Consider the following 54,497-nt stretch of genomic DNA (forward strand, 5'->3'; position numbering starts at 1 on the left):
TATCGATTTTTTTTCCATATATTAGCCATTGTAGAAAAATAATAGTTATATCGATTTTTTTTAACATGTTAGCTTTTGTAGAAAAATTATAATATAGGGTTATTGTTATTGTTTTTATATATTATTATTATTATTATTGTAATAATTATAGTGATAGTTTTTGTAATTTTTATTACTCGTTTTTTTTCTGAAAAATAAAATAAAATTAGTTTTCAGTTTTTGTTGGTTTAAAAAAAGAGAAGAAATTTTGCCGAACAAGAATTGGAAGGGGTCAAGTAAAAAATTAAAAGAAATAATTTCGTAAATTTATTAATTATAAAAGTGTAAGTATTAACTATAAAAGTGTGGTGGCCAAAAACTCGCGATCTTGGCGTTATCAGCTTACATTAGGATACCCGAGTTTTTCGGAATTTAAGTGATTGTGAGAAGCATTAGGTTACCCAAGTGTTTCGGGAGTTTAAGTGATTGTGAGAAAAATTAGGATACCCGAGTGTGTCGAAAGTTTAAGTGATTGTGAGAAACATTAGGTTACCCGAGTGTTTCGGAAGTTTAAGTGATTGTGAGAAACAATAGGTTACCCCAGTGTGTCGGAAGTTTAAGTGATTGTGAGAAAAATTAGGATACCCGAGTGTGTCGGAAGTTTAAGTGATTGTGAGGAACATTAGGATACCCGAGTGTGTCGGAAGTTTAAGTGATTGTTAGAGACATTATTTCACAGGTCAAATACAAGGAAGCTCTGCCCAAATTTTTACGAATATAAACTTGTTAGAAATTTGCTCAAATTTATACTAAATAAGGCAGTTACACGGAAGTGTTGCCCAAATTTTTGGAAATATTAACCTGTTAGAAATTCGCTTAAAATTTTATTAAATAACCAGTTACACGAAAGTGCTGCCCAAATTTTTGCAATTATAAATCTATTACAAAAGATTAACACGGATTTTGTCAAATATTAACCTATTAAGTGTGCATGTATATGTGCATCATTGGCATATTTATGCTACTTTATCTTACTTGTTGACACTACAAATAACCAAGATTTTTATTGAAATTAATCATAAATTTTTTGTAACGCCGGGATGAAAAGTTTAAAGTTTGTTAAATACTGGGAGATACAGTATAATATTTTTGGAGCGCTGGTTATACTATTAATATGGGTATGTATTTTAGTTTGGGGCAGGAGAATTAGGAGGAGTCGCAGCGTAAGAATAAAAGGACAAACATTGACCATTGAGGGACATAATGGAGAGGAGATGATGGGTAAAGTAACCTGGTTATCTGTTCAGGAGTTAATTAAGGGTTGGAAGGATAGTGATGTAAGTAGAAACTTATATGGTTCTGATAAACAAAATTTCGAGAATAATCAAGAGCTGCGATCGTATAGAGAGCCCAGAGAAAATTCTTGGGAAGAAGATTGGAGATAAGACATAATTTTGTGCCGCGAGAAAGAGGAGCAATGAGTTGTTATAATTGTGGTAAACCAGGTCATATGCTCAGAGATTGTCGCGAGGTAAAATGTTTTGGTTGTAGGAAGTTTGGACATATACCTCCTTATTGTCCAGGTAAGCAAGAGAGATTAAGATGTGCGGGTTGTGGTCGATTTGGGCATAATAAAGAGGAGTGCAATACGAGCAATTACAACAATAAAAGCGGTTTTCCCCAGAGAGAAATGGGTCCGAGTACTTCGAATGTGAGGACGATTGAGCGGGAGAAAGTTGAAGGAGTTCGGGCAGTAAATATCAAGAAAGGAAAGGAGAAAAATATGGGATGTTTTGGATACCGAAAGGAGGGACATGTGGCGATGGACTGTAAAAATTTGTGACTATATGATAGCGAAAAATCTGCAAGACGGGTCGGGGCGAGGCGATTGAAAAAGACAAAGGAGGAGTTTTATCAGAGAAAAACAAATAAAGAGGGATGTGTAAATATACTATAAGAGGGTCTATACGTGATTCTTGTCTGAGAGTGATGATAAATTTAGATGGGAGAATGGTTCCCATGTTGTTTGATACGAGAGCAGCCATTTCAGTAATTAGATATAATGGATATCAGAGTTTTTGGCCCGGTGAAATGATAGAGAATGAGGGGTTAAGAATAAGACAATTCGATGGGGCCCTGTTGGCTGCGATGGGTAGAGTGAAGATTGTAGCAACATTGGAGGAAAGAATTGAAATATTAGATTTATGGGTTATCAATCGGATAATAGAAGCGGTGTTGGGATTGGATTGGATAACTAAAATTGGTCCATGGTATAGTTTTTGGGGGTATTTTCATGGTGGGGTATATTCATACCAATAACGAGTGAGGAATATGCCGTTATGACATTAAGAGAGAATGAGTTGTCGGGAATTGAGACCCTGTTTAATGAGTGAGGGAACCAGAGAAGATAATTCAAGAAGCGAAACAAAGAAAAATAATTCAAGGAACGCAACAAGGAGCGATAATTCCAGGAGTGATAATTTAAGGAGCGAAACAAATCAAAATAATCCAAGGAGCGAAATCAGGAGAAACAATTCTAGGAGTGAAACAAGGAGCGATAATTCAAGGAGCGAAATAAGTAAAAATAATTCAAGGAGCGATAATTTAAAGAGCGAAATAAGGAAAAACAATTCTAGAAGCAAAACAAGGAATATAATTTAAGGAGTGAAACAAGGGAAGATAATTAGAGGAGTGAAACCAGGGGAGATAATTCGAGAAACAAAACAGGGATACGCAATTATAGGAACGAAGTAGGGGAAAGGAATTCTAGCAGAGAAATAAAGGAGAATAAAGTTAAAGAGAAAATAGATAAAAATTACCCGGGGCACGTTGGACCTGTTAAGGAGGGTCGTAATATTAGAAGAAAGGAGGAGGAAAGAGGAATTGGGAAAAGGGAGGTAGGACGGCAGCAAGAAAAGAGAAAGTGATGAATGCGAAGATGTCAGAAAATCGGGAAGTAATGAAGGATGGGACACTGCCCAGTGTAGAAGAGTTGATAACTAATGAGGAAGAGGTTAAAAGATAGTTGTGTTCCAAAATTCTGTGCGTTACAACGGATACCGATGGAGAAAGGAATTGGAACTGGAATTGATGGGTACAAAGAGGAATTGTTTGTCCTGTGGAATACAGTGGGGGCAACTCCACTTGTGCCGGTGAAGAAAGCCAATGGATAACTTCGTTTATGAGCAGATTTTCTAGTCACGTTGAATCCATGGGTTGTAGAGGTCAAATATCCGTTGCCAAGAATTGAAGAAATACTGGCCAATTTAAAGGGAAGCGTTCATTTTTCAAAAGTAGATTTTTCTAATGCGTATCTGCAATTACGTGTCAAACCGGAGATAAAGAAATTATTAACTATTACTACGCCTAAGGGATTGTTTGCATTTTGTAGATTACCTATCGGACTTAGTGTTTCAGCTCCTATTTTTCAGCGTACAATGGCTGCTGTTTTCCAGGGAATGGAAGGAGTTTTCTACTTGGATGATGTATTGGTGACGGGGAGAAATCCCGAATAACATGAACGTAGATTGGAAGAAGTGTTTCGAAGAATAAAGGAGAAGGGATTGAGAGCCAGCGCGGAGAAAAGTGTGTTGAGGGTTACCGAAGTGACTTATGAGCATAAGATCACGGGGAAGGAGGTGCGGCCTTTGGACAGAAATATGACAGGAATTAATAATATGATAAGACCTAATAATAAAACAGAGGTACAGGCCTTTTTGGGGATGGTAAATTATTATCATCGGTTCGTGGAAAACTTTGCGCAAATAGCAGTGCCCAATTGTTAAAGAAAGGGGGGAAATTTGATTCGACAGATGAGCAAGAGGAGTCCTTCAAAGAATTGAAATGTAGAATAGGAAAAGAACCTATGTTGGTATGTTTTAATAATGAATTGGAAGTCATATTAGCGGTGGATGCCTCTCGAGAATATTTAGAGCAGCAGAGACCAGGTATTCAGTGATTGAGCAAGGAGCATTGGCCGTTATTTTCGGACTGACTAAGTGTAGTGAATATTTAATTAGACGTAGATTTGTTATTTACACGGATCATAAACCGCTTGTACATCTTTTCAAAAAGGACAATAAGGAATTGATGCTATCACCCCGGTTACAAAGATGGTTGCTGCTAGTGGGTAGTTTTGACATCCAAGTGAAATATCGCAGAGGGAGAGAAAATTATGTACCGGACGTTTTATCCAGATGCGGAGCGGGGGAAGATTTCGGGGAGAAAGAGCAAGAGGAACAGGAAAAAGAAAATGATCAGGGACTGATTAGGACTATGGTTGGAATATCTAGAGGCGGGCCCGTGACATGGGAAGAAATTAAAAGGGTGTTTGAAAGATCGGGAACTGAGACGGATCAAAGCGTGCCTTAAGGGAGGGAAAACGTGGCAAGATGGAGTATAAATATATACAAAAGGAATTGTCAATAAAAGATGAATGTTTGGTGCGAGGAAATAGGAGTGTTATACCGTCCAAGTTTAAGGAAAGTAATGGCGATGATTCATACGGGACATCAAGGGATGGAGACAATGAAACAATGGGGAAGGGAATATGTTTGGTGGTCAGGAATGAACAAAGATATTGAAGATATCAGTCGAGCCTGTGTTAGATGCAATTCATGGGCTCCGATGCCTCGAAAGGACAGAGAAAGTTTATGGCCGAAAGCAACCCAGCCGTGGGACCGCATCCACTTGGATTTCTTTGACTTCGAAAATAAAATTTATATATTGGTGGTAGGTGCATTTTCGAAATGGGTAGAGAATGAGGAAGTGAAAGGATTAACCACTCAAGTCTTAGTAAAAGTATTAAAAAATTTATGGGCTAAATTTGGGGCAGCTAGGACAGTAGTTTCGGATGGGGGTCCTGCTTTTATTAGTAGACAATTCAAAGTTTTTTGGGCGGAAACTGGAGCGAAACACATTTTAGCCCCGCCGTATCATCCAAGTTCAAATGGACAAGCGGAGAGGATGGTAGCGGTAGTCGAGAACTGGTTAAGAAAGTCAAAGGATGGGGGCGGAGAGATATGGGTAGCAGTGACTTATTATAACAACAGTAAAAAAGGGGAGGAGCCTTTTTAGGACGGAGAACTCGAATTTGGTTGGATTCACTGAGACCGGCAAGTCAAGAAAAGGAACGGGTAGAGATGGTGAATGAAGCAGAATTTATGGTAGGGCATGCAGTATGGGCAAGAATATTTGAAAGTAAAAAGAAATGGGAGTCCGGGGTGATTGTGGGATATATGGGAAGCAAGGTAAATAGAGTCGAATTTGCCGACGGAAGAGAGGGAGCTAGACACAGGGATCAACTCCGTAGACGGATCGAGCCCGAAACCTTGAGGGGAATTGCAAAGGACGATAAAGGAGCAATAATCAAAGGATACTAGGCGGGAGTGAATGCATAAAAAAAAGGGGGGGGGGGAAGAAAAAAATATATATATATCCATGTATTATGGGTAAAGTCATAAAGTATATTTATATATAGTAGTGTTGGAAGGGAGGATATTATTCACTTGCCTATCTTAAGGAAGTTATCTTAAATGAAGGCGAGAGAGAAGAATATATTGTCCATTTATTTGGGGAAGATTCTTAATAAAAAAATAATTATTGCAATTTATGCATGTGCGTCTTAGTAAAATAGTTTAACTTAATCGAAGGGCCGAATAAGTTGCTTAATAAGGTTGATAAAATAGTTTAGCTTAATAGAAGGGCCGAATTAGTAGCTTAATAAGGTTGACAGTGTAAATAATAATAGTTAACAATCTTATTCGTTAATAATCTTAGGGAAAATAATAGTTAACAATCTTATTCGTTAATAATCTTAAGGAAAATAGTACGTGTAAATGAATGGATAATTGTAATAGAAAAGAATTTTAGTTTGTGGATTAATTTAAAATAAAAATAGTTTTGTTAAAGAGCAAGGTTACTTTTAGTTAAATAAGTTGGGAGATGTTCGCGACAGGTGGAGGGATATTTAATTAAAAAATGTTTAAAGAATAAAAATATTGACAAGATAAAATTTAGATTAAATAAAATAGTGTCAAAATAAAAGTTATTAATAAAAGAATGGGAGAAGAGTAATAAATCATCAAATTAAGAAGAAAAAGAGGAAATTTAAAGTTATGGTAACGTAAATAATTAGATAAAATTAACTTTTTAGGAAAAAAAATGAGGATAATATTTCGAAAATTTGGGTTTGGAAAAGGAGAAAAGTTAAATGGAGTAATAAATCATTAGGAATAAAAAATTGGGAAAAAGAAAAAAAAGGGATGACACGATGGTTTGGGCCAGGAAAAGCATAAAAGGAGGGAAGAAAAGTTTTTTTTTAAATAAATATTTTTTTTTGTTTAGAATTCAAGAAGAAACATTCTTAAAGGGAAAATAAAAGGGGGTAAGTTTTGTAAAATATAAAATTTTGAATATTATTAAAGTAAAAGGGGGTAAGTTTTGTAAGATATAAAATGTTGAATATTATTAAATTGAAGGGGGTAAGTTTTGTAAGATATAAAATTTTTGAATGTTATTTAATTAAAAGGGGGTAAGTTTTGTAAGATATAAAATTTTTGAATATTATTAAATAAACAGAATGGTTGTTTTAGGTAAATTAAGAGATTATTTTTGAGAAGTAGAATTAATTAGAGTGCGTTACCTATTTTAGAATAAATATGATCTGGATCTTTGAAGATTTCGAAATACAAATAGTTATTAGACCCCTACAAATCCAGGACTTCTGAATGCTAAGAAGTAGTAGGGAATTCCGTCCCAACCAGCGGTGGAGAGACACCGGTGCTTCCGGGGTGGCAGAATCAGACACCTGAGAAGCCGCTGTCCGCAGGATCCAAGTGCGACGGTGGATAGTGATTCCACGAGAAGAGACGTATTGGTTCAATGGCTAGGGGGTGATCAAATGGGAACTGTGTAGGTGCCCGAATGGGTACCGATATGGGCAAGTCATGATGGTGATGGGGACGATACTAATTGAAAGCAAGAGGAGGCATTGTCGGTGAGGATTCAGGGACCGGAAGGAGGAGCTCGGGAGAAATAGCAACAAATGAAGATTCCGCGATAACAACGAATGACGAGTCCGGGGAAATAAATACGATGGATCCTTGGGATGCTGAATATCTGGCATCAGAATTCTTGGATTGGTTGGAGTTCGGAATGACGGATTCGGAATAAGAATTCGTGTTGGGCCCGGAGGAGGTAGGTCGGTTCGGGTCCGCTCTATATACTCTTAAAAATATCAAAAAGGCAAATAAGCTAAAATGGCTGTCAAAATGGCCCCTATAAGTTTGAAGCGAGAGATTTAGAAAAATATTAAAAATTTAGATTATAGTTTTTCCTATTTAAGTATTTAATATTAAATTAATATCATTATAAATTTTAGTAAATACCTTAATCAAATATTTAATATAATTATATAATTAATATTAAAATCATTTAATATAAATTTTAATAAATATATAATTGTAATATTTAACATAATATATTATTAATATAATATTCAAAGTATTTAAAATAATTTGATATAAAGAAAAATATATAAATTGTATTAATATAAATTTTAATAGTATATAATTGTAGTATTTAACATAATATATTATTAATATAATATTTAAAGTAATTAAATTAATTTGATATAAAGAAAAATATATAAATTGTATTAATATAAATTTTAGTAATATATAATTATAAATTTTAGTAAAATAATTAATTAATATTATTAACATAATTAATATATAATTAAAATAGTATAATTTATATTATATATTTATATAATTATTTACATATTTTATATATTTATAATATTATTTACCTATTTAATATAATTTATTTATAATTCAATATTATATATAATACAATATGGTTAATATTACTAGGAACTCCACTAATTAAATTTTTATCGTAGAGACTTATACTTATTATTCCTATAAATATCAGATTTACTCATATTTTTTATTTTTTTTTAGATTTCTAATGATTAATGGGAATATGTTAATCACTTTTCCTACTATGAACTCCATTTATAAAATTTTTATCGTAGGGATTTATACTTGTTATTCCTATAAATATGAGATTTACTCATATTTTAATTTTTTTAGATTTCTAATGATTAATGGGAATATGTTAATCTCTTTTCCTACTAGGAACTCCATTAATAAAATTTTTATCGTAGAGATTTATATTTATTATTCCTATAAATATCATATTTACTCATATTTTAATTTTTTTTAGATTTCTAATGATTAATGGGAATATGTTAATCTCTTTTCCTACTAGGAACTCCATTAATAAAATTTTTATCATAGAGATTTATACTTATTATTCCTATAAATATCAGATTTACTCATATTTTAATTTTTTTTAGATTTCTAATGATTAATGGGAATATGTTAATCTCTTTTCCTACTAGGAACTCCATTAATAAAATTTTTATCGTAGAGATTTATACTTATTATTCCTATAAATATCAGATTTACTCATATTTTAATTTTTTTTTAGATTTCTAATGATTAATGGGAATATGTTAATCTTTTTTCCTACTAGAAACTCCATTAATAAAATTTTTATCGTAGAGATTTATACTTATTATTCCTATAAATATCAGATTTACTCATATTTTAATTTTTTTTAGATTTCTAATGATTACTGGGAATATGTTAATCTCTTTTCTTAATAGGAACTCCATTAATAAAAATTTTATCGTAGAGATTTATACTTATTATTCCTATAAATATCAGATTTACTCATATTTTATTTTTTTTTAGATTTCTAATGATTAATGGGAATATGTTAATCTCTTTTCCTACTAGGAACTCCATTAATAATATTCTTAGAGATTTATACTTATTATTCCTATAAATATCAGATTTACTCATATTTTTTTTTAAGATTTCTATTGATTAATGGGAATATGTTTATCTCTTTTCCTACTAGGAACTCCATTAATAAAATTTTTATGGTAGAGATTTATACTTATTATTCCTATAAATATCAGATTTACTCATATTTTAATTTTTTTTTAGATTTCTAATGATTAATGGGAATATGTTAATCTCTTTTCCCACTAGGAACTCCATTAATAAAATTTTTACCATAGGGATTTATATTTGTTATTCCTATAAATATGAGATTTATTTTGTTAGATGTTTCTAGTCACTTATCTTACTAGGAAATCTATTTATCATACGTATTTATTCATATAAATATCTGATTACTTAGATATTACTTAAAAATATTGTTAAAAGGCTCGATTTGAGTCAAGTTTTTAAAAACGGCTAACTCAAATTTTCGCTAGCAAAATATTGACTAAGCCTCGAGATTTGGCTAATAGATGCCAAACCTTTATGCCACCTCTGAGCAAGGTCTGCTGGCTTGCCTAATATTTTTTCGGATAAAATATTGAGTTAGCCGTTTTTAAAAATCGGCTCAAATCGAGCCGTTTAACAACATTACTTATAAATAATATATAACGAATAAGCATGCATGTTGTAAGAATAATGAAATATAAGCCTAACAATTTTATTATTACTTTTGCAATTATATCAATAGTATATATAAATATTATTGTGATTGTTAAACATAAAATAATGATTGCAATTGTATAATAATGCTATATAAAATAATGATTGCAATTTATATATGAATAGTATATAAATTTATATTTATTGAGACTATATATTGATGAAGGTATATAAAATAAAGATTGCAATTTGCATATCAATTATAAAATTATATTTATTAAGACTGAATATTGATGGTGGTGTATAAAAATTTGTATATATTGCATTTGAATATTAATTGTATATAAAATGATGATTACAATTTGTATATCAATAGGTGGTATATAAAATAATGATTGCAATTTGTATTTTAATAGTAAAGTATTTTAGAATAAATGAAGTAATGATACGAGTTTTCTAAATATAAAAATGAAACCATAAAGTTTTCTAATATAAAGATTGTTTATTTTATTTTAAATTAATAATTTAATTTTTATACAATATATTTTAAAATTTTACATTTTTTTTAAACTAAAAAAAATCATATATAGCAATTTTCATATTAATATATCAAAATTTATATAAAAAAATCAATTTATATCAACATAAAAAAAACAATTTAAAGGTTAGTATTAATCGGTCATATTAACATTCCACCCTTTAAAAATGATCTCCACTCAGGTTTTTCTTGCATGTGAATCTTATCGTGCAGTCAACGTTTCTTGATAGTTTTATTTTCATTAGTATATTTCATTAACTTTTGCTATTGAAAGTTTTTATTTATTTTTTTTTAAAAAGAAAAATATTTTATTATATATATATTTTTAGTCTTTATTTCATTATAAAATTATCGAATTTTTTGGGCAACATTATATTCCTGCTAGGTCTTTGACTAACAAGACTCTGTTCTTGCACTTCTACATTTGGATCATCATTTCTTCTGAAACTTACAGTAATAGGTATTGCATTTGTTTTCACATGTGTCGTTTCATCAAGAGGTGCGCTACTCGTAGACCTTTTTTTAATTTGGTTTAAATGTCTTCTAATAATTTTGTCTCCTGTTTCAACTTCAAATGTTAAATTTCCATTTTTACGTTTTATCATGCCTTTGTCCCACATATTACCCTTGAAGGTTTTATACCATATTTTGTCACCATTCATAATGTTTCTATTTGACGATAAATTGCGATTAAATTCGTTCACTTTATCTTCTTGCGGTTTTATCAAATCCCATGTGGTTCTTATGGTTCTGTTGAACATCACTTCGCTTGGTATCTTGTTGGTTGTCACGTTTGGTGTGTTGCGATAGTTAAATAAAAACTTTTCTAAAGCTATATCTAAGTCTATTTTCTTAATACTTTCCATATTCCTTTTCATGCATATTTTCATTGATCTTATCATTCGCTCACACTGACCATTGGACTGTTGGTGGTGAGGCGCGGTGAAAATGTGATCAATTCCATGATCACTACAAAATTTTTTGAACAAGCTACTTGTAAAATTCGTACCATTATCGCTGACTATCATATCGGGTATACCAAACAAACTGATTATTTTTTAATTGTAGATTCAGTAGTTATATCTCTCATTCTTCTAATAACAGGGAATTTGCTAAATGCGTCAACACATACCAAGAAATTGCTACCTTCAAACTGTGTAAAGTCGATGTGCACGCGTTCAAACACTTTAACAGCTGTTTCCCATGGATATTGTACATTGTGAGGATTGTCCGCATATTTATTACACGTGTCACAGTTTCTCACCTCCTGATCTATTTCATCGTATAGGCCTGGCCACCACACGTAATCTCTCGCCAACAATTTTGTTTTCCCAGCACCAAGATACCCTTTGTGTAATTCCTGTAATATCTCCTTTCTCATATTTTTTGGTATAATGATCCTATTCTCTTTAAAAAGACAATCTTTAATTAAGCTCAGTTCCATTTCCATATTTTTATATATTATCTGTTCATGATTCTTTATATTGTTGATTACCTCCATTAATTCGATATCAATACTAGTTTCTTTAACTATTCTTTTAAAATTTATTGGTAAATCCCAAAATTTGTAATCAATTTTTTTATCATCTATCTCTTGTATCATTTCTTCTGTGTTCATTTGGGGTAATCTTGACAAACAATCCGGTACTATATTTCGTTTCCCGGGTCTATGAATTATCGTAAAGTCATAAGCTCCCATAGCCAAACTCCATTTTTGAAGTCGCATTGATATGGATGAGTTATCCTTAAGTCCCTTCGTAAATATATAAACGAGTGGCTTGTGATCTGTGATTATTGTAAATCTCGTACCAATTAAATATTCTTGAAACTTTTTTACCGCGTATATAACAAATAAAGCTTCCCTCTCTATATTAGTGTAATTAAACTCTGATTTCAATAAAGCACTTGACGCGAAAGCAATGGGTTTCTTTTTATCATCACCTTCAATATGAAACAAAACTGCGCCTAGACCTTTCTTTGAAGCATCAGTTGCAATGCCTATTGGTAGATCCGGATTATAAAAATTTAACGTAGGCGGAGTACTTATCAGATTTTTTAGGTCATCGAAGCTTTCATGATGTGTATTATCCCATAACTATTTGTCTTTATTAACCATTTTGTATAAAGGATCAGCTATGTCCGCAAAATTACATAAAAATTTTCGATAATAGCTCGCCATCCCCAAAAAAGTTGTCAATTCATCTTTCGTCTTCGGTTCCGGCATGTTAGAAATAGCTTTTATCTTATCATCGTTGGGATGTATACCATGTTTGTCTATATCATGTCCCAAAAAACGTATTTTATCTTGCAGGAATAGACTTTTGTCGAAATTGGGGGTTAATCCATACTTGACGATCTTTTCAAAAACTTTTTTAATGTTCTCCAAATGTATCTCATCGTTATCACCTGTAATTAACAAGTCGTCAATGTAAAATATAACATCTTTTAAATCTCCAAAAATGTTATCCATAGTTTGTTGGATTATTGCCGACGAAGTTTTTAAACCAAACGGTAGTCTCGTAAACCTATAATAACCTTTATGTGTCGATATCGTAAGAAAATCTCTTGATTCCTTGTGTATGGGTATTTGGAGAAACGCGTTTTTAAAATCTATCTTGGTAAATTTTTTACCTTTAGATAATTTAGCGATTAAATTATTTATACGTGGTATAGGGTACTTGAAATCTTTTAAAGCAGGGTTGATAGTATTTTTGAAGTCGGTGCAGAGCCTAAGTGAGCCATCGCTCTTATAAACGGGAGTGAGAGGACTTGCCCATCTAACATCTTCAACAGGTTCAATAATTTTATCGTTTATCCACTTTTGAAGTTCTTTTGTTATCAAATCAACTCTAGAATATGGTATACGCCTTGGCGGTATGATTTTCGGTGTGGCATCGTGTTTTAAACGTAATTTGACATAGCTGCGTAGCATTAATTTTTTGTTAAATTTAAAATTGCATTGCTTGATTAATTCTTGTATGGTATTATCATAATCATCCTCGACAATATTCACAAATTTATCTAGTATATTCCCAAAAACTGTTATCCAGGTCCTTCCTAACAGTGCAATCTTATCACTCTGGGCTACATAAGCAGTTAAGATTTGACTTTTGTCCTCGTATTTTGCCTTGACTTTGGTAGTTCCTAATACATTTATTGTGTTTCCATCATATCCAGTTAATTAAATATCTGATTTATTTAAGATTTTTACTCCAATCTTTTTCGCGATATGAATCGGTAGAATACTATACCTCGAGCCGGTATCAATCTGCATCAAAATAGGCATGTCGTTCAAATATACCGTGACCTTATAAGCATCGTTAGCTGTGTAATTATTATCGGTATCCATATTGTTTATGTCGAAATTGTATAAATTATATTCGTTTCTTTCTAGTTTGTCATTATCATCTACTTTTATCTCTTCTATATTTACAGTGTTTACTTTATTTGTATATCGTGATTGATTATTGTCGTTGTTATGATATTTACAATTGCTACTTGATTTGTTCCTCGATTTCCAATATTATGATTATCGTTATATCTTTGAATACATCTTGAATCGTTATAATGTCTGTTATATCTGTAATTATAATCATTATTAAATCTATTATTATTATAGTCATTTTTATTATAACTAGCTCTATTATCAAATCTCGAAGAATTATTGTACCATCCTGGGTAGTTTGCTCTGACGTTGTTGTAATAATTCGCGTTATAATTCTGATATCTAGGGTTGTAATTATTTCCTTGATATCTGGGGTTATAACTATTTCCTTGATAAATATTTCTTTGAAAGTCATGGCCTCTTGTTGCCCATCGTTGTCTGTTATCGTAATTAGATTGTAAATTTTGTCGTTCATCATGGTCTCCATATCTCACCAATTGTTTATTTTCTTCTGTTTTCCTGCCTCTTTGCCTTTCTACATGTTTCACGGTTGTATCATCTTCTGTTTTTTCGTTTAAAGAAATATTTTCAACTTTAGCAATTATATTTTCTTTCAATTCTAACTCTTCAAAATCATCTCTTAAAGTAAGAACTTCTTCTAATGTAATGTTTTCTTTTAACGTAATTTTCTGCCTAATATTTTTGCTGATTGATGAAATTTTTACTTTTTCAATAACTCTACTATCACTTAGCAAACATTCATTTTTTAAAATGCATAATCTACTTACCCAATCGATGTAACTTTCGTTTTTACCTTGTACAGCTGCGTTAAATAATAATAAGTTGGAACTTGTAGATTTCCTCGGGTGTAATAACCTGAATTTTTCAATCAATATCGATGGATTGATGAAGTCGGTAGGTGAACATATCGATTTAAGCTTCATATATACCTCATCTGGTAATCTTCTTGTAAAGGAACCTGCTTTTTCGATGTTCGAGATTTGAGTGTCCTTGAAGATGTCTTCGAATCTACTCAAAAAAAGATCGCCATTGCTGCGTATATTGGAAATTCAATATTTATATTAACATTAATATTGGGAATCTGTTTCATATTTATTTATTTATTTACGATTTCCTCGAATATGTAGCGGAGCTGCCACCATAAAGTATTTTAGAATAAATGAAGTAATGATACGAGTTTTCTAAATATAAAAATGAAACCATAAAGTTTTCTAATATAAAGATTGTTTATTTTATTTTAAATTAATAATTTAATTTTTATACAATATATTTTAAAATTTTACATTTTTTTTAACTAAAAAAAATCTGCTTTATATAACAATTTTCATATTAATATATCAAAATTTATATAAAAAATCAATCTATACAATTTATAAAAAAATCAATTTATATCAACATAAAAAAAAACAATTTAAAGGTTAGTATTAATCGGTCATATTAACAAATAGTAATATATAAAATTATGATAATTACTTTTTGCATATCAATATATAAAATGGTGTAAATTTGGTATAAAAAGCATTAAAAAATGAAAATTTTGACAGCATGATCATAATATTGATAAAAAGTGATGTGAATTTTTTTCTCTATTTTGAGAATATAAATAATTATTAGAAAATAGTAGATTTTTATTAAATTTAGATTTTATAAATTTATATTGGGCATTTTGCTTTAAAAAAATTAATTGATTTATTGAATAATCTTCAATGGCTATAAAAGATAATTTCCAGATAAAACTAGTAGCATATTTTAAATTTACCTTGATTGGTTGGAGTTCCTGAATGGATTACAAATGATGCTAAGATTAAAATTTCCAGGTTAACAAGATAGCATATTTTAAATTTTCTTTGGTTGGTTGGAGTTCCTGAATGGATTATATCAAGTGATGCTAAGATTAAAATTTCCAGGTTAACAAGATAGCATATTTTAAATTTACTCTAGTTGGTTGGAGTTCCTGAATGGATTATATCAAGTGATGCAAAGATTAAAATTTCCAGGTTAACAAGATAGCATATTTAATGTTCCTGAATGGATTATATCAAGTGATGCTAAGATTAAAATAGGTTAACAAGATAGCGTATCTTAAATTTATTTTGGTTGGTTGGAGTTCCTGAATGGATTATATCAAGTGCTGCTAAGATTAAAATTTCCAGGTTAACAAGATAGCATATTTTAAATTTACCTTGATTAGTTGCAGTTCCTGAATGAATTATATCAATTGATGCTAATAAGAAAATTTCCAGGTTAACAAGATAGCATATTAGTAATATATTCTATAATTTACCTGGGTTGGTTATGGTCTCAAATGATGCTGGAGAAATTATTTTAGATAAACTTTCTATGCAGGTAAGAGCTATAATATGATTATTTTATATAAGATTAACAAAAAATATACCAGTGCATTGTTTGGATATATGAAAGATATTGTTTTTAAATATCCCTTAACCCACACATAATGGCCTGTTGCATTTGTAATACATAGTAATATTATAACTATCACATTTTCTAAAATGTGAAGGAATCATAAGGTAATATTTATATATTAAGTATATATTGAGCAATCAGCTTGTTAAATTGAGCATGCAAATTTTAAGCTTAAGCAAAATTTAGCAAAAAGTCACACGACAAAACATCAAAGCACAAAAAAAAGTATATCATGCGGCACGATACCAAGGTTATAATAGTTATATATATATTTTTTTAAACATGTTAGCTTTTGTAGAAAAATTATAATATTAGGGTTTTTGTTATTGTTTTTATATAATATAATTATTATTTATTATTATTGTGATAATTATAGAGATAGTTTTTGTAATTTTTATTATTCGTTTTTTTCTGAAAAATAAAATAAAATTAGTTTTTTAGTTGTTTTAAGAGAAGAAATTTTGACGAACAAGAATTGGAAGGGGGTCAAGTAAAAAATTAAAATAAATAATTTCGTAAATTTATTAATTATAAAAGTGTAAGTATTAACTATAAAACTACTTTAAGAATTGAAAATAAGAAGGAAATTGAATAGTTTTCATCCAATCACAGAGATTAGATAAAACAAGACATTGGCCATCGGCGGCTAACAGACAAAGATGCAAGAACTGCAAAAATGGTTATTCAAGATTTGAATGTATAAAATGTAAAATATCTTTATGTTTAAATAAAAATCGCAAATTTTTTTATTTATTATCATTCAAAATAAATTGTATATCTTTTTACATATGAATATCCCAATGATGACAATTGGTAACATTTCATAATTCTATATATATACACTTTTTTAAATAAAAAAAGGTTGAAAATGTGTTATTCGTGTCTTGTTTAACTCAGTTTTAGAAAGAAAAAATTTTTTTCACGGGAAATATTTCGGGCGCGAAAGGGTTAATTTACTTTCTTTGAAAGTGGAATTAATTGATTTGATCAAATATTTACCTCTTTTTAAAAAAAAAATTGAGTAATTTAAAAGAATAAGGTGAAAAGACAGAAAAGATGAAAGAAATATTAAAAACTATTTAAAAAAAATAAAGTAAGTTCATATTCAAGTTTCCTTAATTTAACATTAAAAAATGCAATAAAAAAAAATTCCTCCTCCGATGACTTTTTTTCTTTTTCTTTCTGTTTAAATTTTAATTTTAGTTTAGTTTATAGGCTCATCCATACTTTGTATTGCCAAATTTTATTTTTATTTGAAAGGGGACTTTTTTAAAAACTTATTTTTTTTTATATATTCACAATCACATTATATAATACGGATATATTTTTTTAAGTTTTTTGTTTTTGTTTTATTCATTGAAGTTGGAAATATCTATCAAAGAATTCTACGAAACAAAGGAAAGCGCTAGGTTGATAGATATCTATAGATATATAGGGCTTGGCTCGTATGAATTGCTATTAAACTTGTTTAAAGATACTTTTTAACTGTTTCAAGGACAGATACATAATTTAAAAATATATCTAGATACAAATCCAAGATACAATTAAGATACATTTTCTTAATATGATCATGTGAAATGTGAAAAATGCTTAAATTGAAAATATATTGTTAAAACTCAAATTGTAAATTGAACCAAATATTTTTAATCTAAAGTATTTTATTGTTTTTTGTGTTATTTTTTTTTAAAATTAATATATTAATTTTACATTTAAGATATTTTAAAAAAGTTTTTTCTACAAATTTTTATTTTATTTTAAAAAAGATTTTCTACAAAATTTTGTATCAGAGGTAAAATATAGGAATTCTTAAACCACAGCGTTAATATATGGGGGAGGGAAGGGGGTAGGAGAATTTTGCCTACAAATTAAATTTTTTATTTAAGATATTTTAAAATAGTTTTTTCTACAAAATTTTTGGTAGATGAAATTTTTAAATTTTTTTGGTGATAATACTATAATTAGAGGAAGATCCCATAAATAAAAAAATATTTAGAGAAAAATTACTAAATGCCTATAAAATTTTTAAAGGGGGTATAGGGGTAAGTTAAATTTTTGGTAGATGAAACTATTTTACCTCTTATACAAAATTTTGTAGAAAAAACTGGCGGAATTAAGAATTCCTATATTTTACCCCTAATACACAATTTTGTAGAAAAATTTTTTTTAAAATAGCTTAAATAAAAATTTGTAGAATTTTTTTTAAAAAATATCTTTAAAAAAAGTAACATAAAAAAAATAACATAAAAAAAAATAATATCCCCCCCCCCCCCCCCGAAAGTGGCAATAACCGATACACCGAATGTTATATCTAGTTATGGATACTGTTATCAAAATGTATCTAGATAATATATATATACAAAATCTTTGTATTTAGCAACTCTGATAGTTATTATTTTGTCTCTTGCGGGATGAACACCATTTATAACGATTTTAATCCCATAATATATCATGGAAGCAGGTTAAACTCTGCACCATTGAGAATTAAATTTCCCTTAAAATTACCTAAAACAGGAAATCCTAATCAAAATTACCACCCTCCAATTTTATTCAAATGGCGATTTGTCTTCATAACTAGCCCTCCCCCATCAATTTTAATGATAATCTTGCGTCACCCCCCCCCCCCCCCCCTTACCGACAGAAATCTCCTGCCTGGGAATAATAAATTTATTTGATACAAAACGTGTGGGAATTTTGTTAGATATAGATTTATTATACATACCTTTTTTTTAAATCACAAATTTTTTATTAAATTATTGGTTCTTTACACTAATTATAAAATAAATTAAAACATATAATATTTTACCAATTGTTGAAAATCTAATTATAAATAGATAAAATGTCAGGTCTAACTATTTTTTTGTTGTCTTAAGAAGGAGCTATAATCAATATATTTAAATATTTCTATCTGCATTTCTTGACGAAGATTGAGAAATTCTCCCGATTTATTTGTAATCAATGCCTAAAAGTTTTAAAAATTTAAAATAGTGGAGAAAAATCTCTATTTGTAAACAAAACGATGGGAGGAAACATGTAATTTTGTAGGTAGTAAAATTTTCGAGTTTTGTCTGTTGGGAATGAGGAGGAATAATTGAAGTCGCAAATAAGAATGACTCCCTAGTCCCAAGGGATTGTAGGCAATCTATTACGTCTCAGACTATCCACTGATGATTAGGATTTCTGAAGATTCTAGATTTTAAGATTCGAAGAATTGGAATTCTAGATATAAAGATTTGGCGATACCTTCAGATATTTAAATTTATTAACATAATTTTTTTTTCATTAAAATGAGGCTTTAATATATTTGCACATTTATTGGTATTTTCTCGATGTAAATAATAAAATTTCAAAAAAACCAATGAATTAAATGATTCGCGATAGTTTTGATCTAATTTTAGTATAGAAGTTTGGAGACAATGAGAGGGCTCTTTCAGAATCTGTTGACTTTGGGTTTATCGTACTAGTTGTATTGTCCAATTTCTGAAATTTTCATACGCCTTTCAAGTATTTTTAAACAAAGTAAACTTCTGTGTATATTTACTAAATTCCCGTTTTTCCCGTGGCTCATACTTCCCACTTTTTATTATTCTATTCTTCTTCCATAGTGGAGTATAAAGAAATAAAAATAAATATGGGTCAAAAAAAAGTTAGACGTCGTCAAAGGTTTGAGAAAGGAAAAGTATTTTAAAAAAATAGATTCGGTTCCGCTCAAACTCAAATCCGAATTCTTAACAAAACATTGGTTGGATTCTTATTCAGAAACTCTCCTAATGATAAATTAGTAGGTTAAAGAATTTTTGTTGAACTGCCTTTAGGATTCGATTTATTCTTAGATTTATTGAACCATAACAATGGTGTGGGCTTGACTGTATAAACAGTTAAGTCCATGAATCACCTTAGAAGTAACCTAAATTTTGCAATCTATACAATTATGTAGTTCTACTATATTACTCCTAGTCCTAAACCTGTGACTACATTCAATTATTCGTCTGATAAGAGAATGCCAAGGTTGCAACTCGGAGATCCATTTGCAGAACTGGAAGAGTTGTATTAAATTGGGATGGGAGGGGGGGGGGGGTTAGAATTTTCGCATGATAGTGTTTTATTTGGAGTTGAGAATGTATTTTTTTGGTTAATAACTAATCGAAAAGGGGTATTATTGGGATAATTTCTTTTCATATATTAATTGCACAATCTATTAAAAAGAAAATATAAGGGGTTCTAAAGGATCACTTTTTTGGATATCTATCTGGGTAGGGATTTGATATGGACCAAGAGTGTGTGGAGTTATGAACCTTTAAGAAGATTCGCTAAATTTTGAATAATTAGGAAACGTTTTGTAAAAATATTTTATAAATTCATATCAATTTAAACGAACTAAAACAAGATAAAAACAAATGTGGCAAAAAAGCTTTCAATTTTTTTTAAAATGTATTGCTCATCATTTTAACATGAATATATAGAAAAAATATTTTTATTAAAGAATTGATTCTTAAATTATTATTTTTAAAAATAAAATTAGAAAGATTATAATATTTTTTTTGTTATTTGTATCAATTATATCTAAGATTTATTTGTATAAATTTGATTAGCATCTTTTAGGTTTGTTACAATATCAAATTATAGATATTATAACTTTTTATTTGAAATGTTATTAATTTGAATTTTATTATTTTTTTTGTTATCTACCCTTATTTTGAAATACTGTTATTCAAATAAGATACTTTTTTAACTTTATCAAATATCTTAAATTCTTAATTGTTAAACTTTTTATTTTTTTATTATTATATTATTCAAATAATGATTGTTATAAACGAAAAAGAATGAAATACTTATAGGATATATTTTTTAAATGTAAAGATTTTGATTATAATAAAATATTATATATATGCACTAGTTTCTATATGGTGCCAAAAACCAACTATGATTTCTTTTACTTTAAAGGTGAATTAAAAAAAAATTATAATATAAAATATATATTATAAAAAGACTTAAACTTAAAGTAAAATATATTATATAAAGAGGTAATATAAAAGACAGACATCACATACACCCCTTGATCTCTTCGCAAGGGGTAGGTATAAGCCCTGGACCAGTAGTCGTAACTAGGGGGTGGAGGCGCGCAGGGTTCGAGCCCCCTGAAAAATTTGAAGAGCCCCCTCAAATTTTGAATTTTCTTTATACCAAATGTAATTTTGAAAATGATTTTAAAAAATTTTTGAGCCCCCTGAGATTGTAAGGTTAGTGACCCCCCTGCCATGGACCATATACCCAATCATTGCGTATCCCAATTTAAAAAATAAACTAAAATATTACCATAGTGAATTTTAAGCAAATTTAAAAAAAGAGGTAAAAGACATTTAATAAAAATTATATATTTTGTGTATTCATAAAAACTTGATAGAAAAATATACATGAAAGAAATGTAAAAAAATGATGATGATGATGATAATAGATATTTTATATAAAAGGGCTTTAAAGATTGAGCATTTACTTTTATTATTTTTCTTCACTAAATAGTATACATTTTATCGGTATCGCGTCATTACAGAGAAGAAAACAATTATAGAGAAACTTTTACAGAGAAAACAATTATAGAGAATGTCGATTATAAAGAATTATTTTATATAGAATTATTTTATAGAGAATGTATTTTACAGAGAATTTTTTATAGAGAAAACAATTATAGAGAATGTCATTTATAGAGAATGTCGTATATAGAGAATGATTTTACAGAAAACTATTTTATAGAGAATGATTTTATAGAAAATAATTTTATAGAGAATGATTTTACAGAGAATGATTTAATAGAGAATGATTTTATAGAGAATAATTTTATAGAGAATAATTTTACAGAGAATTATTTTATAAACAATGTATTTTATAGAGAATTATTTTATAAAGAATGTATTTAATAGAGAATTATTTTATAAAGTATTTTACTTAAAGATATGATTATTTTATAAAAAAAATGTTATATATAGCATAGGAAAAAAAAGTTATAGTATTTTACATAATTTTAAATATTAGCATTACCTTATATAAGCGAGGTTTTTCGATTATTAGATGAATTAATGGTAAAATTTTGACATGATTTGTAAGGAATTTTACGAAATTTATTTTTAAAGATAAGTACAAAATAAAATAGTGTTGTTAAAAGTTACTTTGGCAATGTAATGCAACTAGTTAAGTTAGTAGTTAAATTTGGGAAAATATAACAAGTTACAGTTAATAGTTTTCTTTTTTTAAATATAACTAGCCACTATTTACAATTATTTTTTAGTGGATAGTAGATTCAGGGCTAGCCGGATCGACTAAATTATGTTAAATCGAATATATTTATATTAATATAAATTCATTGGCTAAGATTTAAATTATATAGTAAAACAAAAAAATTTACAAATTTAAATTTATTATTAAATTATATTTATTGAAATATATATATAAATTAAGTAACCAGTTACTTTTGCGCGGATGCCTGTTTCATATGTCTCAATGCATATGGCGCACGGTTCAAAAAAATCCGTTAATTTGCAATACATACAAAACCGAAATTTTGGTATGAACATAAAAATGTTAATGTCAATGGCATATGTACCAATTGAGGATGTAATTCATGGATTCGAGGAATTATGTGCCTCTGAATTTTATCAAGAAAATAGGGATATTCTCTCCCCCTTGATAGAATACTTTGAAGAGACGGGGATTGGAAAAATGATGGCGATGGAGAGGAAGTCGCCAATATTTAGCATTTCTCTATGGAATTGCTACGAATCGACACTATCTCGTGAACCGAATACAAATAATTCAGTAGAGGGTTGGCATCGAAGTTTTTCGTCTCATATAAGTTCCCATCATCCAACGTGAAAATTTATAAAGAGTTAGTAGTTATATTATATTATAAATTTTAGCATTTTAATTTTTAGCTCTCAAAGACGAAGATAGCCTGAATTGTTACAAATTAGAACAATATTCTTTAGGACTATCGGCTCCGCTGTCAAAGAAAGAATATCGCGAAAGATTCAAAAGGATTTTTCTAATTGTTGGATTTTTATTCAAGAACCATGCTGGATTATTTAAGGGCTTTATCCCATAATTTAAATTTAAATTAATTTAATTTAGATGTGTTACTTTATTTAAATAACAAATTTCACAAATTTTTCATTTACGAATTATAATTAAAAATATATATAATAATTGTACTTTTTATATTAATATATTATTTATACTATGTTTATTTCGATTTTTTATGAATAAAAATTTATTTGATATTTCGAAATGAATATTGCTAAGCTCAGTATATTATCAAGGTTTATATTATATTTCATATACAAATAGTATTAAACATATTCTTTATATCACATTGCCAAAGTAACTTTTAACAACACTATATATTTTATTTGTATTCTTATCTTTAAAAATAAATTTCGTAAAATTCCTTACAAATCATGTCAAAATTTGGTTCATCTCTTAGTGATAAATAACTTATAACTTAAGAATGGATTATCGGTGTGTTCCATCTATAATTGAAAATTTTTAGGAAGAATAATAATATAAGTTAGAACGCTGAAGATAAAAAAAGCTTATAAATGAAAATCTCTACATTAGTTTTGTCAAATTAAGTGGTTACCATTAACTAGCTACACTTTTGCTAAAAAATATTTATAACTAGTTACATTTACAAAATCGTAACTGTAGCTGGCTACATTTTTTAGAAAGTAACTGCCAAAAGTAACTAGTTACTTAATTTAAATAAATATAATGAAATAATATATTTAAATTTTTAAATTTTTTTATGTTCATTTAATATTTGATTTAAATCTTAGCCAATGAATTTATATTAATATAAATATATTCGATTTAAGGTAATTTAATCGATCCGGCTAGCCCTGAATCTACTATCTACTAAAGATAATTGTAACTAGTGACTTGTTATATTTAAAAAAAGAAAACTATTAACTGTAACTTGTTATATTTTCCCAAATTTAACTACTAACTTAACTAGTTACATTACATTGCGAAAGTAACTTTTAACAACACCATCTATTTTATTTTGTATTTATCTTTAAAAATAAATTTAGTAAAATTCCTTACAAATCATGCCAAAATTTTATTCTACCATTAATTCATCTAATAATCGAAAAACCTCGCTTATATAAGGTAATTCTAATATTTGAAATTATGTAAAATACTGTAACTTTTTTTTCCTATGACTATATATAACATTTTTTTATAAAATAATCATATTCTTTAAGTAAAATTCTTTATAAAATAATTCTCTATAAAATACATTCTTTATAAAATAATTCTCTGTAAAATAATTCTCTGTAAAATTATTCTCTATAAAATCATTCTCTATAAATTTTTTTTTTTTTTATTTAAAATTTTTATTCAATATATAGTTTTCTCACATCAAATATAAATCTCTATAAAATCATTCTCTATAAAATACATTCTTTATAAAATAATTCTCTATAAAATCATTCTCTGTAAAATCCTTCTCTATAAAATTATTCTCTATAAAATCATTCTCTATAAAATAATTCTCTGTAAAATCATTCTCTATATACGACATTCTCTATAAATGACATTCTCTATAATTGTTTTCTCTATAAAAAATTCTCTGTAAAATACATTCTCTATAAAATAATTCTCTATAATCGACATTCTCTATAATCGACATTCTCTATAATCGACATTCTCTATAATCGACATTCTCTATAATCTACATTCTCTATAATCGACATTCTCTATAATCGACATTCTCTATAATTGTTTTATCTGTAAAAGTTTCTCTATAATTGATTTCTCTGTAATGGTTTCTCTGTAATGACGCGATACCAAAAAGTAAATGCAATCTAAAGTTGATCAAAAAGTAAAAAGTTAATCCAAGCAAACGATATTGTCTAGTATTAAATTGAATTCATTTTTATATGATAAAAAATAAAAAATTTTAAGATAACAATAACGGCAAATTAAATATAATTAAACTACGCTTATCAATAATCTAAGCGATGAGGTATTCGTAAAATTAAAATCCACAAGTTCTGAATCTGTAAGCGGAGTTGTTAAAGTATCTAGATATAAAAATATGGTATCTGTTTCTAGATAGATATTTTTTAAAGTATCCGTATCTAGATATTATCATAATGGTATCTGTAACTGTTTTAAGATACTTTTAAAATACATTTTGATATAATTTTATTTAACGCTTTTTTATATTATAAATAAAAATACTTGAATGCAAAATTTATTTTATTTCATATGAGCATATGATTTAAATATATATATATGTCGTTTTTTAAAGGGATCAGAACTATCGGGGATCACCACGGGTTTTAAAGGGATCCCTTTAAGAATTCAATTTTATAAAGGATAAAGAACACGGTATTATCACGTTTGAACCATGAATTGAAGAATCTTAATTTAAAAGGTGTTTTACACTCGTTTTGTTTTATTTTTTTTAAATTAATTGTAATTTATTTATTTTCAATGTTGTTTATTTGGCCTTATGAAATAAAATATGTCTAATATAGGGTATCAATCGATAGCTAATTAAAAAATCTATTCCCCCCTTAATGGGCGAGTCTATGTCTGGGGGGTCAGGAATATTTTTAACAAAATAAAATATCGATATGGGTATCAAATAATAGCTAATTTTAAAATCTTTTGAATGAAAGTCTTCATTCTTGGTCTTGATGGGTATAAATTGGTCTGGGGGTAGATGGAGAGGGGGGGGGGTGTAAAAAATAATTTTTTTTATATGGGTATCAAATAAAAGGTAATTAAAATATTTTTTTTATTGTAATAATAATAATTTCTCATACCGGACGAGTTTAGATCTTGAAGGGGGGAGGGGGGTCAGGAATATTTTTAACACAAAATAACTATAAGAGTATCAAATAAAAGCTAGTTTAAATATCTCTTGATTGTAATAATTATACTCTAAGTAGGTGGGAAATCTTAGGTGGTCAGGAATATTTATATAAACACAATATTGACATAGGAATCAAATAAAAGGTATTTTAAATATCTCTTGACTTAAACTCTTTATTATCTTAAAGGGTTGGACTTGTTCTGGGAAGGAAGGGGGGGGGGAGGGTAAAAATTTTTTATATGGGTATCAAATAAATAATAATTAAAAAATCTTTTGATTATATTAATTTTATCAGGCTAAGCGGACATCTTAAGATGTAATGTGTCATAGTTGGGAGAATTTGGATTGGGAGATTAGGAACCTAAATATAAAATAGAAATAAAATTAAATACTAAAATTGTAGTTTTGAATCCTTTATTAAATACTAATAATTAATTATAAGTTATATAAATTAATATAAAGAGAAAACATAAAAAAAATAAAATTAATTTAAGAAAAAGTAAAAGTAAAAAATTAAAAATTATATACGAAAAAAATAAGTAAAAGTTAAAAAGTTAAAAAAAATCTTTTAAATTATAAAAATTGTTTTTTTTATATAAAATCAACATCATCCGATTATAACATAATAAATTTCGTCTGATAATATTATTCAAAAATTTATATAAACCAAAATTATTTTTATAATAAACCAAATATCCTTTCTTAAATATTCATTTACATAGTCTGTTAAATTAAAGCAAATTGATTTACAATTACCATAAGAAGATGCACTTCTTGATGCTGTTATTATGGAGATGGTCTAATTGGTCAAATTGGTAAATTTAATTGATTTATGAACGTTCGTTGACCTAAACCCGCTCGGTATGAGGGATTATTATAATTACAATAAAAAATATATTTAAATTACCTTTTATTTGAAGCCCATATCAAAAAATTATTATTCTGCCCCCCCCCCTCCATTCACTCCCCAGACTAAGTCATGCCCATCAAGACAAAAAATGAACACTTTCAATCTAAAGATATTTAAATTAGCTTTTATTTGATACCCATATCGATATTTTGTGTTGATAAAAATATTCATGACCCTCCAAGACCTAGACACTCCCTCTATGAGTGATTATTATTACTACAATAGAAAAATATTTTAATTACCTTTTATTTGATAACACATATCAAAAAAAATTATTTTTCACACCCACAACCCTCCATCCACAAATAAATGGATAAAAATTTTAACAAAAAAAAACAATTAATACAGAGATTAGTTGATAAATTATCAAGGTTTTCAAATGATTGCAAACAAATAACCTGTGAAAAAAAAACAAATAATTTAATATCCGATTTTTTTTTCAGTACCCCCAGATATGAATGTTAATAATGATTTAAATCTTGATACTCAACAAATTTTAAATAATTTTTTCGAAAATGAATGTCGAGATTTTAGTATTTTTAAAGAATATCCTAATATAAAATTGTTATTCATTAAATATAACACCACGATCCCTTCAAGTGCCCCGGTATAAAATTTTTTAGTGTAGCTAAAAATGTCTTTACAGATAAACGAGAATGCCATGACCAAAATTTTGAAAATATTTTATTACTGAACTCTAATAATTATTTATAATCATTTAATCTAATATTTTCATATATTTTTAAAATATTATATTATTATATTAAAATCTAAAAATTATTATTTTAATTATATTTTGATAAACGTGATATCGAGTCAATAAATTTTTTAGCTTATTTCGTGAATTTGTTTATGCAAACCTTATAAAAGAGTATAATAAAAATTGTATCTGTATCAAGATACATTTAAAAAATGCATCATCTAGATAACTTTTTAGACTATATATCTGTATCTAGATCCATTCAAAAGTATCTTTTAACAACTCTGAAACTAAGTAATGATTGTCAATATAAAATTGAAATTTATTTATTTTGCAATAAAAAATTTTACTCAAGTGGGTGCTAAACTGCTTGTAAAATGTATAACATTTTTAAAAAATCGGGTTTTAACCGAATAAGAGCTTTGGTTAATAAAACAGTATGCCCACCTTTTGGAAATAGTTATAAACCGATAGTGTCAATCTTTTCCACTTCACATGGGACAAATGGAAAGTTTTAGAAATATTGGTTTCGAACCGGGGGTGAAAGTTTTGGATCGAATCTATTAAATATAATTTTAAAAATGCATAAAATATTTAATATAAATGTCAAATATATCATGGTAAATGTTGAATTCAATATTTTTATTTTGTATATATATAGAGAAATATAAAACAACTATAAAATATGATTTAAAATATAAATTATAATATATTTAATCTAATAGTATATAACAATAATTCTTTTTTTACATTTTCGTCTGATAAGGAAGATCGTAGTTAAATTGGAATTTGCTATATAAAAAAGCTGTTGGGAGCTAAGATGTGATTACCCGTGTTAATTAATGAATAAAGATGTTATTTCAAGGAATTTATTTAAAATATTTCATTTTTATCTTTTGATTTATTTTGATAAACAACTCTGATTTTAAATTGTCAACTAATTTAACATAGAAAAAAATGAAATTCCAAAATTGACATTTTGTCCCACTCTTTCGATTATAGGGTTATCTACTGATTTCTATAAATATGATTTAAGTAAATATCTTGGAAAAAGATAGACAGATTATTTTAATTTCTTTAGGAAAATGAGTTTTAAAATAAAAGTTTTAACTTTTTTAAATTGAATGAACATAAAAACGAAAACGTTCGTCAAGAAAAATCGAATATTCTATTCAAAATTTATCAAAACTTAAGGAACGTTGGTCACCTATTTTTTCAAAAAAAGAATTATATTTACGATTCTCTTCAATTTGATGCCTTCATTTACAACACTACTACTATCGCCGGAGTGGCCTAGTGGGTTATGATGTAGGCTTGGAAACAGAAGGTCCCAGGTTCGATCCTGGTAAGGAACGTAAAAATTTCCGGTTTTTCTTCGATGAATGATGTGTAAAGACATATGTATGGTAAGATAAATTTCGGAGCTTAGAGATGACACCCTGGTCACCGACAGTCTTGGACAGCCGGGTGCTAAGGATACTTGTCTAATAAACAAAAATGAAGGACACCAATTAAAATATGAATATGAAAGGTAAGACAAGAGAATTGACATCAATGTTGAACAAGAGAAAAGTTGATATAGCGTGCATACAAGAGACGAAATGGAAAGGTCAGAAGACTTTAATGATTGGAGATGGGTATTAATTGTACTATAATGGAATTGTTAGCAATAGGAACGGTGTCGGCATCATCCTCAGTCAAGATCTAACCTCCTTAATAGCAGATGTCAACAGGATCTCAAATAGACTAATGAAGATAAAACTCTGCATTGGTCAATCAATACTACACATCTTTTTAGTATATGCCCCACTAACGGGTTGCAAAGAAGAGGATAAAGATTACTTTAGAGCTATCCTTGATGAAGCTGTAATGGAAATCCCATGCGCATGTGGGAAAAGCAAGAGACAGCTACAAAAGGCATCATGGTGGTTTTGGATATGGGGAAAGAAATGATGAAGGAGAGCATGTACTGAAATTTGCGCAAGCCTTCGACCTTGCCTTAACCAACGCCTACTATAGGAAAAAGAACAGTCATTTAATAACATATACCGCTTATCTCTCGCAGAAGATAAAAGATGTAATAGACTGCAAAGTCATCCCAGTAGAAGATATTGCCGCGCAACACAAGTAGTCATGGATTTACACATCGCAATTAAATCAACTTCAAATAAGATAAAATAGATTAAAATCAATGACAGATGCCTTTGCAATCAATGCAAACATTAAAACAATAGATTCCTCACAAGTCAGTGAAAAAATGTGGACAGACCTTTCATCCAGATTAATAGACACTGCCAAATCGACACTAGGCTTGACAAGGGGAGGCAACAAACCATACAAAGAACTATGGTGGTGGAATGAAGAGGTAAAAACCACTATACAGGAGAAAAAAGCCCTTTATAAAATATGGTACAAATCCAAAAACCCAGATGACAAGACAAGATATAAAAAATCCAAGAGAATAGCTACAAAGGCGGTGGCTAGGGCCAAATCTATGGCATACGATGACATGTACGAAGAACTACATACCAAAATTGCGAGAAAGGGATATAAACGGAGCTCCGAAAGTAATCAAGAATAAAGATGGGAAATTGATAATAAAGGAAAAAGAAATGAATAGATGGAAAGTATTTTCAGGAGCTTCTCAACTTTAATCCCCACATACTTCATCTAGATGAACACTCCCCATGTCAAAACCTTGTAAAACCAATAACAAAACAAGAAATAATCATATGTCTCAAGCAGAAAAACAACAAAGCTAGGGGTCCAAATGATATTCCAATAGAAAGCCTTAAAGCACTAGGAGATGATGGAATACATCTCACAAATCTGTACAATAAAATACTGGGAAATGAAGAGATCCCTCAAAAATGGAGGCAGAGCTATCTAGTTCCTATCTTCAAAAATAAAGGGGATCCACACAATTGTCAAAATTATAGGGGCATAAAATTAATGTCACACTGTCTTAAACTCTACGAAAATATAATAGATAAAAGGTTATGTGACATAATCCAAATAGGAGAGACTCAGTTTGGCTTTATGCCTGGAAGATCAACAACTGATGCTATCCATGTAATTAGGCAAATGAATGAAAAATACAGGGAAAAGAACAAAAAGCTACACATGGTTTCTCGATCTAGAAAAGGCTTTAGATAGAATCCCAAGAAAACTTATCAGGTGGGCGCTACGCCACAAAAAGGTTCCAGAAAAATATATAAGAATAATACAGAATATGTATATGGGCCATACAACAATGGTCCGTAGCACAACTGGTACTTCAACAGGCTTCACAATAGCCGAGGGAGTTCATCAAGGGTCGGCTTTCAGCCTACTTCTCTTCAAAATAGTAATAGATGTATTAGTACAGTCTATACCACAAACAGTCCCGTGGAGTATGATATTTGCAGATGATATTGTGATACTTGCCGAATCCAAGGATGAAATGAAAGAAAGATTAATGAGCTAGATAAATATCCTAGAAAAGCACAAACTAAAAGTAAATAGAGAAAAGACGGAGTATATGGTGATAGGAGGAGAACAGAGAGCATTGATATAAATGAATGGCAGATATCGTCAATTGAAAGCTGCAAATATTTGGACTCCACTATACAAACAAACGGCACAATAGAGAAAGAGATAAAGAGTAAAATTAATCAAGGGTGGTTAAAGTGGAGATCTTTATCTGGAGTGCTCTTTGGCAAAAGAATCCCACACAAATTGAAGGGGAAAATTTACAGTTCCATAGTACAACCAACTATTCTATATAGTTCGGAAACATGGCCAATCAAAGAATCAGACGAGAGAAGTCTACAAATTATGGAGATGAGAATGCTGAGGATGATTCAACGGTGAGAAGTACAAGAATACTAGGAAGTTTAAAGGTAGTGCCCATTAAGACTAAGATAATGGTAAACAGACTTAGGTGGTATGGGCATACAATGAGAAGGCCTATGAACTACAAAGGAAATAAGGTTGAGGTTGGAAGTGATGGGTAAACGTAGAGGAAGGCCAAAACTTCAATGGGGCCATAAAGTTAGAGCCAATATGAAGAAGCATAAATTAGATAAAAGAGATAGTATGAATAACATAAAGTGGAGAGAGATATTGAAGGAGCTTACCACCAGAAAAGGTGAAAGCTAAAGAGGAAAAGAAAAAAAAATTTGACAACACTACTACTATGTTTATGCAGTATATAGTGAAGTATAAATAATTTTTAGAAAATGACTTAATTATTAAGTAATTTGTATAACTTATATAAAATATTTATTTTTAAATTACAAAGTATTTTTAAATGTATAAGAAACAAAATTTGGTGACCCTTAAAATAGTCTTATTTGGGCACGGCTGCCCCACCTGCTATGCCATCTGTATGGGCCTCTAACAACCAATTTAAATAACTAAGAATAAATAATAGCGTCATAGTCAATTTTAAATACGTATGGCATCCTAATTATCGAGAATATATATTATGTGAATTCAATAATAAACGCTATTTTTGAAATATATCTTTAAATCAGATTCAGAATAAGATTTAAAAAAATAGATTGAAAGATTTATTCAATGATAAAATTTTCTTTAATCTTAATAAAGTTATATAATAATTTTCTAGCTTAAAATTGGTTCAGGAAATAATTAAATAGGTAATAATTTATGCCCACCTTGTCCCATTACTTTTCCTCAAAGTCATATTTATAATCATCGCGCGATAGAAACTTAAGCCTTGAGATTATGTCAATTATTTAGTTCATTAAAAATAGTTAACCTTAATCCTAACTAGAAGTGGAAAATGCAGAAAATAAAAATTAATGACTAAATTTATCTCACATTAGGTATCTTTATTGTCAGATTAAGGTAAGAATAAGTGGGAAGTAGCTCCATGGAGTGATTAGTTTAGCAATTACTAGATTTGAGTTTTAAATTTTAGATTATAGTTAATACTTAATATACAAACAATTTGTTAATACGGTTCTAGCTATGCAATGCAGAGTACAACCTTGCAAATTAGATTTTTTCGGACCTAAGCCCATAGGATCAAAGTTTATATTCATTTATAGGCCAGATGCGTGCCCAAATTTTTATTTTAGGCCCAAGCCGTTTCGGTCTAAAATATTTTAGAGTTTAAATTTCTAACCAGGATTAATACAAAACAGAGGTCGGAGCAGGCCGGCCTATAAAAATTTTTGAAAAGGTTTTATTTTGTTTTGTTTGACTCATAATAATTTTTTTATGATAAAATTTTAATAATATTTAAATATTAACAAATTGTAATCATATAAATAACAATTTTTCGTTGTAAAAGAGATTTAACAATATTATAAATATATCTATGTTATATAACTATTTATTACATATACAACATGTAGCAAGATTAAATTTGTTATTGCTATAAAAATTCAAACATAATCCCATTAAAATTTTGACAAATTAGTTGGATTATTGATTTTTGCACAGTTGGAACCTTTAAATTTTTTTTATTTCGGATGATTAGGGTAAATGTCTAAATCCTCTTTAGTGTACATATTTATATTGTCGTAATAGCCTAAATTTGAGATGCTTATCATGTCGCTTCTTTCCTCAGTTGTGGGGATGGACATTATTTCCAAGGTCGGGGAGTCATCCTCCCTGTTGGAACACCCACTAACACTGTCGCCACCATTGTTATAGCTGGAACCTTCTTGTTTAGACATATTTCTTCTGTATTTTGCCCTCGCGTTTTGAAACCAAACCTAGTAGTAAAATAAGTAAAAATATTTGTCTTTTTGTGTGTTCACATTTTCTTTCTCACATCTTTATTTTGAGATTATTTAAAATTCTATTTCACTAACTACTTCTCTTTTAACTCATAGTATGAAAATTGGGGATTTAAATTATACAGGATGGAACGCAGTATCATCATTAGGGTAGGGCGCTCGAGGCCCCTGAAAAATTTGAAGAGCCCCCCTAAAAATTTTGAAATATTTTTTATACCCAAAAAAGGTCATTTTGAAAATGTTAGAAATCTTTGATTCAAAAAATTTATTGCCACTTTAGATTGTAAAGGCTAGTGACGTACCTGATGAAACGTAAAGCATCGCAGCATTTAATTAAAATTTAAAGATATTATAAAAAGTAGGCAATTCTACCAATGAGAAGAGTATGAGATGCAATATCTACATTAAAATTTTAAATCGGGTTTATGGATGAAAGGGAATAACAAAGGCGGTTTTTGCTAATTTGGACAATGTGTTATTTGGTAATTTTGATGATTCAAATTAAATAATATAAAAATTAATTAGATATAGTTTAAATTTATTGTATAATGAAATGATACAATAATAAGCCTTTAAATAATAATAAAAAATTATAAATTATTATCATTCAAACATCCACTTTCATCAAGAACATATTTAGCCTTAATAAACAAGCGCTCCACAGGAGAGCTTGATGGCAAAGGTTTTAAAATTTATATAATAAAAATATTAATTGAATCCTCATGAATATAAAAGTTATTAAAGGAAAGCGCATTTTGCGAAGAATTTCTCCTAAAGAAAGTACCAGTTTTATCTGTACAATCATTTGAATAAGCATCTGCATGTGATTGATCCTGCAGGATTTACAAATGGGTAATTAACCCTTTTTCCAACAGATTTTGCGGCCTATTGATATTAAGCTAATTAAGCTTAAATTTTGGGTGAATTGCTGCTATATGCAATTGTCCTCACACAGTGAAGGAAATCTAAATTATAGGAAATGATATTATTATATGGAACTAAGAAAAAGGTAAAATGTTCTCATTTATATCCATCACTTTAATAACTGTATGTGCATTATCATCTAGATTTATAGTAGACATTCATTAGTTATACTTAAAAACAATTTATAATATTTTTAATTCAATGATCAAATTTCTAACTGTTGTCTTAATAAAATTTCTGAGAAAAGTATGAGATATGGCGGAGAATACTAAAATATGATCGAGCTAGATTTTTTTAGAAAAAATAATTATTTATTTTATTTGTATATTATTAAGGTAGAAATATTTTTTTTAAAAGGATCTAATATTTAACAAAATAATCTCGATCAAGATCCTCAATTAAGAGAAGATCATAAATCCGGGTAAATTTCCAAAATTAGGATCAAATCCAGGATTGTCGATCTTTTGATCTCGATCCTTTAACAACAAACTCAGAATCTACTAAATAATTATTTTTAAGGGCGTTGGACTTAGTAGAAGTAAGAATGCTAAAAGTTGGACGCTGAGTAAATCTAAAAAAAATATAATAGAAATTAGATTGTGCATCATAAAAGAGAAGTTTAGATAGAGCCAAGCCAATTTATTTAGTAATTATAGGAATAAAAAAGATTTTTTAAAAAGCCTTGGGCATGGAAAAGGAGCAATGACAAGACCGGTATAAGACATCAATATTTCACTTTCTAAATATGCTAGGCCCAAATTTATTGACAATATTTTCTTACTTAAGTTGTGCTTTATTAATTTTTTTAAACAACTCTTCTAATAGGAAAATGTCTTCCAAATTTTTTTTGTATTCATCTAATAATTACAATACCTGTAAAACTCGTTTAGATAACCCTGTTTTTTGCGAGAGTTGTTTGAGATCCTTAGCATCTGGGTTATGATTTAGGGCGAAATAAGTCTTCATAGTCTTGAGTTGGTGATGTTTAAAAGATGTTCTAAGCCGTTTGCTTCTGATATGATGATGGTGGGCATGAGAAGCGGCGTTCAAGTGGGGCGGGAGTCCCATGAAAGAAGGGTGGAGCGAATGATAAAACTGATGATTGAGTCTATTGTTTAACTCTATCAAACTGCTGTTGGGACTTAAGTCGCTACTATGGTTTAAGCTACTGCCTGGCGTGGAGTCGTTATTTTTGGTTTTCTTTAGTAAGTCAGAGTAAGGGGAGTCTGATGTGAGTTCTGTGTAATGGTAATTTGCGCGTCTTTCACTCATTTCATAGAGGAGTAATTCCTTTTGATTGACCCCACCATCCGCGTGGCTTTGGATATCCTCAAAAGATTGAGATGAATGGGCGGCGTGAGAAGCTCTGAGATGAGGTGAATAAAAATCATTGACGTTAGCTGGTTCACTAGATGAATCAATGTTAAGCATTTCGCAATTATCATTTATCCCATCCTCTAAGCTTTCCTTGTCGTTTAAGTAACTGTCGATTACGGCTAATTGCCTCTGTTCAAAACCCCCTTTCCTGCATTTCATCTTATCGAAATAAGGAGAAGGGCTGTGTTCTTTGTAATCGGTGTAGTTAGAATTTCTTTCGAATTTTTTGCTTAAGGATGATAAGGGAGACGCCGCATTAATTATAACTTTACCAATTGGATCTCCTTTGGTTTCATTGTTTTCTTCATTTTCTGACTTCAAGCTTTGACATTTACTCCTCTCTCGTTTATCCTTCCTCTGGAATGTTTTAACGTTAGCTACTGTAGTAGTAACCTTTTTCTTTCTCGGTCTACCTTTAGTGTGACTCTGGATCACTTCTTTGTGCTTATACTTCTTATCGGACTTTAGGTTATTCAGTTTATAGTCCTCACTAATGATTGGGTTATGGTCCATCACATCTAGAAATGGGCTGTCACTGACATTTTGGGTAAGGAATGTATTTTTCAAAAAAGACTGCGTTACCTACAAAAAAAAATGAAATATATATATTTTTTTTAAAATGTATCGCTTCTTACTTTAAAATGTGTGTATATACTATATTTTAACTTAATATTCAAGTTATTTAAAGACTAGTTATTAGACAAAAATATAAAATTTATCTTATGCCTCAATCATTATAATTAAGTATAACCTTAAAAGAAATATTATGACTCTTCTTCAATACAGATATATGAATCCTTAAATTAAATTCTAAAACGGTTCTTTATTTTAAAAAATTATTATTTTCGAAGGATCACTTCTACAGGGGAACACTACTTTTAGAATCTATTTTATATGGATTTGAAGGACCAAAAACAGTGATAAATTTTGGTAGAAAACCTTCTTCATATAATAATAATTATATACCTATCTAAAAGATAAATAATATTTTTAAGACTGACTCGTTCTTCTCCACCTTCCAAGCTTATTTGTTTGTCCTCGTACGTCTTCGCAACCCAGGGTGTTTGATAGATATTCCCGATATTTCCTGTATTTTCCTTACTTTCGTCTTCAAAATGTACCTTTTCCTCTAATCGAGGAGGGCCGTGGACCATAAAATGGTTTTGGCACACTAGCAATTCTTCCTTTAACCCAAAGGGGTCCCCTGGATTGAGATCGGCACGGCATAACTGACATTTGAAACATTCTAAATGGTAAACCAAATGACGAGCACGCATGACTAACTCGTCAGGAAATATGATGGCATGGCAACTAGAACAGCTCTGGCATCGGTAATCCGTGTAGGAGGTGCTCGTCAGAAATTTAGCTCTCCAGTGGATTCTTTTTTCATTAAATAAAAATTTGATTAGCGAATTAGAGATTAAATACAGGTAAAAATGAATTTTTAAATAACGGAAACAGATATTTATTTTGAATTTTCAAAAAAATCTTTGTTTTTTAAATATTAAAAAATAATTGGTTTTTTAAAATCTACTTATCAAAATAGAAGCCGCCACAACTAATTTAATGAATTTTTATACGAATATTATTTGCTAAATCTATCGTATGAATTAAATCTATTTTAAATCTCAATATTGCCTATTTGGGTAAGCTTAACAATATGTCTTAACTCAAAAAATTAATTTTGAAAAAAAGGAAAAACGCGCTTTGATCGTGTCAACGCTCCAATTATTTCTAAACAGCTTTCTGCTTAGCCTTCTCTAGACAGCTTAAAAAGATAGGGGAAATTTAAATTTATGGAATCCGGATTTATTCGTTGTTTTATTTTTACCTAAAAAATATATAAATAACAAATAATATTTGTTTAATGTATGAATTAACTTAAAACAAACCAGAATAGGGTTGTAATAGCTCAAAAGTTTCAAAAATAATCCGAGCATTGACACGGCATTTTTAATTAGCTGTCCAAACTGATTTTTGAAACAAGTGTGAAAATATTTTTATTTTTTTAATTTTATAAGCGAGTTATCATATCGTCCCCTGAGGATTACAATATTCTATCTCCACATTTTGCAACTTTAAAGGAGAGCGTTTATAAAAAATTGTTTTCCTATTTTCAAAACGGTAAGAGCTAGAAATTTGGTTTTTTTATTATAGAGATCACACTGAAGATAATATATGAATCAATTTTCATATATATATCGCGAATATAGTTTTCCAGAAAATTGGAATATAATTTTCTAGATGTGGACATAGAATAAAATTTCTAAATCTAAGTTGTAAAACAAAATGTTTTCTATGCCCTGGAGATATAATATAAATGTATAAAAGTCATAATTCAAAATTCATGTTTTATTATTCTATATCCAAGTAAAATTAGCATTTTTTTCTTAAATTTGTCTCCAAAAATAAATTTTAGCAGGTAATTTTTCAAATATTATTTATCGGTTTTATAATTAACATAATGTTTGAAGAAATTTAAAATGTAAAAAAATTTTTTAAATTATTTATCTATTATAGATAAAACATAAATTCTATCAAATTCTGGGAAAAATTTAAGCATTGACTTGAGGTATATTTATCCTTTTTTGGGATATAGAATAATATAATCCTAAACATATCATTTTAATTGGAATGTAGCTATGTTTTATCAATCCTTTTAGTTGGATAGATATAGATTTATATAATCCTTAATAAAACACTAAAAAAGCATATTACAATTTAATCCTGGGGATCCCTGGAAATCTAGATTCATTTTTAGCATTTTTATTGTTGGGATCGATAGTTCTGACCTTAAATATATATTTTGAAAAAAAAACAATTTTTTCAAAAAGTGGATATAGAATAGTATAATCATCACGCTAATCCATTTATAAATTAGTCCCATTCTGTCCTGGTCATTCATGACATAAAAATTCTCCTTCCCTTCTTATCTGCTTTATTTCATATATTTTTCTGTATAATTTTTGATCAAGGAGTCCCATGTTTCTAAACCTATTTTACAGATATTTATATGAATGCTAAAATTTAACCAGCAACTTGTCACTTTATGCTATATAAAAAAGGGGTATAAATTTTTATACACAATTAGATGTTTATGTTTAGTCAATCAGAAACTCGTGGCCCATGTGTCTACCACTGCCATTTGTAAATAAAATGTGTTTAAGAATTGTAATAAATAATGACACCATATGATATCCCCTTTATATTTTTTTTGTCTTTCTTTTCTACCTCTCTATTTACACAATTCGGCAGAATCTTTAGACATAGTAGCTGGCTGATTATGCGACATATTTTATCCTCATTATTTAAATTCGCCATATATAAATAATCTTTTAGCCACGCACAATTTTTTTTATTATCAAATCGGAATTTTTTTAAAAAATATATATAATATAATATTTAATGTTAATATTACTAATTATATTATCTTTTTAAATTTTTAATAAAAAAAATTCGATTTTTATACAAAAATGATAAACTATTATTTATTTTAATTACACTGCTTTTCCAATATATATCTTCTAAATACCCCCCCCCCCCCTCACTCTTACCATCCCGTCTACTTCAAATGATTCTATTCACCTGAAAACCACGTCCTATATAGAATATATTTTCTTCTTATTTTCAATAAACCTATTTGAATTTTTTTTTGAAATTTTTTTTTGTTTGCAGGTTGACACGCGACAATTACAGGTATTATTTATTGTTATTATTATTATATAAAAAAATGTTTTAAAAACATTCAAAATCTATTTTTTCATCTTGGTGATTTTTTTAATGGTTTTATAATAAAAATAAATTTATATAATATTTAATTTATTAAAATTTTTATTTTTTCCTCGATATAAATAGTTTTTCCTCGATATATTTTATTAATATTTCGAAATCGTTCATTTGAATTGAATTGATTTCGAAAAAAAAATATATAAACATATGTGATTTAAAATAAAATATTTTATAATAAAGTTATGTTTGTATTGCAATATGGTATGGGTCTTTTCTCTTTTTCCTCTCCCTTCCATGATGCTTCTTAAAAAAATTACATTATTATATTTTATATATATCTTCTGCCAAAATAAGTGGTAGTTGTAAATATTCCCTCAAACTTAGCTTTCTCTCTTTTATCATTCAGATAATTTCCCCCTTTCTCCACACTTTTAATAAGATTATGCGCTTTCTATAAAAATCAATAAATTTAACATTTTAACTATATATATTTTATTTTAAAACATTCCGAATATTAAAATGGATGTTAACAGAATTACTAAAAAAAAACCTAATATTACTACAATGGAGATGAATTTAATTATAAAATGAATACTGGTTATGTGAGGTTACTCATCAGTCCCCACCCTGAGTTAACTCCCTGAAATTTTAATGATGAAATTGTATCATACCCCAGTGCTATTGGTAACTAAGGTATCTCTCATTAATCTAATCTTTTTTTATCAAAAGGAAGTTTATTATAATTATATCATTTCTTCTCCCTATTCATCTATTTTCATATAATAATATTAGAATATTATATAACTTGTAATAATCTTGCTTGCAATACACTTGCCCATCTTTGCAGTAGCAACTGTTTTCGTTGTCGAGCGATTTGAAGCAAACGCAACATTTCAAACAGGTCAAATGCCATTTCAAATCTAGGGCCGATAGGAAGTATTTATTCACGATGCTGATTCCACACCCTGCGCAAGGAAACATTATCATATTACGATTTGCTTCTTATACCAGTTTTTATTTCCACCCTCGTAGTCGTAAAATATTCTAAGAGAATGAAGAAAGTTAACTAATTTAACATTATTTTTAACCTATGTATTTCTTTCCTTACTAACAAAATAGATTAACTTAACCCTAGCTTGTATAAACTCATCAGTATCAGTGGCATGACTATCTATTCTCATTAAAGAGCGTCAAAAAAAAAATCAGATTTAGACTTGTTGAGCACGATTATTATTGTACAAATCCGATCCAACTATACCTATCACATTATCTTTATAGTACATTGTTTTTAAATGTATAACTATATCATATATATAATATCATAAATTTTATTTTTCCATCCTCGGTATAAATCAAAGTTTATTGTAATGGGGAATATGGAGAAGGGTATTGAGTATCAATGAATTTATCATTCATATTTATTTTTATTATAAAATGAAGGGTGGGGGGGGGGGGGGTTGAAAAATTTAAAAAGGGAAAGGGAAAAAATTTACCCAATGTGCAAAGGGAAAGAAAGCTTGAAGGGGAAATTGATCACTTGGGTTTGCCCCTTCTTGTTTTATTTTATCTAACAGAACAATTTTTTCCATAATGTCATATTTAAGTCCCCGCACTGTCAGTACATGTGTTTAATATGTTATGTTAGTAGGTAATCATATTTTGCTTAAAATATATAACGTTAATTAATAATTAAATTTCATATGCATTAATTATACTTAATTACTACATTGTATTACCCTTTATACTTTATGGTATAATATAATAAAATTAATAAGGTCAAGTGGTTCGGCAATACAAATCTACCATCTTCTCTCAGCTAGCTAGCTTACTGTTAGATTTTACTTTTTTTTCTTATTATATATTTAAAAAAATTTTAGGGATGATTTTACATTGTAAAATCAAAAAAAAATGAAAGGAATATTATTCTTTAAGGCTTTTAAAATTTAGCCAGGTCTGCTCCAATGTTGTTAAACGTTCAATTTAGTCAATTTTTAATTAAGATTTTAGCCAAAATAATATTACGCAAGCCTCGACATTTCGTTGATAGATGTCAACCCCCAAACCTTTCTGCCATCTATGAGCAAAATCTGCAGGCTAGCGAATTATTTTTTGACTAAAATTTTTGGTTTAGCCATTTTAAAAAATGAGATGTTTAAATAATACTAGTCTGGTCAGGACGTCAATTGGAAAATAATAGCTGGCTCGATGCTCTGAACCGTTAATATTTATAATTATAGTAAAGCATATTTTGAAACACGATTAGATAAGATATAAATCATTAGGTTTATTCATATCGAAATTATTAATACTGCCGGAATTTTTTGGGTTACTAACTTCCGGGGTTCACTTTAGATCCTATCTTGAATAAGTTTTCTGTCAATGCGAAAATGAATGAATGATATATAAATTGATTTTCTTTTAATTCCCTATAAAGTTTGAGATACTGGCACGAAGTTTAGTTGTTTTTTTCGCTCTCTATTTTTGATATCAACCATCAAGGTCATTGAGATTTTAATGTTTTCGACTATACTAGTTAAGTGTTTAATTACGGGAAATAAGAAAAGAAAGAGTAGAAGAAATGAAAAGAAAGTGAAGAAAAGAAAATATGACTTTTTAACTTCCATGTTAGATTATTTTCCAAAAATTTTTTTAATCTAAAGCAGCCACCCATACTCCATTTTATTTTTCAAAAAATGAAAAACTATTTTAAAATTATTATCATAAATTTATTTTTTAACTTTTACAACTCAATTTAAAAAAAAATATTTAAAATTTTTTATATTTTTATATCATTATTTATATTTCTATGATTTTAAAACATTTATAAAAATTTACAAAAAATATATTTATTAGTCACGTGATTAATTAAAATTAATGAGGTCTGTTTTTTTTAAATACAAAGCTTAAAAGAGTAAGTTTCGATTTTATGAATAAGCAAGAGATGGGGGAAAGAAGCAATATTTTTATCGAAGGTAAATAAAGGAATATTTAAAATTTTTAAAAAATCGGTTCACAAAAAATATGGAATTAGTTCTATAATGATTTAAATGTCGTTTAAACATAATTCGAATATAAAAAAATGATGGTTAAAAATATTATATCAAACTTATGATGAAAAACCTGTTTTTTTAAACTGGGGGTGGGGAGTTATATTTATCATAAGAATTTTTTAAATTTAATTTAATATTTTTAAGCATATTTTTTTTTGTTCTGTTTTTCCCGCTGTCATTTCCTCGGTTTTTACACTTGGAAAAAAATAAGTTTTTTAAAATGTTTTACAAATATTTTTCGTTTTTTATATCATTTCAAATTGAGTTTTGACTTTATGACTTTACTAAAAGCGGGAGTTTCTTTTATACGCTTGATTTTCGCCTATTTTTGAAATGACGATCATTAAACATAACACTCGCATGACGATCAATTTAGACCCGCGTTATTATGAACCCAAAATATAGCGTTGGTATTGGGTAGCAACAAACAAAAATTGGGGAGAGACAAAGAGGGTAATTGCTCATTTGTTTCTCCAGTCTCCTCATCATTCATTTGGGCAAATTTAGTTAGTAATTATAAAATATATATAATTTTTAAGAATCTCACTCAATTATCTTCAATTTGATGTAAGAAAACCACTAAATAAATTTAGATAGACTCAAAGCAAGATAAATTATATAAAAATATTTTATATTATCATTTTATTGTAATTGAAATAATATGTCATAATTTATCATTTCTAATATGAGATCTTATTCTTCTTATAAAGGCTCGTCCAAACGAGGCAGGCTTGTGAGGCAGTTGCCCAAGGCCCCCAAAATCATAATATTTTATGGTTGGTTATATTTTGTTTCTTATGCATTTAAAAGTGAATGGTAATGTAAAAAGGTAATAAATATCACATAAATTATGTATAACGTAATTCAGTCATTTATTACAATTTATTTTGATATATTGCGTAAATATTACTTAATTATATTCTTCGCTATTTATTCACAAGAAAAACCTAGTTTGTTAATTCTATGATTTTTTTTATAAAGCTTAAGTGAATTTGAAAATAGTCTTTGAGTTCATTAGTGCTCTCTACAGCCAATGCATTAATATACGGCACCGTTAGTATAGTATAAGTAAGTTTTTGTATCTATCAAACATTGTACATAAGTAACTGATCCGATATTGATTTTGAGGAAAAGGTATATAATATATAAACATTGTCAAAGTATGATAATAGGTAAGAATTTGAAAAATCAATCGGCAATTGGAGAATGATCTATGTTAATTCGATCAGTTCACCAACTATACTGGTCTCTACCCAAATTTTATATATTAAAGAGTATGAATAAATAAAAGCATATTTTTAGAAGTGTATTAGACATATCTCCACCATAAGATGTTCATTTAAATTTGGAGCCCCTAACCTAAATTTTTGGGGGAAAAGTGGACTTAAACCCTAAAGATAATAAATATATGTATACTACAATCTATTCGCAAGGATTGAATGAGAAAGTATGATATCATAAATACTACATGAAAGTAAAACAATAGCAACTCTATTATCTTCTTTATCCCGCACTTACCTAGCCTTATCTGACTCTAATTTTACTACCGTTGATAATTTCACTACTTTTGGCTATTGTTAAAATTTCTGAATATCAAATAATTGAAGAGATAGTGGAAATGGCCACATCAAATGGATGACTAAATAAAAAACACTCAAACCCTTTAAAATATATGGATTTATTAATAAAAATGCAATGATATAAACTACGAAGTTAATGATAATATACTTGATTAAGTAAGAAATGAAGTAGAAAGATTTCTTTCAATAATTTGGATTTATTGAATAAACTATAATAGGAATAAATATTTTATTTGGAAAAACGAGACAAAATCTTCTATTTTACAACAAAACAATAACTTGTTGCATTTTTTTGACCAAAATATACATTTTTTTTATTTTTAATATAAAACACCTAAATTAGTATATTGGATGAATATAATTAAAATTAAATGTGGTACCGAATATCAGTGGGGGGGGGGGGTGAGTCCGAAGTAACTGCTTCTAAAAATTTTAATTTTTTTTTAAGATTTAATTCTTTTATTGTTTTACTACACCCATACCAAGTGATTTCTGGTTTATAATATCGGACTCGACCTCGTGATGTAGGGTCTTATTATTACATTTTAATAAATTTTGGTCGATGCTTAGCAAGTTAGATAGTTATCCGAGATTTCTTGTCATAAAATTATTTTTCCAATTTCAAAATATGCTCAAAAATATTAACTAAAAAAATATAAATGCTTAATTTTTTACGCATCAAGAATACCACTCAGTAATATTATCTTATTTGTTTAGATTTAAAATGTTAATTTATATTTATAAAAGCTGGCTATCATCATATATAGCGATTGTAAATTTTTTTATACTTTAAAATGCCTTGAAGGCAGCTTTGACAAATTTAAAGGATTCTAAAGATCCTGCCACTTCCACTATGGCTAGTGCTATAGTCTTTAGAATAAAAAAATTTGATTTTATTTTTGTGTTTAGGATAAAATATTGTTGATAACCTTGGCTCGTAGAAAATTGCAAACCATTTCGAAGGATATAGGGTTTGCAATAAATCAAATTCAATTGGCAAAAGATTGCCTGATTAATTTGAGAAGTATAATTTATCTTTTATTATTTTTTAATCCTAATAGATAATAACACTGAATTTTTGAATGTTTTTTAAAAGGCACAAGATTTTTTCAAGGAGAGAAATCTACCTTTTGATTTTGAAAGTTCTAGATTACAGTCCAAAAAGGAGAGGTATATATACTTTCTAATATTTTAATTTAGCTTTAAAACCAATGTGTTTATGCTGCACTTGATTTGATTATTATGCAGTTTAATGAAAGATTTAATATAAATCAATGAAATTTTTAAATCAAACAGTATTTTTTATACCAAAGGGAATGGCGGAAAAGTCAATCGTTAAAGATGACATAGAGGATATATGTGAATTTTACCATTTAAATACAAGTTAAATTTTTGAAGAAATTTTGAAGTTTCGAAATATTTAATAAAACGGGGGATGTAATTATTACACGTGACCTAGAGGTTAAAGAATCTAAAGATTTGTCAGATTCTGAGAATTGTAAATTTATTTAATAATATTTTTACCAATACAGTATTTAGTCTTCTTCTTCTGATGATGATAATTATGAAACTTATGATTTAGACTGGAAAAACTATTCGTTTTTTTACTATCATCTACTTTAAAATTTTTCTTCTTCCCCTAATTTGACAATTTTATATAAATATTTATTAACCATTCCTACTACCTCATGTACTGCCGAAAGGGTCATGAGTAAAATTAAATTAATTAAAACAAGACTTGTAGTACCATGAAAGATCCATTTCTTAATAATTTAACTATTTTATCAATGGAAATTTTTTTTATCTAAACAATTAAATATTGATGAAATTATAAATTCTTTCGCTTTCACTTCCCCTAATTTGTTTAAATTATTAATTAAATAGTATTTTTAAAGTATATTTTTGCATTTAATTATATTATATAATAAAGATTGTAGCAATAAAAATTATTTTTTAAATTTATGGAATAATTAACCATTTTTTCAGGGGGGGGGGGGTACTTTTCAGGGGGGTATTCTGATTCCATCGTTCAAAACGTGTAGAGGCCACTGCCGAATATAGGCACATGAATCATATAAAAATTTGTATAATAAACACATTGGGTATAAAATAATTCTTTATTTATAAAATGGACTGTTGAGCCTTTATAAATATACTCAGTAGCAGAGTTGGGCAGGTCCTCCAGAAAAAGAATCTAGATACAGATACAGATTCTTTATAAAAAAATGAATCTTAGATACAGATAATAATATCTTTTTCGAAATATCAAAAAGATACAAGATAAAAGATACTTGTATCTTTTACTAAATTAGAGTATCTTAAATACAAGATACTTTTAAATTATCATTACCAATTAAATTAGAATAGTTTATAAAATACAGTTTTTATTATTTATTTGTGAAGAACATAGCATACACTTATAAGAATGAATATTTCCAATAATTAATAAAATATTTATATGAATTAATTATAATAACCATGGATTTTAATATTAGTTTTTGCCCATTAATAGCTTAAACAGGGAAGGGAGAGTAGTATATTTAATGGGAGTTGAAAATTTACAAATAAGAAAACAAAATTAAATCAAATGATTTATTAGAATTTGCAGGTTATTTTCTGTGTTGTTTTAAATATAGCTTATATTCGGAGTATATGGTGGCGTCTCTAAAAAAATATACTAGTTTTATTTTATTCATTATCTTTAATAAGTATTTATCCTTACTTGTTTGTGATATTTATGTATTTTTTAAATTAGTTTATTTTCTAATATGACTTATTAATTCTTGCGTTTGTAATATCATATATATAAATATCATTTAAATCTCTTTTCAAATTTTTTTTATATATTTCTTGCAAAATTATTAATTATATATAAAAAATATGAAAATAATTTATAACATTATTTTATAACTAGTAGATAGCCCGTCAAAAATGACGGGGAACGAAAATCTTCTTCTTACTTTTATGCATGTTACCTGTTATTTGAAAATAATATCCAATTTTTATTCTTCTTATACCCTCATTACTTCAGGCCAGGTTTAATCCATAAAAACTAAGTTCTATGGTTTGGGTAAAAATAAATTTAAAGCATTTACTTGATAATACCAATATTATTTGTTAAATATTACTGATTATTTATACCTAATATTTAATATTAAAAAAAATTCCCAGGCAAAGTCCAAAGCCATATTAATTATGAAAAATTCTTCCAAGCCCAAATGAAAGATCATAATAATTTTGGCAGTTAAGAACTGAAAGAAAATATTTAAATAATCATAATGAATTTAAAAATACAATCAAAATTCAGATTTTCATGGGCCTTGGTTTCTAGGTCAAGCCCAGGCCTGCAAAAAAATTTGTTTTGGGCCAATGTCTGATCTATAATTAATAATAAAAAAATTCTCAAGCGTCCAAGCTCATAATAATTTTAAAAAATTTTCCCCAAGCCCAGCCCAATATAATTTATAAAAATATTTTCCAAGCCCAACCAACCCATAATAATTTTATAAAAAAATTTTTCAAACCTGGCCAACCGATAGTAATTTAAATTTTTTTCCAAGCCTGGAGATAGGTAAATCTCTAAAAACCATATCTATATTTTAGTCTATTTTAACCCAGCTCACCCCAACCAAGGCCAACCCATTGAGACTAAGAGTGAATACTATTTTTTTGAATAAAAATATATTTAAATTAGATTTTACCTGAGGGCCATATAAATATTCTGTGTTAAATATTACACCTATGCCTAATATTAAAAAAATTCCAAAGCCAGGTCCTCACACTTGGTTTTCTCAAACCCGCAAAAGACCATAATAATTTTGATAATTGAGGACTGAAATAAAATATATAAAAAGTCACAATGCATTTAAAAATACAATCAGAATATGAAAGTTGCATGGGCCTTGGTTGATCAGGCCTTGCCATGTCTTCAAAAGAAATTTTCAGGTCAATTTCTAGCCCATATTTAAAATTAAAAAATTTACAGGAATCTTAGACTATAATAATTATGAAAAATGTTTCTCAAGCTATGTCCAAGTCCATAATAATGGTGAAAAATATTTTCCAAGCCCAGGAAAACCCATTTAATTTATTTTGATCCAAAGAAATAGGTCTGATGTAAAGGTTTTATAAGAATTAAATCTGTCTAATTTCAAAATTATCATCAAATGAATGGTAAATATCTGATTTACCTATGATTCTACTGGTGAGCTCCTGGTATTTATATGAAATTCATGAACACATATTAAAGCACCATTCTGAAAATATGTTCATCCTAATTTAAATTTTAAACAAACCAAATGATTTATTACTTATTTAAAAAAAAAAATTAAATTTTAGAAATTGTTATTAAATTACAATAGAAAAAAAAAAGATATGTCTAATAAGTTAACAAATAATGGGAGGTAAACTTCAATCATAGTCAAATTATATATAAGTAAAACAAAAAGGTTATACATTTAATCAAAAATGTTATAATAAGTTATGGATAACATACATTCTACAATTATGAAGTTATGAGTAAATATACAAAATATTCCTATCTTATGAGGTTTTATTTAAAAATTTATATTTATTTTGGGGTTATTCTAAAATTTTCCATTATTTTTATAAAATATGTAATGATATATTTAGTAATTTAATTTATGTTATTTATTTGTATTTGTAATTTATAATCTAAAAATTTATTCTTGCTAGATAAGAGTTTTGTGTTACCAAAGTGTGATTTGTGCCTTCCATATCTCTCTTATCTTTTCTGAAACCCCAATATAATGGTATAAAATCCTAAATTATACATAAATTCAAGAATTAAAATAGTATTTAAATAAATCTCTTATTACTATTGAATGGGTACTTGCGATTTAAAGTTCTACCTTATTCCTATTGAATTGGTACTTGATGCATTTAAAGTTCTATTTACCCCTAAATATTCAGAAATATGTATAATATTAGGTGTGTATTCAGTGCATTCAATATACAGGCAAAATTTTAAAAATGTCAACTATTAATTAATTTATGAAAGTTGTATGGGACATGGTTTTTTGATCAGGCCTGGCTATGTCTGCAAAAAAAAATTTTAGTCCAATCTATAACCCATATTTAATATTCAAAAATCTTAAAGTACCTCTATTTTAAATTTTATCCAATATGATTTCCGTCACATTTTTAAATTTTGATATTTCTAATACATGCTCACAGTATACATTGCAAAAATTTTACCTCTTTTACTCTTAAATTTTAATATTTATATAAAATTTATTAATAAAGTATATTTAATACCATCACAAACTAAATAATTACCCTTCAACCCATGGTTTTTTGATCAGGCCTGGCTATGTCTGCAAAAAAATTTCAGATCAATCTATAACCAATATTTAAAATTCAAAAATCTTAAAGCACCTCTATTTTAAATTTCAATATGATTTCCATCACATTTTTAAATTTTGATATTTCTAATACATGCTCACAGTATACATTGCACTAATTTTACCTCTTTTACTCTTAAATTTTAATATTTATATAAAATTTATTAATAAGGTATATTTAATACCATACACACAAACTAAATAATTACCCTTCAACATCTATTAATATTTTAAATTTAATTATATTCAAGTTGGTGCATGCGTGAAACTTTAATATATATATAATTAATATTTTAAATATATTTATATTCAAGTTGATGCATGCGGTAAAGCATATGCCTTTGAAACGGGAGGCTCGAGTTCGATTCTAGAGAGCAAAAAATTAACATTACACTATATAGTCTCCTTAAATTTAAAATAGATTAGGGAGATACGAAACGATCGTGTTATGATAATGGAGATTATATATATTAGATTATTAAATACATAATAATTTTCTTTAATGCATTTTAAATTGATTAAATTTTGTAAATAAATGCTGTAATGTAATTTTACTTATATCATAAATAAATAAAAGTAACTAATAAAGTTAAATTCTACTTTATTATAATTATTTTAATTATAATTATTTTATTAAGAGCCTTTTAAAATTATCTAATGTTATATATCAAGTGTAGCTTAGATATTTCCTCTAATAAGAACTTGCTAAAATAATTATATATAAAATATATTAGTGATGTGCCGATATTTTTTATCGGATAGGGCCGATTTCCCCCATTTTAAAATATCGGTTATCGGCCAATATTATAAAATTTGATCCGATATAAAATGGCTTAACAAAAATAAAATTTTTAAAAAAGGTTATATCTAAAATCATTTATTTTTATAAATAAAATCAAAATCCATTTTTATGTATATTTTTTTAATAATAATAATTAATTAATAAACATTCTGCCATATTGTTATTTTTTTGCGCATTCAGTTTATAAAAGTGTGCGAGATTCTCTTCAGAATCTGTTTTTAGTAAAGCTGGTGGTATTGACAGTTATTATCGCCGCAAGCTGACCTCTGATAAATTGGAAATATTGGTATTTCAAAAAAGAAATCTTCGATATATTAATGTTAAATAAGTTATTATCGCCGCAAGCTGACCTTTGATTTGGAAATATTGGTATTTCTAAAAAGAAATCTTCGATATATTAATGTTAAATATTATTTTAATTTCATAATATAATTGTTTATTAGTTATTATGTATATAGATTAATGTTATTACTTATTATATAAAAGTAATTTAACAATAAAAATATTTTATATACTTTTAGAATTGCAATTGAATTGAATATAAACTATGACATAAGTTATGGTATAGTTAAATTATTGATGTTATACTAATAAAAAGTATATTAAAAATTAAAACCATTGGTATCTTTACAGAATACAAAATTAGATATGATATCGGATCGGTAATCGACCGATATAAATTTAATATCGGGATTATCGGATCGGCCTCCAAAAAGTGGTATCGATACACCCCTAAAAAATATATATCCAAAATGATTTTAATTTGATAATCAACCATCTTCTATTAAAAATTTTAATAACAATTATCTAAGAGGGACTTAAGTGGTATTATTATGTTAATAATTATAAAATAAAAATGTATAATATACTTTAATATGTTTAACAAAGTTTGTAAAGGAGTTTGTTGAACCTTTAATAACTTTTTTACTTGTGCAATTTTGACATTCAGTTTGTACCTTGATCTTTTTCACATGAATTACTTTATAAAATTTTCCATCTAGAATTTAAGATTCGGATTTGATTCAGGAGAACCTATCTCCATAATTTCATCTTCACTTTGTTAAACATTCTACAAAGTAAAAAATATTACATATAAAATATATCCTTCTCTTATTTAGTTTTGGTGTTGTTATTTTTAATCTATCCATCTTTGTGACCTATAAAATTTCCAACTAATTTTGGTTATCAATATATTTAAAATATAGCGGGAAAAAATAAAGAAAATAATACAAGATTTCACGAAGAAAATAAAGTTACATTGTGTGATATGTAAATGTTTTAAACATAAATATTAAAAAGAATATGTATCTTTTTAAAGAAAATGAAAAAGATACAAGATTCTTTTCAAAATAAAGGATCTTAGATATAGATACTAGTATCTTATTATAAATGTCAATAAGATACTGAGTACAAGATACAAAAGGATCTTTATCTTAGATACAAGTATTCGAGGTACTGCCCAACTCTGCTCAGCAGTATACGCTATAATCAGATCTATAATTGGATTATTCAATCATAAATTTATTGATAATAAGGGCAACAAGGGTAACCATCAGTACCAATTTATTTAAATAAAGCAAAACTCATCACTATTAATAATGTACGTGTTTATTTTTCTTAAGCTATAAAAGAATTAAATTTTATTTTATCTAATGGCTCATGAATATTCATGTGGATACAATACTCTTTTTAAAGCAGGAAAGGATGCTTCACAGATTGCTGTTGTCGAGTAACTTAACATACTTTATGTGTAAATATCTTTTTACTATTGCATAGTCGAATTGTTTTTTATCCATAATTGGTAACAATGATGGATTTTCGTTAAATATATTAATGATTTTATTATTTGTTAGTTGTTTTTCTTTTCTATAATTTCCCACCATATTATTATTAGCAAATATAAATTTTAAAAATAACGCTCTAAAAACCCATATGAACCTCTGAAATGTAGCCACAGACCCACAATATCTTTAAAATTTAAGTTTATAGTAGTTTAAACATATTTTTTGCTCAAACAAAGAATAATTTTATATAGAATAGGGTTAATCTTTTATCTAATATAAGATAATTATTGGATAATTAAAACCTTTATTATTTTTTATTTTGATAAATTACAGCATTTAAAAAAGTTAATTTTGAGACTATAAATCATATAATGTGTTATAAAAATGTTATATAATATCTGATATTAAAAAAAATCATAGCTGCATATTTAGTTATACATTATTGGTTAAATAATTAACCATTAGAGTGAGTATTCTAGAAAAAAACCCTAAGGCTTCCAAAAACTTCAGGAAGATCTCCTGTCTCCCCTAGTTTTTATAAAATATATATTAAGAATATCAAATAACCTATATTCTTAAGATTCAGAAAATGTTTTATTTCATATTAGTCTAATATTAGTGAATTTATTAAGATTTGAACGAAAAGTGTCCCAACCATCCCTGGTTTTCTACTTTATTTATAATTCTGAGACAATAGATTGAAAATGAAATTATAAACAGGGGAAAAGGTAGAGGAGATGGGAGCTCTATACGTATACCGGAGGAATATAGGATATTTTTGTTTATATTAAAAATATTATTCTAAAGTTTCAAAAATAAATCTTATGTAGATGTAGACAATTATGATATACACCATAGACGAAAAATATTTCTCCTATGTCATTTCATATATAATAAAAAAATAGGTTTTTATACAACTAAATCCAGGCGGATAACAAAGATAGGGGAGGGGGGAGGTTCCCTGTTTCCATAAATATCATTTTAAGCTAATAGAAATTTCCCCCATATTCACCTTCTCCCCCAAAAAAGTATACAATATATTATTATAGAGAAGAATTTGAAGGAAAAATTAGAGGAAAAATTAGTAAAATTAATAATTTTTTAAAATAACGACTATAATTTAAAAATTTCGCATATTTATAAAAAAGAATAAGTGAAACCCAAAAATGATTTTTATAAAAATATAATATCGCCAAAGGCCTATAGGAAATGGGCCTAAAGGCTTCCAATAAAATTCATAGTGGAAACCCCACCTAAAGTGTTTCCCCCTCCTCCTTAGCAAAATCCTAGCTATGCCTATGTCTAAATCTTACTATTTTTAAGTCTGGATTTTTAATATAGATCTTAATTTTTAAAGATAATATGTCATTCATATGTAAGCCTAAATTCTATTCAATCATCTGTGTGAGTTTAATATTATGAGAATAACTATTCAAATTTTTAGCCTCATCATTTGTCAAAGTAGTGGGTTAGGGGCACGTTGGACAGAGGCTTGTGGGGAAATTTATGTGAGTCAAATCATCATTTTTATTTCAAACGATACAAAATACAATGAAAAGAACTTTTTATAAAGTTGCGATGTGAATAAAATTAGCTCAGCAAATTATATTATACGAGTCTAAAGTTATGGTTCTAATTAAATATATCATTTTATTATTTAGTTATCTGCCAAAAATTTTAAAAATCGAAGTTGCATACGCTAAAGCAACTATAAAATATTTTTCCTATGTATACCCTGAAACTATTTCCATTGTAATATGTTTTTTTTTCACTTAAAGTTTACTTATTTTTAAAAATTATCACAAATATTAGGTAAAGAAGTTATCTAGTAAAACATAATCTTAAGTGCCCCGGTCTCCTTTACTCTAATTTAAAAGGTTTATTATAATACATATATTTGTTCTTTGTAAAAGTTTTCTATAACTCTTGATTTGAAGTTATATTTATGGCTCAAATGACATATTTAATCCTATTTATAAATTTAAAAATTATTTCGTGATAGGGGAAGTTAAGTTGTAAGGTTAGTTAATAAATATAAATTGCATATATGAAATTAGATTGCAACTTCTTATTTTTACAAACTCACTTTTAACAAAAACATTATTTTTAATGAATTGATTTGATATGAATAATTGAGAATTTTCTTAATTAATTGTCATATATTTTCAATAATTCTTATTCAGGTAAATTTATGAATATTTATATATTTACTATATATTATTTTTACCTTTTAGTATATATGATGAAATAATTTTTTTCCGGAAATAAGAAATCCCATTTTTATTAGTTGAAATTGTTTATCCGATACATACAATAATCGTATAATTATAATTATAATAATCTGGGAATATACAATATTGATAAGAATTTATTTCATCATTCTAATTTTTAAATTTATATTTTCTTTCCTATTATTTTAAAAAAATATATAAATGAATACCGTTGAATGACATCTGTATAATATAAAAACGAGCCTATCAAATCGCACATTATTTCAAAGTCACTCAAAAAAAATAAAATTTTATTTAAAAAACAAGTGTACTCCATCCCAAAATGAAAAAAATAAAAAAGGTAATTATAAAAACGTTAATATAAAAATATAAGCGTAAGTTAATTATTTTTTTAAAAAATTTACGCCATAATTTAAATTCTTCAAAAAGAAGTATAAAAATAATTATGGATAATTTTAAAATCCAATAGTATTTAAAAGATAATTGTAACCTGGCCAAATAGGGAGCCGAAGGTCTTCCCGAGAGGTACATAGGGCAAAGTTCTGATAAATCCGCTTAACTGACCCTAACCGATCCATGAAAATTTTTAAAAAGGTTTTTTACCATCCGGCCTTTAAA

At 27.8% G+C, this 54,497-nt stretch overlaps 3 protein-coding genes across 3 annotated transcripts; 2 read left to right on the plus strand and 1 right to left on the minus strand.

Moving 5' to 3' along the window:
* The first annotated feature begins 1,456 nt into the window (after positions 1-1,456).
* LOC135924466 (uncharacterized) lies at positions 1,457-1,822 on the plus strand. Its single transcript, XM_065459524.1, has one exon. It carries the CDS (start codon positions 1,457-1,459, stop codon positions 1,820-1,822), a length of 366 nt encoding a protein of 121 aa, XP_065315596.1.
* Positions 1,823-29,546: 27,724 nt separating this feature from the next.
* On the plus strand, positions 29,547-30,755 carry LOC135924503 (uncharacterized). Its single transcript, XM_065459562.1, has 4 exons — positions 29,547-29,654; positions 29,748-29,856; positions 30,012-30,361; positions 30,519-30,755. Exons 1-4 carry the CDS (start codon positions 29,547-29,549, stop codon positions 30,753-30,755), a joined length of 804 nt encoding a protein of 267 aa, XP_065315634.1.
* A 1,994-nt stretch (positions 30,756-32,749) lies between these two features.
* Positions 32,750-53,942, minus strand: LOC135931547 (uncharacterized). Its single transcript, XM_065468743.1, has 5 exons — positions 53,876-53,942; positions 39,875-40,113; positions 36,342-36,720; positions 34,837-35,922; positions 32,750-33,015 (listed from the first exon to the last, which is right to left on the minus strand). The coding sequence occupies exons 2-5, from the start codon at positions 40,054-40,056 to the stop codon at positions 32,761-32,763; spliced, it is 1,902 nt and encodes a 633-aa protein (XP_065324815.1). The 5' UTR covers positions 40,057-40,113; positions 53,876-53,942; the 3' UTR covers positions 32,750-32,760.
* Positions 53,943-54,497: the final 555 nt, after the last annotated feature.

This window comes from Gordionus sp. m RMFG-2023, chromosome 1 (genome assembly GCF_954871325.1).
Source record: "Gordionus sp. m RMFG-2023 chromosome 1, tfGorSpeb1-WG-v2, whole genome shotgun sequence".
NCBI lineage: Eukaryota > Metazoa > Nematomorpha > Gordioida > Chordodea > Parachordodidae > Gordionus > Gordionus sp. m RMFG-2023.

Excerpts from the sequence above, each read along its gene's own strand:
- LOC135924503 (XM_065459562.1), top strand. The coding sequence starts at position 29,547 with ATGTGGACAGACCTTTCATCCAGATTAATAGACACTGCCAAATCGACA. Across the intron at positions 29,655-29,747 it reads TATGGTGGTGGAATGAAGAG|AGAATAGCTACAAAGGCGGT; the intron begins GTAAAAACCACT and ends AAAAAATCCAAG. Across the intron at positions 29,857-30,011 it reads ATATAAACGGAGCTCCGAAA|AAATAATCATATGTCTCAAG; the intron begins GTAATCAAGAAT and ends TAACAAAACAAG.
- LOC135931547 (XM_065468743.1), bottom strand. The coding sequence starts at position 40,056 with ATGATAATGTTTCCTTGCGCAGGGTGTGGAATCAGCATCGTGAATAAA. Across the intron at positions 36,721-39,874 it reads TGCAAGCAAGATTATTACAA|AATCCACTGGAGAGCTAAAT; the intron begins GTTATATAATAT and ends TAATGAAAAAAG. Across the intron at positions 33,016-34,836 it reads TATCTAAACGAGTTTTACAG|GTTTGGTTTCAAAACGCGAG; the intron begins GTATTGTAATTA and ends TTTTACTACTAG.
- LOC135924466 (XM_065459524.1), top strand. The coding sequence starts at position 1,457 with ATGAGTTGTTATAATTGTGGTAAACCAGGTCATATGCTCAGAGATTGT.